The 72,089-nt window shown below is 41.8% G+C and overlaps 2 protein-coding genes and 1 non-coding gene across 11 annotated transcripts; 2 read left to right on the plus strand and 1 right to left on the minus strand.

The window, feature by feature from the left end:
* Positions 1–16,470: 16,470 nt before the first annotated feature.
* Positions 16,471–21,193, plus strand: LOC125514588. 9 transcript variants are annotated; one of them, XR_007286530.1, is made up of 6 exons: positions 16,473–17,224; positions 17,487–17,563; positions 17,977–18,065; positions 18,153–19,600; positions 20,670–20,792; positions 20,886–21,193. XR_007286530.1 is itself a non-coding variant. In XM_048679924.1 (5 exons), exons 1-4 carry the CDS (start codon positions 17,023–17,025, stop codon positions 18,262–18,264), a joined length of 480 nt encoding a protein of 159 aa, XP_048535881.1. In that variant the 5' UTR covers positions 16,486–17,022; the 3' UTR covers positions 18,265–20,780; positions 20,886–21,193. The 9 variants fall into 9 exon arrangements, 1 of the variants encoding a protein (XP_048535881.1); XR_007286527.1 differs by having other exon boundaries at positions 16,474–17,224; positions 20,670–20,780; XR_007286528.1 differs by having other exon boundaries at positions 16,474–17,224; positions 18,153–19,426; positions 20,670–20,780.
* Positions 21,194–29,907: 8,714 nt separating this feature from the next.
* TRNAW-CCA lies at positions 29,908–29,979 on the minus strand. Its single transcript has one exon. It is a non-coding gene; the product is annotated as a tRNA-Trp (tRNA).
* Positions 29,980–31,196: 1,217 nt separating this feature from the next.
* On the plus strand, positions 31,197–31,933 carry LOC125512530 (glycine-rich cell wall structural protein-like). The gene is made up of 2 exons (XM_048677627.1): positions 31,197–31,357; positions 31,444–31,933. The coding sequence occupies exons 1-2, from the start codon at positions 31,276–31,278 to the stop codon at positions 31,707–31,709; spliced, it is 348 nt and encodes a 115-aa protein (XP_048533584.1). The 5' UTR covers positions 31,197–31,275; the 3' UTR covers positions 31,710–31,933.
* The last annotated feature ends 40,156 nt before the right edge of the window (positions 31,934–72,089 follow it).

The following is a 72,089-nucleotide window of genomic DNA, read 5'->3' on the forward strand; positions in this document are numbered from 1 at the left end:
TAGAAAACTTATTACTCTCCATATAAGCAATTTTATTCTCATTAATAATAGTGGGAGTATCATAGGAAACTCGAATACTATAAATTGTTCCCACATTAAAAGAGTAATGTTCAGTAAAAGGATATTCAAAATTATGACAACAATTATCACTACTTTTTATAACATAAGTGTCATTACATTAATCATCATACGTGGGAGGCATGCAATCATCATAGCAAATTTGATCATTCAAAGTAAGGGGACTAAAAAGATCTTCTCCATTAAGCATAGCACCCCCAAGCTTGGGACAAACATTAATTGCAGTAAATAAATTCTCAAACATGTCATTCTCATCAAACATAGCATCCCCAAGCTTGTGGCTTGGCATATCATAAGCATAATCATTCTCATCATTAATAGTATGAATAGCACCAACGGTATAGTAATTGCCATCATCAGAATTTCCCAAGTTGGTGCCAAAAAGATTTCCAAGATTATAAGAAGTATCATTATATTCTCAATCATAATCATCACAACAAGCAATGGGCATAACAAAATCATCATCAATAGTGCTCTCGGACATTGTGCCATAAGACATAGAAGCAATATCATCATCAAGTGCATTATCCTAAACAATTATTTTTGATTCATTTCATGAGGCACAACAATAATAGGAGCAACACTATTTGGGAGATATACCTTTTTACCTCTATTCTTTCTTCTTCTTTTCTTCTTCTTCACCACATCATGTGTGGATTTAATTAATTTTTCAAGCTTCTTGTTGAAGAGATTGATTGGATAGTAAGCTCCTCCTCGTTACCTATTTCATCATGAGAGACAATAGGAGGGAAAGTGGAAATCTTTACCCTTTCATTAGTATTCCTTTTATATTCTATTGGTTTTCCCATCTTTCTATAGTTGGCAATATAAGCATTCTCATTGCAATTTACCATGCAAAACATATAAATATTCTTTAGTTTGGTTTCAATGTCATCCGTGAGAATGAATACTTCAAATCAACTATTTTTATGTGTCAATTCTCCACTCCCCAAAAATAGACAAAGCTCATTATAAAGTTCAAGGGCGATCAAATTATTGCAATATTTGGACACGATTCGATCATGAAAAAGCATGCATTGGAAATTAAGATGACCAACCTTATTGCAAAGTTCATAAGTAATAGGACAAAGATAACATAATTTTGTAGCAAATTCATCTATCACTTTGAGCAAAGAATTGGTTCTATCATGTTTATGCTTCTTGCAAAATCTATCTTCCCTATAAGGCACGTCTTCACAAACTTTATGCACTCCACAAAAATTGGCATGCTTATAAGAAACATTTTTTTCATGACTTGTGCAATCATCATTAGCATTTTGGATATTCAAAGAATTCATACTAACAACATTGCAATCATGCTCACCATTCAAATATTTTGTGCCAAATATTTTATTGACTTCTTCTTCTAACAATTGAGCACAATTTTGTGATCCATCATTTTCAAGAAAGATATTATAAAGATGATCAATAATATGATGCAACCTCAATTCCATGTTTATGTATTTTTCTTTTATAAACCAAACTAGTGATAAAACAAGAAACTAAAAGATCGATTGCAAGATCTAAAGATGTACCTTCAATTACTCACCTCCCCGGCAACGGCGCCATAAAAGAGCTTGTGAATGCCGCTTACCTAGCCTCCCCGGCAACAACGCCAGAAAAGAGCTTGATGTCTACTACGCAACTTTATTCTTGTAGACACGTGTTGGGCTTCCAAGCGCAGAGTTTTGTAGGACAGTAGCAATTTTCCCTCAAGTGGATGGCCTAAGGTTTATCAATCCGTGGGAGGTGTAGGATGAAGATGGTATCTCTCAAAAAACCCTGCAACCAAATAATAAAAAGTCTCTTGTGTCCCCAACACACCAAATACAACGGTAATTTGTATAGGTGCACTAGTTCGGCGAAGAGATGGTGATACAAGTGTAATATGAATAGAAGATATTGATTTTTGTAGTAAGAGCAATAAAAAACAACAAGGTAGCAATTGATAAAACAGAGCACAAACGGTATTGCAATGCTTGAAAATGAGGCCTAGGGTCCGTACTTTCACTAGTGCAATCTCTCAACAATGCTAATATAATTGGATCATATAACCATCCCTCAACGTGCGATGAAGAATCACTCCAAAGTTCTTATCTAGCGGAGAACATAAGAAGAAATTGTTTGTGGCTATTCTTTGCGATCGATCTGTGCAAGAGTTCGTACTAAAATAACACCAAATTATTCTTTCCAATCGATCTATCAAGAGTTCGTACTAAAATAACATCAAGTTATTCTTTCTGATCGATCTATCAAGAGTTCGTACTAAAATAACACCAAGTTATTCTTTCCGGTCGATCTATCAAGAGTTCGTACTAAAATAACACCAAAGCAAATTCAGATTCATAATACTCAATCCAACACAAAGAACCTCAAAGAGTGCCCCAAGATTTCTACCGGAGAAACAAAAGACGAGAACGTGCATCAACCCCTATGCATAGATTACCCCAATGTCACCTCGGGAATCCGCGAGTTGAGTGCCAAAACATATCTCTAGTGAATCAGTATAATACCCCGTTTCAAGGTGTTTGGACTCTGTTTGATATTGGTTTCTTGTGATGTAAAAATCAAGCAAAAAATAGCAACTCGCACTGGGCACTGGGTCAATAGGTTAGTCCCAAAAAATGATATAAAGTTGCTATAAAATGATTGTAAAACATCCAAGAATGATAATAAAACGGCATGAATACTTCATAAATTATAGATACATTAGAGACGTATCAGACCCCAACAACACAAAGGCCAAAAGAAATTATAGAGGATGGCTCCTACCAAAAAAATAGAATTGTGTCATTACCACTCCCTCTATTTTGAATTATAAGATGCTCTACCTTTCTAATGAATCAGATGTATATAGATGTGCTTTACTATGTTTGTTCACGCGTTTCAGTCTATGTGTGTCCTATATTGAAATATACAAAATGTCTTACAATTCAGAACATAAGTGATATTCTTTTGCAAAAAAGATGCCCTCCTCCATCACATTTGCAGGTCCGAAGAAAACCAACATTCTTACTAGGTATAGCAAATCTTCGTGACGGTAATTGCTGCAAAAGAATGAAAAGCAATCACATGTTAAATTTATAGTCCTTATTTCTCACAATATGAACATGTAGTTTACCTAGTTTAAACCACCAGATTGGGAGTTAAGGCTTAAGAATGTTCTTCCAAGTTTGCACGACAACAAACATTGCAACTCCATACGCTCAAGCTAGTGACATCGGTGTTGATGTGGACTCAATTTATTTGACTTCCAAAGATATACTCTCGAAAAAGTTCCCATGTCAAACTTTTTTAGAGTTTGAAATTTTGATCAAGTTTATAGGAAAAAATATTAACATCTATAGAGTAAACCCAATACCAGTAGATACATCATGAAATATATTTTCTTCTTGTATTAATTTTACATTGTTGATATTGCTACTCAATTTCTATAAAAAAATTCAAATTCTAAAAAGTTAACTTAGATGCAAAATAAATATGATTTATATTTTGGGTTTTAGAGAGTATGGGTTTAAAATGCTCCGAGGAGTCATATGCCTTTTCCAGGGAGCATAATATACCTGCAACAGAACTATCTTTCATGCACGTTTACACTTTGCAATTCCTACATCATGTGGTATACTTGGTAAGCAATCTCAAACCAATCAACAATTTACAATCCTTTCGAAGTTTCATGTTGATGACTAGTTAATACACATGGACTCCTCCTCCCCCAGCAAAAAAGTACACATGGATTGGAACTGTGCAGACGCTAGAGGATGTGGTTGCGGTCTGGTGGTTGGCCAAGTAAAAGTGCAAAATAGAAGCAGTATGGAACTATGGATCAAAACACAACATAGTAGCGTGATGCTACCTCTTGAGCACCGCGTTGGTTTTCCCTTGAAGAGGAAAGGGTGATGCAGTAAAGTAGCGTAAGTATTTCCCTCAGTTTTTGAGAACCAAGGTACCAATCTAGTAGGATATCACGCTCGAGTCCCACGCACCTACACAAACAAATAAGAACCTCGCAACCAACGCGATAAAGGGTTTGTCAATCCCTTCACGGTCACTTACGAGAGTGAGATCTGATAGATATGATAAGATAATATTTTTGGTATTTTTATGATAAATAGAAATAAAGATGCAAAGTAAAATAAACGGCAATATAAATAGCTAAGTGTTGGAAGATTAATATGATGGCAGATAGACCCGGGGCCCATAGGTTTCACTTGTGGCTTCTCTCAAGAGCATAAGTAGTACAGTGGGTAAACGAATTACTGTCGAGCAATTGATAGAATTGAGCATAGTTATGAGAATATCTAGGTATGATCATGTATATAGGCATCACATCCGTGACAAGTAGACCGAAATGATTCTGCATCTACTACTATTACTCCACACACCGACCGCTATCCAGCATGCATATAGAGTATTAAGTTCATAAGAATAGAGAAATGCTTTAAGTAAGATGACATGATGTAGAGGGGTAAACTCATGCAATATGATATAAACCCCATATTTTTATCCTCGATGGCAACAATACAATACGTGCCTTGCTGCCCCTGCTGTCACTGGGAAAGGACACCGCAAGATTGAACCCAAAGCTAAGCACTTCTCCCATTGCAAGAAAGATCAACCTAGTAGGCTAAAACAAACTAAAAATTCGAAGAGACTTGCAAAGATAACCAATCATATATAAAAGAATTCAGAGGAGATTCAAATATTTTTCATAGATAAACTTGATCATAAACCCACAATTCATCGGATCTCGACAAACACACCGCAAAATAAGATTACATCGAATAGATCTCCAAGAAGATCGAGGAGAACTTTGTATTGAGATTCAAAGAGAGAGAAGAAGCCATCTAGCTAATAACTATGGACCCGAAGGTCTGAAGTAAACTACTCACACATCACCGGAGAGGCCATGGAGTTGATGTAGAGGCCCTCCGTGATCAATGCCCCCTCCGGCGGAGCTCCGGAAAAGGCCCCAAGATGGGATCTCTCGGGTACAGAAGGTTGCGGTGGTGGAATTAGGTTTTCATGCTGCACCTGGATGTTTGCGGGGTACGTGGACTTATATAGGAGGAAGAAGTAGGTCTGTGGAGCAACGAGGGGCCCACAAGGGTGGAGGGCGCGCCCAGGGGGTAGGCGTGCCCCCTGCCTCGTGGCCTCCTTGATTGTTTCTTGACGCCCACTCCAAGTATCCTGGATCACGTTTGTTGAGAAAATCACATTCCTGAAGGTTTCATTCCGTTTGGACTTCGTTTGATATTCCTTTTCTGCGAAACACTGAAATAGGCAAAAAAACAATTTGGGCTGGGCCTCCGGTTAATAGGTTAGTTCCAAAAATAATATAAAAGTGTAAAATAAAGCCCATTAACATCCAAAACAGATAATATAATAGTATGGAACAATCAAAAATTATAGATACATTGGAGACGTATCAAGCATCCCCAAATTGCTCGTCCTCGAGTAGTGTAGGATCAAAAGTATGTCTAGAGGGGGGGTGATTAGACTACTTGACCAAATAAAAATCTAGCCTTTTCCCAATTTTAGTTCTTGGCAGATTTTAGCTATCTTAGCACAAGTCAAGCAATCTCCACACAATTCAAGCAAGCATGCAAAAGAGTATATGAGCAGCGGAAAGTAAAGCATGCAACTTGCAAGAATGTAAAGGGAAGGGTTTGGAGGATTCAAACGCAATTGGAGACACGGATGTTTTTGTCATGGTTCCGATAGGTGGTGCTATCGTACATCCACGTTGATGGAGACTTCAACCCACAGAGGGTAACGGTCACGCGAGTCCACGGAGGGCTCCACCCACGAAGGGTCCACGAAGAAGCAACCTTGTCTATTCCATCACGGCCGTCACCCACGAAGGACTTGCCTCACTAGCGGTAGATCTTCACGAAGTACGTGATCTCCTTGCCCTTACAAACTCCTTGGTTCAACTCCACAATCTTGTTGGAGGCTCCCAAGTGACACCTAGCCAATCTAGGAGACACCACTCTCCAAGAAGTAACAAATGGTGTGTTGATGATGAACTCCTTGCTCTTGTGCTTCAAATGATAGTCTCCCCAACACTCAACTCTCTCTCACAGGATTTGGATTTGGTGGAAAGAAGATTTGAGTGGAAAGCAACTTGGGGAAGGCTAGAGATCAAGATTCATATGGTTGGAATGGAATATCTTGACCTCAACACAAGTGTAGGTGGTTCTCTCTCAGAAAATGTGTATTGGAAGTGTAGGTATGTTCTGATGGCTCTCTCCACGAATGAAGAGTGGGTGGAGGGGTATATATAGCCTCCACACAAAATCTAACCGTTACACACAATTTGCCATACTCGCTGGGACCGAATGGTTAAACTCGGTCGGACCGATTCAGCAAACTTAGTGACCGTTAGGATTTTCGGTGGGACTGAGATGCAACTCAGTAGGACTGATATGGTTAGGGTTAGGGCATAACGTAATCTCGGTGTGACCGATTACACAAACTCGGTGGGACTGATTTTGGTAATAAGCTAACCAGAGAGTTGGTCAGGCAAACTCGGTGGGACCGATTTTGGTAATAAGCTAATCAGAGGGTTTGCATTGTAATCTCGGCAGTACCGATTGCCTAGGGTTTGTGGCAGTGGCTATGACATTTGAAACTTGGTGGCGCCGGATAGAAAGAATCGGTGGGGCCGAGTTTGACTTTTGGTGTAGGTCATATGTGGATGTGGGAAGGTAGTTGAGGGTTTTGGAGCATATCACTAAGCATTTTGAGCAAGCAAGCCATTAAGCAACACCTCATCCCTCCTTAATAGTATTGGCTTTTCCTATATACTCAATGTGATCTTGGATCACTAAAATATAAAATGTAGAGTCTTGAGCTTCAAGCTTGAGCCAAACTTTTTGTCCTTAGAATTTTGAGGGATCCACTTTCCTCATCCATGCCATGCCATTCATTGAGCTTTTCCTGAAATATTAATCTTGGAATAATGTTAGCTCAATGAGCTATATGTTGTTAGGAATTACCAAAACCACCCAGGGATAGTTGCACTTTCAATCTCCCCCTTTTTGGTAATTGATGACAACATATAGATCAAAGCTTCGACAAATGATAATAAGAGTGAAAGATATTGTCGCTTTGAGAAGTATGTGAAAAGCAAGAGCTCCCCCTAATTTTGTGCATATATTAAGATTTGCTTTGGACTGCAAATGCACAATGAGTTAGGATCATGGGTTACTCTTCCATGTCACATACATCTTGGTGGAGCGCTCAAAATAATAAAGATTGAATACATGCACTCATCACCAAGCAAAGTAAATGATCATATAAGGATAAGTAAGATAATATCATCTAACAAGCATAAGTGTAGCTTATGATCAACCACATGATCATCAATGTCTCACAGATAATAGCATAGTATCTCAAGTAATCAAAATACATACAAAGTTCAACCACCAAAGCAAGAGAGAATAAAAAGCAACGCTCTCTCTCGAAGCCTATGATCTATACATGTTTCTCCCCTTTGGCAACAAGTTACCAAAAAGTTCATAGAAAATGCATAGCACTAAAAATGTCTCTCAAGATTGGTCTTCAGGTGGTGGCGTAGAGACGGCTCCTTGGACGAAGACTTCAGTTGATGTGGATGGAGCTGAAGGAGTTGGTGCTGGAGCTGGTTGCGCTGAAGCTGTAGCTGGTGCAGATGAAGTGGCTCTAGTGTCTGGTACTGCTACTGCAGTTGACCTCTGAGCTCTAGGCACTCTGGCAAATGCATCAGTGGTTGTTCTGCCCTTCCTCTCCTACATGTCATCCTGTAGCTGCTCCACAACAGACTGAATCTCAGTTACCTTCACATCCAAGTCATAGAATTTTTGCTCCACAATTCTTTCCAAGCTCTCTTGGTTTTGAGTCAGGGTGGCCAGTCCCTTCTCAATCCTCAGAGTGGATGCAATCAGGTAGCCAAGCTGATCTTGCTTGCTCTTCAGGAGATACTGAGATGCTTCTTCGGTAGTTGGCATCCTTGCAGCCTTTTCAGCTTTTGCCTTCTCCTTCTTGGCTTGTGCGTGCATAGAAGATGGTTCATCCTCATTCATAACCACAATTTTGTCCTCGAAGTCTGGATAGATAGGCATGTGCTCCTTGTCCAGCAGATATGTACCAGTGCCCATCTTGGAGTTGATTAGCTCCTGGATCTGTGGAGCATACCCACAACTCCTCTTCTGATCTGCAGCTGTCCTCTTGATAGTTTCAACTACTAGGCTCATGACGTTGAACTTTCGTGGGACATCAAAGATGTGAAGCAAGTTAATTGCATGGCCTCTGATCATCTTGTGATCACCTGACTTTGGCAAGAGAGTGTGCCTGAGGATCCAGTTGATGGTTGGCAAGCCTGACAGAAGGTAATGTACAGATCCAAACTTATGTGTCTCAAGAGCAGCATCTGGGATCTCCTTGTACATGTGTGCCATTGTGTTGTGATCCTTCTTCCTGTTGGCATAGACATCCAAGTCATCTTCACTCTCTTTTGGGGCATTGATCAACTTCGCCCATTCAGCAACCATGGACTGGTACCTCATACCTTTAGACATCCAGACAATCCTTCCATCTGGGTAGAAATGAGATGTGGACTAGAACTGCATGATGAGCTCATCATTCCATTTTTGAGCTTCTGAGCCACAAACTCATCGACTCCACAAGCCTTGAAACTATCATGTACACTTGGATAGTGATCCTCATTCTCCTTGATGTAGTCCCAATCGACCCATCTCATGTCGCGCACTATGGGCTTCTTGTCAAGCAACACTGTCTCATAGAAGTCCTGCTGTTCCTTTGTATGGAACCTGTAATCCACAACAGTCCTCCTCCTGGTGGCATATGGATCTGACTCTCTCCATAGCCTCAACCCTGAGTCTCTCCTGATCTTCATGTTCTCAGCCACATGATGAGCATCATTGTGGTCTGGGATTTTGGGTTTGAGCTTCCTCAGGACTTGTCCTTCATCATCTTCATCAGCAGCAACTTCAGGCACTGGGGCCTTGTTCTTCTCAGCAGCTGGTATACTCCTGGTATTCCTCTTAGGTGCACTCTTGGGCTTGGAGGCTGCTTTGGGTGCTTGTTTGGGCTTTGATGTTGCAGCCCCTGACTTTATAGCATCACCCATCAGCTTTTGTGCCTTGGGTGCTGGTGCAGCAACCTCTTCTTCCTCTTCCTCTTCAGAATCTCTCATGATTGAGGATCTCCCAAGCACTCTAGCAGTGGTCTTTTTGATCCTCTCATTCCTCTTCTTCCCTTCTGCAGCAGCCTCTTTGGGTTCAGATCCCAAAGGGACTTGAGTAGATGATCTGGCCTTAGACATTGGAATTCTCTTTGCAGGAACCTTTTGCTTCATGCCTGGCTTGGTGGCAGCAGCAGTGCTATATTCCTTCTTAACCACTTTCTTCTTGGAAGTGGCCTCAGCCTCAACTGCCACATAGTCTTCATCCTCAGATTCAGAGGTCTTCTTCTTTCTGGCTCTGGTGGCAGCTTTGGGTAAGTTGCTTGGGGTGCTCCTGCTACCATCATCTGAACTGCTAGAGGGACTAGTGCCCTCACTCAGGTGAACCTGCTCCTCTGACCTGTTCTGGCTGTCACTCTGATCAGACATATTGCAAACACTGACAGCAGACCCTGTGAATAGATATAGATGAGATAGAGTGGATGAGCATCACAAAATGCAGAGGTTTTTGCAAAAGAATGAGTCAAAAACTTAGTTTTAGTTTTCCACAGAAAGCATTTCGGATCAACCGATTTGTAAACTCGGTGATACCGAAGGAGCTGTTGGAACCTAAGCTAGTGAACTCGGTCAGACCGAGTCACAGTTCGGTGGCACCGAGACTGCTAGGGTTTCACAAAGTCCTGAACTCGGTCACACCGATTTGCAATTCTCGGTCAGACCGAAAATTACATGTGCAATGTCCTGAGCCGAATCGGTGGTACCGAGTTCCACAACTCGGTGGTTCCGAGATGGTTTCGGCGGAAACCTAACCCTAAATTTTCAATTCACGACTAAACTACGGAGTGTTTTGACTGGGTAAGAATGATCTCAATCGTGGCAAGATACATGGCGAACACAATGTGCTAGGAACCAGATAAGGATAGCACAGTGATCGAGTTCATACCCTAGTTCGGCGATGAACTCGCTACGGCGGCAACGGCGGGGATGATTCCCGTTGACGGCGGCAGAGACCAGCGGCAGGAGGCGGCTGGCGACGAGGAAGACGATCCGGAGACCCTGGAGGCAGAGCGGGCTAAGCGCGGGTTGAGGAGGTTCGGAAAGTTTTCCAAAATTTGACCCATGGGTATATATAGCCCGACCCTATCGGTGTGACCGAGTGGAACAACTCGGTGGCACCGAGATTCATAACTGCAATCAGTCACTGAAACTCGGTGTGACCGAAAGGTTCAAATCGGTTGCACCGAGATTGAAAACCTCGACTTAGTGATTTTGGTATGACCGAAATGGATGAATCGGTCAGACCGAAACGCACAAAGAAGTTTTGGAAGTTTAAGTCTATGACGAATCGGGGACTCCGAGTGCTCCTCACATAGAGTGGTTTGAATCTGACTTGATCAAATTTTGTGATGTAGCATGAATAGAGTTTGAGACGAGAAAAGCATAGATAGCTAGAGTGGGTTCTTAGGAATTCTTGTCCATCCACTTGACAAAAGAAAAGAAAACCAATCAATCAAAACAACAAGTGGATGTCCTTGAATGAGTAAAATATGCAATCAACATGCTCACACAATAAAATGGCAATTGAAATATGTGGCAAAGCATGCACAACCAATTCTAGCATCTATCAAACAATTTGCGATGACTAGGTCATCTATATATGAGTATATTGACTTAGGAATCAAATGAGAACATTTGATCATAGGTCATACTCATCATTTAAGCACAAGTGGGGTTACCACTTTTACATAAAGCATTGTTGTGTTCACACCATTAGAGTTGCTTTAGCTCAATTCTTAGAGTAAAGCTCCCCCTAGATGTGAGATCCCCCCTAAGAGGGATGAACTAACCTTGGGTTTTGTCGATGATGACTTCATGTAGATGTTGAATATGTGGATGCTCAATGTTGATGTAGATCATTTGAAGCTATCCATTGGAGTGAGTTGCACTTTCAATACCTACACGGGTTAGTCCCACAAGGAACAAACAAGGATATCCATAGACATAAAGTGATGCACACACAAGATGATGTCTATGAAAGCTTTTAGGTTACCTTGTCCCTTGTCTTACCAATAAGAGGGTTTGTGACTCCTTGAACTAGTGAAAGATGTGGAAGTTGATTGCACTTGTTCTTGCCAAGATGATAAAAGTGAAGTATGTTGGCGAAGTCACCCTCAGGAACTCTCTAGTTCTTCTTCTTCGGGTTCCACACCATCTTGATGGGAATCCTTGGTGTTGTAGTTGTACTTGATGAAGTGGAACTTGAAGTAGTCTTAGAAACCCACTTGACCAAGGCCTTAGGAGCTTCTTCAAATGCATCAATTTCCTCTTGAAGCTTGTCCTTGCCTTTTTGCTTGTGGTCTTGTGGTGGAAGATCATCTTGAGCTTGTGTCCCTTTGAAAGAAGTAGGATCATACTTCTCTTGTTGAGGAACAAACTTCGTCTTTGGGTATTGATCTTCTTCCCACTTAACTCCATTGGCATTGAACTTTCGTTCAAAACCAACACCTTGATTCTTCCGGTGCCTTCCTTGCTTGCGTACAATTTCCTCGAATTGCTTACTTCTGGAAAGGCTTTTGTAAACACCTTTCTCTATAATTCCCTTCAATAAGCTATTTTCTTGCTCAAGTGTAACTTGGCTAAGAGAATCATTAGTGGAATCAAGATAACTACTAGAAGCAACAATATTGGATTTAGCATGATTATTGTTACTACTAGAGGAAGAATCTTTCTTGTTCTTGTTACTAGACTTGACTTGAGGCATGTAAGTGGATAAGAGTAAACGCTTGGCAATGTAAGAAGAACTTTTCTTACGAAGATTATCATTGATTGCTTTTAAGAACTCATGCTCTTGCTCAAGGTTAAGCTTTTCAAAGCGTAATTTCTCATGAGTCCTTAAAAGTTCTCGATGATCTCCTAAGATAGTTTCATGAGCTAACTTAAGAGTGTTTAGTTCTTTAGTTAGAGACTCAATCTTCTCCTTATCATTGTCATTTGTTTTATCTTGATTAGCATGATTAATTGACGTTTCATCACAGTATTCATCACTAGAATTGTCAACAAGTAAATCATCATCACCTAACAAATCATCTTCATCACTATTGAAATCAACATACTCGGGGTGTGATACCTTTGGGCCTCTAGCCATGAAGCATGTTCCAACTCCTTCATTTGGTGAGTCAAATATGTCGTAGGAGTTGGTTGTCACAAGTGCTAGACCGGCAACACCTTCATCTTGAGTATATTCGGAGTCGGAGTGATAGCTTCTCTCGGAGTGGTTGTCGGAGTCGGAGCCGGATACCCATTCACCAACATGAGCTTGATGTCTTTGTTTTGTGTAGCTCCTTGATGACTTGTCCTTTCTTTCCGAATCCTTGCTTCTCCGTGAGGGTCTTCGTTCATAACGATCATCTCTACTCCTTCTTTCTCTAGATGGTGATTCTTCTCTTCTACTTCTTCTCTTGGGAGAATCTTCTCTTCTCTTGTAGGGGGGCGTACACTCATTGGAATAGTGTCCGGGCTTTCCACAATTGTAGCAGTTTTGCTCTCGACTAGAAGATCTTTTGTTATGTAGGACCTTGACTTGGAGCTTCTCTCTTTGCTTCTACTCTTGTAGAACTTGTTGAAATTCTTCACCATTAAGCTCAATTCTTCATTGAAGGTTTGTTTCTCACTCGATGATGTGGGGGCTTCACATGAGGCTTTGTAAGCACCACTTGATTTGTTGTGAAGTTCCTCTTTATCCTTGAGTGACATCTCATGAGCAACAATTCTTCCGATGACTTCCGTTGGCTTGAGATCTTTGTAATTTGGCATCATTTGGATCAATGTGCACACGGTATCATATTTTCCATCCAAGGATCTTAGGATCTTCTTGATGATGAATCTATCGGTCATCTCTTCACTCCCTAAGCCGGCAATCTCATTTGTGATAAGAGCAAGCCTAGAGTACATTTCAGCAACACCTTCACCATCCTTCATTTTGAACTTGTTAAGTTGACTTTGAAGCACATCCAATTTGGATTCCTTGACGGAGTCGGTACCTTCGTGCATATCAATCAAAGTATCCCAAATTTCCTTTGCATTCTCAAGACGGCTGATTTTGTTGAATTCTTCAGGGCACAATCCGTTGAAGAGGATATCACAAGCTTGAGCGTTGTATTGCAGCATTTTCAACTCTTCCGCGGTGGCTTCATGGTTCGGTTCTTTCCCATCAAAGAATTCACCTTGCAAGCCAATACACACAATAGCCCAAACGGCGGGGTTATGTCCAAGAATATGCATTTTCATCTTATGCTTCCAACTAGCAAAATTAGTGCCATCAAAGTAAGGACCTGTACGGTGATAATTTCCCTCGCTAGATGCCATACTCTCCTAGGTTGTGAAACCAAGGCTATGACCGCCAAAAGCTATGGAAATCAAAGCAAATGGAGACCAAAGCTCTGATACCACTTGTAGGATCGAAAGTATGTCTAGAGGGGGGTGATTAGACTACTTGACTAAATAAAAATCTAGTCTTTTCCCAATTTTAGTTCTTGGCAGATTTTAGCTATCTTAGCACAAGTCAAGCAATCTCCACACAATTCAAGCAAGCATGCAAAAAAGTATATGAGCAGCAGAAAGTAAAGCATGCAACTTGCAAGAATGTAAAGGGAAGGGTTTGGAGGATTCAAACGCAATTGGAGACACAGATGTTTTTGTCATGGTTCCAATAGGTGGTGCTATCGTACATCCACGTTGATGGAGACTTCAACCCACGGAGGGTAACGGTCGCGCGATTCCACGGAGGGCTCCACCCACGAAGGGTCCACGAAGAAGCAACCTTGTCTATTCCATCACGGCCGTCGCCCACGAAGGACTTGCCTCACTAGCGGTAGATCTTCACGAAGTAGGCGATCTCCTTGCCCTTACAAACTCCTTGGTTCAACTCCACAATCTTGTTGGAGGCTCCCAAGTGACACCTAGCCAATCTAGGAGACACCACTCTCCAAGAAGTAACAAATGGTGTGTTGATGATGAACTCCTTGCTCTTGTGCTTCAAATGGTAGTCTCCCCAACACTCAACTCTCTCTCACAGGATTTGAATTTGGTGGAAAGAAGATTTGAGTGGAAAGAAACTTGGGAAGGCTAGAGATCAAGATTCATATGGTTGGAATGGAATATCTTGACCTCAACACAAGTGTAGGTGGTTCTCTCTCAGAAAATGTGTATTGGAAGTGTAGGTATGTTCTGATGGCTCTCTCCACGAATGAAGAGTGGGTGGAGGGGTATATATAGCCTCCACACAAAATCTAACCATTACACACAATTTGCCAAACTCGGTGGGACCGAATGGTTAAACTCGGTCGGACCAATTCAGCAAACTTAGTGACCGTTAGGATTTTTGGTGGGACTGAGATGCAACTCGGTAGGACCGATATGGTTAGGGTTTGGGCATAACGTAATCTGGTGTGACCGATTGCACAAACTCGGTGGGGCCTATTTTGGTAATAAGCTAACCAGAGAGTTGGTCAGGCAAACTCGGTGAGACTGATTACACAAACTCGGTGGGACCGATTTTGGTAATAAGCTAACCAGAGGGTTTGCATTGTAATCTCGGTAGTGCCGATTGCCTAGGGTTTGTGGCAGTGGCTATGACATTTGAAATCGGTGGCGCCGGATAGAAAGAATCGGGCGGGCCGAGTTTGACTTTTGGTTTAGGTCATATGTGGATGTGGGAAGGTAGTTGATGGTTTTGGAGCATATCACTAAGCATTTTGAGCAAGCAAGCCATTAAGCAACACCTCATCCCTCCTTGATAGTATTGGCTTTTTCTATAGACTCAATGTGATCTTGGATCACTAAAATATAAAATGTAGAGTCTTGAGCTTCAAGCTTGAGCCAAACTTTTTGTCCTTAGAATTTTGAGGGATCCACTTTCCTCATCCATGCCATGCCATTCATTGAGCTTTTCCTGAAATATTAATCTTGGAATAATGTTAGCTCAATGAGCTATATGTTGTTAGGAATTACCAAAACCACTCAGGGATAGTTGCACTTTCAAGTAGGTAAATGATAAAAACAGAACTTTTGATGTGGAATGCTCCCTAACATATTTCTCAATGTATTTTTTCTTTATTGTGGCATGAATGTTTATATCCGAAAGATTCAAGATAAAAGTTAAATATTGACATAAAAATACTAATACTTCAAGCATACTAACTAAGCAATCATGTCTTCTCAAAATAACATGGCCAAAGAAAGTTCATCCCTACAAAATCATATAGTTTGGTCATGGTCCACTTTCGTCACACAAGAATACTCTCATCATGCACAACCCAAATGACAAGCCAAGCAATTGTTTCACACTTTAGTAATCTCAAACTTTTTTCAATTTTCACGCAATACATGAGCATGAGCCATGGATATAACACTATGGGTGGAATAGAATATAATGAAGGGGGTTATGTGGAGAAGACAAAAAAGGAGAAAGTCTCACATCGACGCGGCTAATCAATGGGCTAGGGAGATACCCATCAATTGATGTCAATGCAACGAGTAGGGATTGCCATGCAACGGATGCAGTAGAGCTATAAATGTATGAAAGCTCAACAAAAGAAACTAAGTGGGTGTGCATCCAACTTGCTTGCTCACGAAGACCTAGGGCACTTGAGGAGGCCCATTGTTGGAATATACAAGCCAAGTTCTATAATGAAAAGTTCCCACTATTATATGAAAATGACAAAACAAGAGACTCTCTATCATAAAGATCATGGTGCTACTTTGAAACACAAGTGTGGAAAAAGGATAATAGCATTGCCCCTTTTTATTCTCTTTTTTGGGCCTTCTTTTTTTTTTTTTCCTTTTTTGGCCTTTCTCTTTTTTTGGACAATGCTCTATTAATGATGATCATCACACTTCTATTTATTTACAACTCAATGATTACAACTCGATACTAGAATAAGATATGACTATATGAATGCCTCCGACGGTGTACCGGGATGTGCAATGACTCATGAATGACATGAATGGAAAAATTATGAACGGTGGCTTTGCCACAAATACGATGTCAACTACATGATCATGCAAGGCAATATGACAATGATGATGCGTGTCATAATAAACGGAACGGTGGAAAGTTGCATGTCAATATATCTCGGAATGGCTATGGAAATGCCATAATAGGTAGGTATGGTGGCTGTTTTGAGAAAGGAATATGGTAGGTGTATGATACCGGTGAAAGGTGCGCGGTATTAGATAGGCTAGCAAATGTGGAAGGGTGAGAGTGCGTATAATCCATGGACTCAACATCTACTATCTACTACACTATAAAAGGAAGAGAGGGACAGATCCAAACAATCAGATCCATCCATTAACAAGATCTAATGATCCATAATTTTTCTGTGTTTAACGCTACCAACCACGCACTTAGAAAACGCTAATCCCTCCATCTCTCTCCGCACGTCCTCTGTCGCCCCCAGTAACCGCTCACACATATCGTGCTTCCTCTCTCTCCCGCACCATCCTTCGCTCCCCCGCACCCGCCGCTCATCCCCGCGTCCCTTCTCGCCGGCAGCCCCGTCGCGCTCCTTCACTCCGCCACCCGCTCGGCCCGCCGCCCCTTCACTCCTGCGCATGGACGGGGGAGGCCGCACGCACGCCCGCACCAGAGACCGGGCGGCGGAGGCCGCACCCGACGGGGAGGCCAGACGGCGGAGGTCGCACGCACCTGAGGCCGGACAGCGACGACGGAGGCTGCACGCACCCGACGGGGAGGCCGGATGGGGACGACGAGAGGCCGCACCCAGCCGACGGGGAGGCCAGCACGACGACGGCGGGAGGCCGCACACATCGGATGGGGAGGCCAGAAGGCGACGACGCAAGGAGGCGGCACGCACTGGACGGGGAGGCTGGAAGGCGACGGCGCGCGGAGGCCGCACGCACCCGACAGCGACGGCAGAGGTCGATTTGGATTATCCGCTGGTATTCCAATTATCCTTCCTTACAAATTTCGTTTGCAAATTTCTGACTTTTAGGTATGTGCATGCAAACCAGGAGGTGTTTGCACATCCTGCAATTTGATGCAAATTTCTTCCCTTCTAATGTTCCGATGCAATCGATCTACAGTTCCTGGTTATGCATAGTTCTATTTGTTTTCTAGAATTTGCATTGGAACTTTTGCTCGGTGGGCTGACACCAGCGTAGAAATTTCTGCTCTCTTATGCATCAGATGTTTGTATTGTAGGATTGGATCAAACTGTGAATTCTCATGTTGAGACAATGATGTTGACTGATGCACCTCTTCTATATACTCCTGGACAGGTAGCTTAAGCTATAAATAATATGATTAATCTTTATGACCTTAATTTGTCGGAACTCTGTGTTTCATGATGCTAATATAGGTAATTGCAAAGTGTTTTTTCAAGGAAACACTTTGTTTGTCTGGTCGAACATTTTTTTAAGATATTCAACACAATCAATCACCTGATAAGAATGTTTACCTAGCTTGGCACAGTACAGTTTATAACATAATCATGTAAAGTCCCACCAATAATTGTTCTTTAGCTATGTGTTTCATTTCACCGGTCTACATGAACACTCTGTGTTACAAAAAAAGATTAACCAAGGTGGTGCTTGGTTGAACATATGCCACTGGTTAGGAGGGTATTTAAGCATTTATGCCGTTATCAGTATCTTTGACATTGCCTCTATTATTTCAACATGTGTATATGCAGGTTAACCAGCTCCATCTACCTGGTATGAAAGAAATGAGGCATGCTAATCGCAAGTTGAAGCATTGTTTGGATCCAAGCTCTCACGATGAGTAATCTCTGTCAACTCCACAAGACTGCATGCCCTCCATGATTGTTACCCTTTTGCACTCATGCTTGCTATCTGAAAACTTTTGCAGGCACAAGTACCCCCTCTTTTGCAGTATTGATAAAAACCAATTTCACTACGGTGTCATCATCATCACTCGAAGAAAAGCACCCAGTCTGATTTTTTCCATGTTACTCTGTTAGAGCTCACTGTTGATGGGTTGGTTGGAACTGCGACAGAGCGATCGAGGCCAGTGCATTGGATTCTATAGTCGAGGGGAGCTCTGTAGATTGTAACACATCATTTTTTCCTGCGTGAAGGTGAGCTGATTCAACTCTCCAAAAGCAAGATCATTCTGTTTATAAACAATTTGTTAAATTCGTAGATTAAGCCCAGGTCCTACCAATTCATCCAAAAGAACCAACGACCCAGATCCTATGTACCATTATTTCCAAACATGATTGAGTACACTGGTTAATAGATTGACATTTTTTTGTTACCCTGAACAGTAAGGCATGGCCCTACTATAAATATTTGTTGCGCCAAGAAAACAAAAGGGTTACAAAGAAATAGAAATGCATATATTGTGGATTGATGACTAAACAAGTTTGCACGCAAATCCCTGAAAATATGGTAAAGCCTTTGGTTGAGAGTTAAGAATTATTCCTATGTTGCTCTGGATACGAATGTAATATCTGAATGCTTGCTTAATTTAGGTATATATATGTAAGAGCTAAAATTGATCCATACTCTTTCTAAGATCAAATTTGGGCATATAAATGGCTCTCAGTTATACATAAAATTAGAAATGGATGTACTGTAGGGGCCTATGTTCAGGATGAGGGTACAATTATACCAAATTATATATACCGAGGCAAGCAGAACGACGCCGTCGCCCCGTCTCGCAGCCGCCACCGCTCCCTGGGCCTACTCCATGCGGATTCCATATCATGGACTAATGCCGCTGCGACGCCTAGCCCGATTAGGCAATATATGTTATTTTTTGTTTAAATCCTATAGGAATTGCAAGTTTGCAGCCACATGTTGACATCTTGATTCAACCCATGATACTTTCTTCGATGTCTATTTCTTTTTTTAATGCAACTTTTCGCCCTGCATAAATGGCTATTAGGAGAGCACGATGTCAGCTGCACCGACGCTCATGCCGATGTAACTGAATGTGCAAATTGTTTCTTCAACAAAAAGCTGCAATGTGATTTGAAAGTACCAGTTTATACACTGGAGGATCCTGAATTGATGCATATATTGGCTCATAAAGTAACTAGGCTCTGAATTGCGGAATGAGGAGATGTGTGCTTATGGTTGTGTGTTAGTCTCTCTATTCACTCACCTAAATATGAAAAGGTACTGAAGTACATCAGAATTTTTTATCCCAGTGCATCAGAATTATTTCTTTGCTGCAGGGTTTCTGCTGCTATTGTTAAATCTTAAAGAAACATCTGTTCCTGGTTCAGATGTTTACAAGTTCCCTTTGTTCAAACATGGAAATGATTTATTTGCAAACTTCAATGCAAAATGGTTAGTTAGTCTTGAAACTGCATCTATATATACTTTCCAGTCGTGCTATTGATGCCGCATCCAGATTATTGGTATCTTCTCTTTTTCTTTTCTTGGGAGAGGTAACAACCAAGGTTTCACTCAAGGATCGAGCAAATGCAGTTCTAATGTTTGTTTCTTCTAATTCTAAGCCCGAGTAAGGACTTTAACTGTCCATGAAATATTTCTCCTCATATATCTAAAAAAACTAATATATGGAACCAGAAAAATTAGATTTACTGGATTTTATTGAATTCTATTTGGTGCATAATTTATTGCATATTAGACGTAATGATGCCGATCTATTATATTTATTAGGTGGGTGGACCATGTACCCTATACAGTATTTTTCAACTAGGTTAGAATTTGACATTTCTGTCTTGCGAGCTTTAGAGAAGGATTGGTCTGATTATCCGTTGATGTTCTAGAGTTTAGTTTGTTGGTTGCTTCAGTTATGGTGCTTTTATTTGGAATAAGAATGACTTCAGGTGCTTAATGGTGTAATGCTAGGGCCAAACATTAGTTTCAGCTTCTGCATAAGAGATACGATCAGACTATTATTAGTGAGCTTGTATTCTTTTACAGAGTGCATATCAATCAAAAACATAAATTGTACATGCAAGATTAATAAAATTGTGAATTTTATATCAAAGACATGCATTGCACTTCTTTTTTTTGGGCACACCAACATATCAATATTATGCTTAAACTATGGTTTAGTATGACATAGAACTACCCTTATGTGCCAACAGTCTTTCGTGTGTCGAACAGTGCTGCCACTTCAAGTTAAGCCAGATGACGGTTTGGTCGGCATGTGAAATGCAAGTACATAAATAATTTCTTTCTTGGAAGATGTCATATGTACGTATTTCAAGAAGACAAATTTTTCATCGCTATCACACCGGCAAAACCTATGAAGACACCGCTATATAATTTTTGACTCCTTTTGATCTTTGGAAACATGTGTTTTGTGTTACCATGTCCCCTTTAAAAAATGGTTATATCAGAAATCAATCAGTTTCATTAGTCTACACGTCCATTGTTTTACAAGGTTTCTTCTATGCTTGTTCCGACCATTGGAATTTTCAAAGACCAGCGCCGAAAGAACATGTCACTGGAGGCTCAAGATACAAGGCCTAGCTGGAAGAGACATCTTCCCAAGGTGTGCTCGCAAGTATGCTATGTTTCTTTTTCTCCATGTTTATGCCTCCCTTGCTCGAGGGCTGGTTATCCAATTCTAAAAGAGGAGCTTGCTATGGCCATCCAGGGTCCAGGGCGATTACATACGCGGCGAATGCAGATGCATATGGTAAGCTCCGTGTCGACATGACGAACAAGCACCAGTTGGGAGCCCAGATGAAGAAGGCTGCCGATGGGAGAAAGAGGAGAAGCGATGAGATGTTTGTGGCAACTTATGGATGATGTTATCTTAGTTTGTGGATTCTATTTTGGTCGACTCAGAGATCTTGTTTTGTGTCTGAAGATCCCTTTCTGCCCACTGTTCGAACCATCATAAATTGTCAAACAATGCACTTCAAATAACTAAGTTAGGAATCACACGAATATTTTACAAAAGGATGTACTTATCGTCTGAATTTAGACGTGCGTTGCACGTGCAAGCTTACTAGTTAGTCATAAAGAACTTACATACTTATTGCAAAAATCTACAAGTCATCAAAACCCAAGTATTACGCGCATGCTCCTAGGGGGATAGATTGGTAGGAAAAAACCATCGCTCGTCTTCAACCGCCACTCATAAGGAAGACAATCAAATAACACCTCATGTTTCAAATTTATTACACAACGTTTACCATACATGCATGCTATGGGACTTGCAAACTTCAACACAAGTATTTCTCAAATTCACAACTACTCAACTAGCACAACTTTGATATCACTATCTCCATATCTCAAAACAATCATCAAGTATCAAACTTCTCTTAGTATTCAATGCACTTATATAAAAGTTTTTATTATGCCTAAAAGCAAATTACCATGTTGTTCTAAAGGACTCTCAAAATAATATAAGTGAAGCATGAGAGATCAATTATTTTTATAAAATAAAACCACCGCTGTGCTCTAAAAGATATAAGTGAAGCACTAGAGCAAAAACTATATAGCTCAAAAGATATAAGTGAAGCACATAGAATAAAAACTATATAGCTCAAAAGATATAAGTGAAGCACATAGAGTATTCTAATAAATTCCAATTCATGGGTGTCTCTCTCAAAAGGTGTGTACATCAAGGATGATTGTGGTAAACTAAAAAGCAAAGACTCAAATCATACAAGACACTCCAAGCAAAACACATATCATGTGGCAAATAAAAATATAGCTCCAAGTAAAGTTACCGATGAATGAAGACGAAAGAGGGGATGCCTTCCGGGGCATCCCCAAGCTTAGGATTTTTGGTGTCCTTGTATTTTACCTTGGGGTGCCATTGGCACCCCCAAGCTTAGGCTCTTGCCACTCCTTGTTCCATAATCCATCAAATCTTTACCCAAAACTTGAAAACTTCACAACACAAAACTTAAAAGAAAATCTTCGTGAGCTCCGTTAGTAAAAGAAAACAAACCACCACTTCAGGGTACTGTAATGAACTCATTCTTTATTTATATTGGTGTTAAACTTACTATATTCCAACTTCTCTATGGTTTATAAACTCTTTTACTAGCCATAGATTCATCAAAATAAGTAAACAACACACGAAAAACAGAATCTGTCCAAAACAGAACAGTCTGTAGTAATATGTAGGTTTCGAATACTTCTGGAACCCCAAAAATTCTAAAATAAATTGCTGGACGTGAGGAATTTATCTATTAATCATATCCAAAAAGAATTAACTAAATAGCACTCTCCAGTAAAAAATTACAACAATTCTCGTGAGCGCTAAAGTTTCTGTTTTTTACAGCAAGATCGAAAAGACTTTCCCCAAGTCTTTCCAACAGTTCTACTTGGCACAAACACTAAGTAAACACAAAAAAAACACAACCAAAACAGAGGCTAGATAAATTATATATTACTAAATAGGAGCAAAAAGTAAGGAATAAAAAAAATTGGGTTGCCTCCTAACAAGCGCTATCGTTTAACGCCCCTAACTAGGCATAAAAGCAAGGATAGATCTAGGTATTGCCATCTTTGGTAGGCAATCCATAAGTAGCTCTCATTATAGATTCATAAGGTAATTTAATTTTCTTTCTAGGAAAGTGTTCCATGACCTTCCTTAACGGAAATTGGAATCTAATATTCCCTTCCTTCATATCAATAATTGCACCAATCGTTCCAAGGAAAGGTCTACCAAGAATAATAGGACATGAAGGATTGTGATCTATGTCAAGAACAATGAAATCTACGGGCACATAATTCCTATTTCAACAATAAGAACATCATTAATTCTTCTCAAAGGTTTCTTAATAGTGGAATCCGTAAGGTGCAAGTTTAAAGAACAATCATCAAATTCACGGAATCCTAGCAAATCACATAAAGTTTTCAGAATCGTGGAAACACCAGCACCCAAATCACACAAAGCATAGCATTCATGATATTTAATTTTAATTTTAATAGTAGGTTCCCACTCATCATAAAGTTTTCTAGGGATATAAACTTCCAACTCAAGTTTTTCTTCATAAGATTGCATCAAAGCATCAACGATATGTTTAGTAAAAGCTTTATTTTGACTATAATCATGAGGAGAATTTAGCATGGATTGCAACAAGGAAATACAATCTATCAAAGAGCAATTATCATAATTAAATTTCTTGAAATCCAAAATAGTGGGTTCATTGATATCTAAAGTTTTGACCTCTTCAATCCCACTTTTACCAATTTTTGCATCAAGATCTAAAAACTCCAAATTTTTGGAACGCCTTCTAGGTAAAGGTGGCTCATCTTCAGTCCCATCATTATCAAGATCCATATTGCAAAACAAAGATTTAATAGGAGACACGTCAATAACTTTTAGATCTTTATCTTTATTTTCATAGAAACTAGAAGAACACACTTTCACAAAGCAATCTTTCTTAGCACGCATCCTAGCGGTTCTTTTTTTGCACTCATCAATGCAAATTCTCATGGCTTTGACAGACTCATTGATATCATGCTTAGGTGGAATAGATCTACGTTTCAAAGAATCAACATCAAGAGAAATTCTATCAACGTTCCTAGCCAATTCATCAACCTTAAGCAATTTTTCTTCAAGCAAAGCATTGAAATTCATTTGCGAATTCATAAACTCCTTAACACTAGTCTCAAATTCAGAGGGCATCTTATTAAAATTTCCATAAGAATTGTTGTAGGAATTACCATAATTATTAGAGGAATTACTAGGGAACGACCTAGGATTAAAGTTTCCTCTATACGCGTTGTTACCAAAATTATTCCTACCAACAAAATTCACATCCATAGATTCATTATTATTCTCAATCAAGGTAGACAAAGACACATCATTAGGATCAGAGGAAACACTCTTATTAGCAAACAATTTCATAAGTTCATCCATCTTTCCACTCAAAACATTAATTTCTTCTATCGCATGCACTTTTTTATTAGTAGATCTTTCGGTGTGCCGTTGGGAATAACTAACCATAATATTATCTAGGAGTTTAGTAGCTTCTCCTAAAGTGATTTCCATAAAAGTGCCTCCCGCGGCCGAATCTAAAAGATTTCTAGAAGTAAAATTCAATTCGGCATAAATTTTTTGTATAATCATCCAAAGATTCAAACCATGTGTAGGGCAATTACGTATCATTAATTTCATACTCTCCCAAGCTTGTGCAACATGTTCATGGTCAAGTTGCTTAAAATTCATAATATCGTTTCTAAGAGAGATGATTTTAGCGGGAGGAAAAATACTTAGAGATAAAAGCATCTTTGCACTTATTCCATGAATCAATACTATTTTTAGGCAAAGACGAAAACCAAGCTTTAGCATGATCTCTAAGGGAAAAAGGAAATAGCTTCAATTTAACAATATAATTGTCCACATCTTTCTTCTTTTGCATATCACACAAATCAACAAAGCTATTTAGATGGGTAGCGGCATCTTCAGGGCCGGTCCTGAGATTTCTGGGGCCCGGGGCGAGACTAGAACCGGGGGCCCTTATTATAAACAACAACATAATATTTAATATATGTATATGATAATTTTTTAGTAAAACAAGTGCATCCAAAATCAAATAATTATAGTTAACTTAAATTTTTTTCTTCTAACTTTCCTAGATTCAATAACATTAATTATGGTATGATATCAATCCCATTCAATAATTTTTCTAAACTTACAAACCTCACATTTTTGTTTTTCATCACTATATAGCTATTTAAAAGATGTATATGCTTTTTACAGTATGACAACAATGATCACAGAAGGTTACATACCTCAGCCACCATCAACACATCCAACACCTCCTTATACATGTCCTTGATAAAAAAGATTGTTCTGTGATGAAGCATTAGAACCATCTTCTAAGCCCTATAGATAACACAGATAGTGAGTTAATGTCATAAACTATATGAGAAAACTGTTGAACAGAAGATTCAATATATTTCTTTCTATCATCTCCAAACCGAGAAAGCATTATTTTCTGTCAACTTTGATCCTGGAGATATAAGTTGAAATATTCTACAAAGAAGGAACCGTCTGAATGTCTTTGAGATAGCGCTTTTCCAGCATCACCACAGAATCATAAAATCGATCATCGAGTTAATTAATTAAACATACAAGTTCATATAGAATTTGACGGAACTTCGTGGTTAATCCTGCTTTAGTAGACAACATCCTATACTCCTATTTTTCCTAAATCGAACAGTAGCATCATGGCTCCTAATTTTCAAATGTCAAATAAAAATCTCGCTCACAGCGACTATAAACTTTCCCGTCGCGAGCAAGGAAGGGGATAAATCTCAGAATCCATACAAGCACACATGATTCTATCAAGAATTCAAGAGCGAAGCGATCCTTACCGGAACCTGATGATGAGCCTGCCGGTGTGCTCCTTCCCCTTCGCGGCCGCCATGGGCGATATCCTGATGACGGCGATGGCGTTGCCGCGATTGGCGACTAAATTTTCATGTTGGTTGTAGGCATCCACGATGGGAAAAAGGGAACGTGGGCGTTGTGCGCTAGTCGGGGGCCGATGGTCATGCTGCCCACGAGCTGGGCCAGGCCCAGTATCTCACGGTGGATGATGTCGTGCGGATGTGCGATTGTGCAAGGAAGAAAACACGATGAACATACTCGTGTGATCGTCGTCCGCTACCTCCTGCTGCGTGCGATTTCCCTAAAAAAAAATCTGCTGCGAGGGACGGTGTTGTCACTGCGTAGCTAGGTAATCTCACATGCGTACATGGCCGGAGGGGGCCCCTAGATTTCCGGGCCCCGGGGCGGCCGCCCCCTGCCCCCCCCCTCAGGGTCGGCCCTAGGCATCTTCACTAGGAAGCCCGGCGAATTGATCTTTCATGACAAGATTCAATAAAGCAACATTAATTTCACAAGATTCAGCATCGGTAAGAGGAGCAATCAAAGTGCTAAGAAACTCATTGTTGTTGGTATTGGCAAAGCCACACAATTTAGTATTGTCTTGAGCCATCGTGAGAAGCAAGCAATCCAATACACGAGCAAACAAGAAGCGAGCGAAAAAGAGGCGAACGGAAAAAGAGAGGGCGAATAAAACGACAAGGGTGAAGTGGGGGAGAGGAAAACGAGAGACAAATGGCAAATAATGTAATGCGAGGGATAAGAGTTTGTGATGGGTACTTGGTATGTCTTGACTTGTGTGAAGACTCCCCGGCAACGGCGCCAGAAATGGCTCGTTGTTGGGAGTCAAATCTTGACTTGACTTGGTGCGAATCTCCCCGGCAACGGCGCCAGAAATCCTTCTTGCTACCTCTTGAGCACTGCGTTGGTTTTCCCTTAAAGAGGAAACGGTGATGCAGTAAAGTAGCATAAGTATTTCCCTCAGTTTTGAGAACCAAGGTATCAATCCAGTAGGATACCACGCTCGAGTCCCACGCACCTACACAAACAAATAAGAACCTCGCAACCAACGCGATAAAGGGGTTGTCAATCCATTCACGGTCACTTACGAGAGTGAGATCTGATAGATATGATAAGATAATATTTTTGGTATTTTTTATGATAAAGAGAAATAAAATATGCAAAGTAAAATAAATGGCAATAGAAACAACTAAGTATTGGAAGATTAATATGATAGAAGATAGACCCCGGGGGGCATAGGTTTCACTAGTGGCTTCTCTAAAGAGCATAAGTATTACGGTGGGTAAACGAATTACTGTCGAGCAATTGATAGAATTGAGTATAGTTATGAGAATATCTAGATATGATTATGTATATAGGCATCACGTCCGTGACAAGTAGACCGAAACGATTCTGCATCTACTACTATTACTCCACACATCGACCGCTATCTAGCATGCATCTAGAGTATTAAGTTCATAAGAACAGAGTAATGCTTTAAGTAAGATGACATGATGTATAGGGATAAACTCATGCAATATGATATAAACCCCATCTTTTTATCCTCGATGGCAATAATACAATGCGTGCCTTGCTGCCCCTGCTGTCACTGGGAAAGGACACTTCAAGATTGAACCCAAAGCTAAGCACTTCTCCCATTGCAAGAAAGATCAATCTAGTAGGCCAAAACAAACTGAAAATTCGAAAAGACTTGCAAAGATAACCAATCATATATAAAAGAATTCAGAGGAGATTCAAATATTGTTCATAGATAAACTTGATCATAAACCCACAATTCATCGGATCTCGACAAACACACCGCAAAAGAAGATTACACCGAATAGATCTCCAAGAAGATCGAGGAGAACTTTGTATTGAGATTCAAAGAGAGAGAAGAAGTCATCTAGTTAATAACTATGGACCCGAAGGTCTGAAGTAAACTACTCACACATCACCGCAGATGCCATGGAGTTGATGTACATGCCCTCCGTGATCAATGCCCCCTCCGACGGAGCTCCGAAAAAGGCCCCAAGATGGGATCTCTCGGGTACAGAAGGTTGCCGCGGTGGAATTAGGTTTTCGTGGTGCTCCTGGATGTTTGCGGGGTACATGGACTTATATAGGAGGAAGAAGTAGGTCGGTGGAGCAACGAGGGGCCCATGAGGGTGGAGGGCGCGCCCAGGAGGGTAGGCGCGCCCCCTGCCTCGTGGCCTCCTTGATTGTTTCTTGACGCCCACTCCAAGTCTCATGGATCACATTTGTTGAGAAAATCACGTTCCCGAAGGTTTCATTCCGTTTGGACTTCGTTTGATATTTCTTTTCTGCGAAACACTGAAATAGGCGAAAAACAGCAATTTGGGCCGGGCCTTCGGTTAATAGGTTAGTCCCAAAAATAATATAAAAGTGTAAAATAAAGTCCATTAACATCCAAAACAGATAATATAATAGTATGAAACAATCAAAAATTATAGATACATTGAAGATGTATCATGTGACACACCACAAAACTATGTAATTTTGGGAGCAACAAAAACCGTAGAACAAATCTTACAAAATGCAACATGACTTAGATTTCCAGTTGAGAGTGATGCCACATAATGATGCAACTATGGTCCACTAGGTTTACAAAACATGATGGATTAGTTCAAGAATGCACTAGAAGCATCAAACTCCCCATAATTTAAGATTTGGACCCTAAAATGTTGGACGCGGGCTTTGCTTTTCACCCACCACATACTACATACACAATTTGTATACGAAGGCTATGTCCCAGTATCCCTTTGAGTGTAATGTATCCGAACGATAAAAGTTGATCGCTTTAGTTGAAAAGGATGTACCGTGTTTGCCATGGATTCTCACAAGTTGAAGTGGTGGTAGTCGCTATTTTGGGCACGATCAACCTCACTTTTACCCCTAAATTCTATGCACAATTTGTATTTTTTACATGATAATACGTGTCCCATTTATATCATAAGGATCATAGTACAAACCACATACATACCGACCTAGCAAAACTAAAAAAAAATAGCAAAACGCTAGTCTTTGCACAAAGGAACACCAGTCAAAAAGTAAAATTATAAATAAGACCGAAGAAATCTTTGAGCTTGACACCAACGCCTGCACCTGCATTTGACACCACCAGAGCAGCCACCAAAGGGAAAAATATGACGGATCACCTCCACATCCGAGCTTGGCGCAGCTCCATCGTTGATATGCAGTTTTGCGAGCCTCCAAGGTGGCCCGCCAAAGCCGAAACCATTATCGTTGAACAAATCAGACCGGGGCAACACCCCGAACACGCCGTCGAACTCCAGATTTGGCACCAACACATGACTAAGACGTCAGAGGAGGAAACCATACCTGTCATCCACGTACCACGAACCCATCCCACGATCCACCATGTTTCAAATGCAGATGTCATCGATGCAGACCACAATCTCCATTTGCTCCTGGACTACCTCCCTAGCTTCGTGAGGTGGTGGAGCAAATGCCATTGCAACGACGGAGCCCGAGGACACATGTCACCACGAGGATGCCACTGCCGCCGCACCATCCTTACTTGAACAGATTGGATTCCAAATTCACCCCCAACCATAGGATCGATCGCCTCGTCGAAGTAGGATGTGAAGATAATTTATTCATCGTCGTCATCGCCGCCGCCGAAGTCAAGACGATGAACAACCTAAGAACTAAGCTACTTTGGCCTAAAACTATCCACACGCGTGGATCCAACAACCCCACTCACCACCGACAGCAGAACTCCCTGGCGAGATTGCCTTATCCTTCAAGAGGAAGAAAGAACTCGATCCACCTGCAGTTACTAGTATCTGTCGTATACACAATTTGTTTCCGAAGGCTATGTTCTTCAAGACAATACCCATTTGAGTGTAATGTATCCTAACAATAAAAATTGATCGCTTCGGTTGAAAAGGATGTATCACGTTTGGCATGGATTCTCAACTCGATCCACCTGCAGTTACTAGTATCTTGTCGTATACACAATTTGTATCCGAAGGCTATGTTCTTCAAGACAATACCCATTTGAGTGTAATGTATCCTAACAATAAAAATTGATCGCTTCGGTTGAAAAGGATGTATCGCGTTTGGCATGGATTCTCAACTCGATCCACCTGCAGTTACTAGTATCTCGTCGTATACACAATTTGTATCCGAAGGCTATGTTCTCCAAGACAATACCCATTTGAGTGTAATGTAAAATTGATCGCTTCGGTTGAAAAGGATGTATCGCTGCTCTTTGGGTCACGATCAACTGACAAAAGTGTTGAAAAATGGATTTAATCCGCATGGATCAGGGTATTGAACCCGACGTGAATCGAACACGCAACCTTCTGATCTGGAGTCAGACGCGCTACCATTGCGCCACGGATCCTTATTGCTAGTTTGCCTTAATTAAGCTCCATATGATGCTAATCACACTTCTTCTGGACGTGATATGCATATCCAATTCAGGCACGTGCTTCTTCGAAAATGGTGGATATCCTATGCATATCTAACAGGAGGAAGAAGAAACTACTTCCTCCATTCCTAAATATTTGTCTTTTTAAAAATTTTAACAAATGACTACATACAGAACAAAACGAATGAATCTACACTTTAAAGTATGTCTATGTACATACATATGTGGTAGTCTATTTAAAATTTTAAAAAGACAAATATTTAAAAACGGAGGGAGTACATGAGATGCGCACGCATGCCGCTGAATTAATGAAAGTTGCTATTATGGCGGTCGATCAGCATGATCTTTCCGAATTGCTCCTGCGATTTTTGATGATTGTTATCATATTACGTGTGACTTTTCTCATGTAATTTTTGAACACGTTCCTAGACAGTCTAATTGCATAGCTCGTGATCTAGGTAATCGGGCTAAGTGCGGGTTGTGTGATGGGTGGATGAAAGAACCCCGACTGTAATTGTTTCACTTCTTGTAACCGATGCTACTGCAATTACCATGCAATAAAGAATTGCTTGATGTTAAAAATAAACTATCGGCCTTACACAAAATTTCAGAATCCGTAATATAAAAGATTATATCGAATGACTTGCAATAAGTCATGGCGAGGAGGAAGAAGGATGTGACATGTCAGCATAAGTTATCAACTGAGATAGCTACGTGTCAGTTCCGGTCAAAAACCACGTCACATCATCATTGAAGTCATTTCACGAGAGGGAGGAGAAAGAAGGATGCAGCATGGCTGGTCTTGGGACCAAAACAAAAATGGACTTTTTTTTTTGCGAGGTAACAAAAATGGACTTCCCTTTAATATCTACGTACTGGAGCATGGTTAGTTCATGCATGCGATGTTGCCTGGTCAAACTTGGCATGCACAACGTAATGAACGTATGTCTCCTCAACTAGACTCGCACATGCATGTCTCCTGTTCCTCCTCAAACTAGTCCACTCTCGCATTTTCTACACTTGCACTGTAGAGATAAGATAACGCAGAGTTCTTGCTACCCGCATGCATGCAGGAAGGCGTTAATGCATGCTGCCCATCCGCCAACCGCTACCGCTTGGAGCCTGCATGTTGAACTAGAGGCTTCTCTGCCTATAAATAAGCTTGCGCTGCATGCATTAGCATCTCACCAGACCAGCTCCGATACAATCTCATAATACAGTGCTCGACTAAGATTACATAGCGTGGAGAGGAGGGTTCGACCGGCGTCAATGGCGATGTTCAAGGGTTCGCTCCTCGTGTTCGCTCTCCTGCTTGCTGCTGCTTTCCTCGTCGCCTCGGCCGAAGAAACTCGTGCGACACCATACACTACTATCTACTCCAGTTTTGAATCGATTTGAAACAAATTATTATACAGTGTTAATTATGGGTTGATGCAGAGGCCAAGAAGGAGGAGCCGACGGCCGACGTGCAGGACTACTACCGTGGCGGCGGCGGCTACCCGGGCCGTGGTTATCCTGGGCGCGGAGGAGGGTACTACCCGTACCCTGGCCGCGGAAGAGGCGGGTACCCAGGCCGCGGCGGCGGCGGGTACTGCCGGTGGGGCTGCTGCGGCCGCGGGTACTACGGCGGCTGCCGGTGCTGCTCGCGCGCCGACGAGGTCCCGGAGCCCATGTACCGCGCTGAGGCGGAGGTGCACCACTGAGCCGAGCATGCATCCACCGGATGCAGCGTGTACGCCTGCACGTGCCTAGTTAATCTGCTTATACTGTGTGTTCTTGAGGAACGCAGCTAGTCCTGTGTTCTTGCAAGCTACGTATGTGTTGATGTGTGTGCTTGTTCGTAAGACGTACTGGTCAGTGTACGGATGTATTGTTACTGCACCCGTGTTGTGTTTATGGAATAAAAAGACAGGCGAATTTGCTCTTCTACGCTAGGCTTTATTAATCAATTCATCCACCAGCTGATACTCATAAATAGTGCTTTATTTCTGGAATTGCGAGGAGGGAAAATATAAATCAGCTGCCAAATAAGAGTCGTCCTCCGTGCTGTATGCTAGTGCCTGTGCGTGTGCACGCTCGTGTGTGCGTGCGGTTTAGTTTCAACGTCTCTGCTGATGGAGAGGGTGAACGTGCTTGAACGAAGGTTGTATATAAACCAATGCATATTGAAATACCAAAAGATGAGTTATACTTCAGGCTAGCCTCATACGCCCAGAAGGAAATATTACAGATTTATGCAGAGGCAAGATAAGTCAACATTTCAATCGTTTTGTTTCATAATTTGGTTGTGAAATTTCTTGAATTGACACGTCATGATGTTCATGTTATTTTGTATTAGGCTTTATTGAGCCTGAGCTGCTGAGCATGTTAGTATAAGGTTTTCAAGCTTTCATTCGTAGTTAAATCGAAGTATTGACATTAAAACCATGGCAAACTTCTATCAGTACTAGCAAAATGGTCCGTGCGTTGCAACAGGAGATTTTTTTTCATAATCTTCAATGGCCATGACCACATTTTGCTGCATCACCAAGATACTACTTCTTATTTTCCTGAAATCGTGATTTTTTTTCAAAACTATGAACACTTTTTAAACTTATGAACATATCAGAAATCGTGAACATTTTTCAAATTCATGAACATTTTTAAAATTCGTGAACATTTTTCTAAAATAATGAACATTTTTTGAATTTACTATTTGCAAACATTTTTTTGAATAGGTGAACATTTCAAGAATCCATGAACATTTTTTAAAATTCACAAACAATTTTTAATTTAATAGACATTTTTGAAATACATGATTATTTTTTGAATCAGCGACCATTTTATGAATCAATAAACTATTTTGTAAGTCATAATAGTTTTCTGAATTTTTAGGATACTTTTCAATTCATGAACATTTTTAATACATGAACTTTTAAAAAAATCATGAACATTTTTTGATTTCCTGAACATTTGTTTTCAAAATCGTGAACATTTTTTTAAAATCACAAACATTTTCAAAATGCACAAACATTTATGAATTACTAAAAAATTATTTCAAAATTCTCATTTTTTATTTTCGTATCTTTTTTGAAGTCCCAAATTATTTAAAGTAGAAAAAAACGAAGAAGGAAAAGGAAAAGGAAATTCTAAAAACAGTCCGCCCAGACATGGACCAGCTCAAACTGGTGCGCCCTGTCTTCCCCCAGCGCGCAAAGCGCAGTATAAAATGTTTCTACTGCATGGCCCGGCTCAGGCGGGGATTTTCTTGTGTGAAACTTTTTTTATCACTTATAAATGGCATCGATGGGTAGTATCTTGCAACTTTGAGGGAAATTTTGATGATTTACAGCCCGAAGCAATTGCTCCTTTATAATTATTACACACACACACACCTTAATTGATATTGCTATCAATTATTCTGGCATGGAGGACCACCCCGAATATTGATAGAAATCCTGATATGAGCGATTTTGAATATTGATAATGTATTATCAATTATATGGGCAGGGAAGACCCCTCTAAAATAAAAATAAAAATAAAAATATTGTTGAAATAGTAAAACAACTTCGGCATATATGTACGCATGCACCGGCATAAGGATTCTTGAAGGCAGAAGAAGCTATTTATTTGAAGGCTAATTGTATGAAGATTTGCATGGCTGAAGATTGAAGATGACACGCAGAGGCCAGACAATTATTCACTGAGAGACAATGCCATGTGAAAAAACAATGACTTGAAAGATTCCTAAAGATTAAATCTTGTCGGGGCACTACCTCTCGCTCTTATCTATACCCTAGAAGGACACGCATGCATGTTACTACATATAAAATAAAGAAGTGAAGGCTCCCGAAGGCCTCTCTTGCGGCTATAAAAAGAGACATCCGCCAAGGAGGATTGACACAACGAACACAGATAAGAGACAGATTCCACAACTTCAAGCAAGAAGTGCAGTCTCCAGAGCACTCTAAGCTTCCTTACCAGTAGTACCACCACCATCACTAGTGGAATGGCCAAGAAGGTGTTGTAATATCGAAGAATACTAATGTATCCTTCTTAGCTTGTGTAATCCCTTTGGGGCTTTCCGAAAGGGAAAGCCATACGTAAATTATGTTGTGGAAGTGATGTAGTTTCGTGCTTTAGTTTGTATTTTTATTTATGAATTTATGAGACGAGTTCTTATTCTAGGGATCCTACAGGAGAAACTTCTGCCGGTAGTTCTATGTTTATCCTTGTGTAGCCTTTGATTGAGAACCCTTTGCCCCTAGAGAAGTGTTCCCTTCGGGTGTAACTGCGTGAAAAGACGATATGAATTTATCCCATAAGTTTGTACTTGAAAACATCAAGTGAAGGAACCTAGCTACATCTGAAGCAACATAATAAAAAAATATGGTGAGTATCGAGTACGATTTTACATCACTGCGCACACCGTCGGTCATATTGTTGGCTTCGCCAGCCTTTAATAGATTCTACGTCTAGAAGATAACCTGCTTAGTGAATATAGAACGTGCAAATAGTAGCAAAGAATTAAATATTGTCCATGAATAGTGAAGTATTATTCCAAATAATGTAGTGAATAGTAAATGTTATTGTGAATAGTGCCCTACCTAGTGAATAGTGAATACTATTCAAATAGAAAGCGCGTATCTGTCCGCCACTTTCACCTAATTACATATTAGCCTAATTAAAATCTGAGCTAATATTGTTTTAGAATTTTAATTATTTTTACTGCTATATTGTTGGTATCAGGTCTAGCATTTAATCATTGAATGGTCAATGTATTTAAACTTAGAAGTTAGCGCAGGTAAAGTAATAAATACTAAGGAAAATATTAATATAAGGTGCAGAATAAATCCCTCTGAAGGGCACATCTGGCATACATCTCATAGCCAGCTAAATACAGTCGTCGATTTGATATACAACTTTTACATATCTTGGGGAAAAAGACAAGATAATTTAGACAATAAATTTGATAGTTTATTTAAAGAACACCGAAAACTTGTAGATAAGTATTCTGGGTTGAATAATAAAATTGATCTAGCTTTACATAAGCTAGAGGAAGCAAAAGCAAAACATAATACAATTTGCAGTAATAACAATTATATTAAAGAAGAAGTGTTATCAATAGGCCATTACCTAAGTAAAGGCAAAGAATCACTCCCACGCACTGAAATAAGACAAGATAGACTTGAAATAAAAAAAATTGGTGTAAGAGGTTAAAATTTTGATTATCTCATAATTATATGACTGAATATAGCCAAGCATTGAGCGAAGCAGCCAAATATTTATCGCCTCCCGTCGTTTTTTTATCACGACTCGCCTAAAGAACACTCGGAAGTAATAATAAGAAAAAAAATAACACAATCCTCCAGCTATTAATTCAGATTTTAGATAAACTAAATGGTGTTCAAAACAACAAAGAATTTTTACTATCATCATCCGGAATAGTTGCCTCTACGAGAAATATCAATTCAGAAAAATGGACATATCTAAAGGCTTCCTTAGAAGAGGCAAAACCCTCCAATTAGTAAGGCAAGATTCGAGAACTCGAGCCATGAAACATAGATTATCATGTAAAGCTGATGATATTGAGATAAAAACTCTATAGTTTGTAAAATAAATATCATGAACCAAGATTATATAATTAAGTTAGGGCCAATAGAAGCTACTCCCAGAGATATGAAGAGTTCAAATGCATATTGAAGAGTTACTAAAATTAAAAGCAATAAGAGAAAGCATAAGTCCTCATTGGTCTGGTGCTTTTATAGTTAGAAACCATGCTGAAGAAGTGAGCGGTAAATCCAAAATAGTAATTAATTAAAGGCTTAATGATAATATGGTAGATGATGCGTACAATATACCTAATAAGCATGAATGGATCAATAGAATGCAAGGAAGCAAATATTTCTCTAAATTCAACTTAAAAGCAGGGTTTCAGCAAGTGAAAATGGTCGAAGAATCTATTCCTTCGACCACCTTTACTTGTCCACAATGCCATTATGAATGACTAGTAATGCCATTGGGTCTAAAGAATGCACCTACACTGTTTCAAAGGAAAATGCAAAATATATTTAATGAGAGTCAAGCATTTATATTGGTATACATAGATGATTTGTTAGTTTCAAAATCATACAAAGAGCATATGACCCATATCGAAGTGTTTTTTAGAGAGGTAGAAGAAAATGGGCTCATATTATCCAAAAAGAAGATGGAAATTTGCAAAGAAAGAATAAATTTCCTTGGCCATGAAATAGGAGAAGGAAAGATATATTTACAAGAACATATTGCAAAGAAAATATTAGAGTTTTGTGATAATACAAGTGATAAAAAAGTTTTACAGTAGTTCTTAGGAATTGTAAACTATGCAAGAAACTATATAGATAACTTATCAAAGCTAGCAGGACCATTATATGCTAAGTTAAGAAAAAATGGTCAAAGATACTTCAACTCTAAAGACATAAAATTAGTAAAGGCCATCAAGGAAAAAGTCAAGAATTTTAAACCCCTAAAATTTCCTTTAGAAGACATTTATTTTATAGTTGAAATAGTTGCATCTAAGGTAGGATGGGGTGCTATATTAAAACAAAAACCTAATAAATATTCCCCAAAAGCAGATGAAAAAGCAGTTATGCTTCAGGAAACTACAAATTAAAGACAGTGAATAATATTGATAGGGAAATCCTTGCAGTTGTAAATGCAATAAATGCATTCAGGTTATATCTAGGATTTAAATAATTTACAGTACGAACAGATTGTGAAGCCATATGTCGATATTACAACAAAATTAATATAGTAAGAAAAGCTCGAGCAAAAGATGGGTCTTATTTGAAGACACCATAGCTGGGAATGGTTATAAAGTTATTTTTTAGCATATTAATGGAAATGATAATACCTTACCTGACATATTTTCGGGTGCATCAAATTTACAAAAATGAAGAAAGGATTACTCCCCACCAGGGATGAATGCTACTTCTTTGGAGAAGAAAACATTCTAAAAATATTTCAGCTGAATACATTCAATTTCAAGCCAAAGGCCCATATCAAGCTTGATGACATTCAGCAGTGCATATTGGATAATTTCTGGTACCAATATACCATCACGAGAGAGACAAATGATATATGCTATCAATTCTCAATAGCTTGGCAGAATATTTTAATCAAATGAACAGACATTTGCCAAAGCCAGAAAAGGTTGAAATACAAAAAGGAGAAAAATTATATATTTTGTTTGATGGAAATAAACCAGTAATATATTTGACATGGGAAGACATTATGATAGAGAAGATAGGCGCAAAACGAAGAGGAGAAGACCTAACATTCAAAAATACAAAACGAGGTTTCATTTATACTATCATATTCTCCTCTTCCTTTTGCGTCTATCTTCTCTATCATAATGTCTTCCCATCTCAAATATATTACTAGTTTATTTCCATCAAACAAAATATATAATTTTTCTCCTTTTTGTATTTCAACCTTTTCTGGCTTTGGCAAATGCCTGTTCATTTGATTAAAATATTCTGCCAAGCTATTGAGAATTGATAGCACATATCATTTGTTTCTCTCGTGATGGTATATTGGTACCAGAAATTATCCAATATGCACCGCTGAATGTCATCAAGCTTTATATGGGACTTTGGCTTGAAATTGAATGTATTCAGAGAATTGATAGCATATATCCTTTTTCCTATCTCTTGATGGTATATTGGTGCCAGAAATTATCCAATATGCACCGTTGAATGTCATCAAGCTTACTATGGGCCTTTGGCTTGAAATTGAATGTATTCGGGTGAAATATGTTCAGCTTGTTTTCTTCTCCAAAGAAGTAGCATTCATCCCTGGTGGGGAGTGATCATTTCTTCATTTTTGTAGATTTGATTCATGAGAAAATATGTGAGGTAAGGTATTATCCTTTCCCTTAATATGCTAAAAAATAACTTTATAATCATTCTAGCTATGGTGTCTTCAAATAAGACACATCTTCTGGTTGAGCTTTTGTTACTATTAATTTTATTGTAATATCAACATATGGCTTCACAATCTGTTCGTACTGTAGATTCTTTAAATACTAGATATAACCTGAATGCATTTATTGTATTTACAACTGCAAGGATTTCCCTATCAATATTATTTACCGTCTTTAATTTGTAACTTCCTGAAGCATATATGCATATTTTTTCATCTGCCTTTTGAGAATATTTTTATTAGGTTTTTGCTTTAATATAGCACCCCATCCTACCTTAGATGCATATGTTTCAATTAAAATAATTGTCTTTTAAAGGCAATTATGGGGGTTTTAAATTCTTGACTTTTTCCTTGATGGCCTTACTAACTTTGTGTCTTCAGAGTTGAAGTATCTTTGACCATCTTTCTTAATTTAGGACATAAAGGTCCTGCTAGCTTGCTAAGTTATCTATATAGTTTCTTGCATAGTTTACAATTCCTAAGAACTTCTGTAAAACATGTTTCAAAATTGCTTTCTCATATTGTAAAACTTCATCGGAAGTACAAATCATCTCATACGTAATAAAAATTACATCGACATTCTGAGACTACCGAATGACCACTACTGACGTCAGAGCCGTTGACGCGCTGCTGTTGCCGCTCTCTACAGGAGTTTGCTTGACCTTGTCAATGACAGTCAGGAAGTCTTTGTGCACGTGCACCTAGGACCAGCTCCATGGAGCTATAGTCGCCCCCGTCTAACCCTTACATAGATTTGAAGCACCTGACACCAAATGTCGCCACATGACGAGAAACACTAACCTCACCGCCCGAAGAAGACGACGGGAATCTACGCGGAGCTCCGTCGACTATGTCCAGACAGACGGACTCAAGGAGGATCGGAGGCTGGAAGATAAACTTGAAGAATAAGCGCCAACATTTGTCTGAGCACCGCACCTGAGAGGAATAAAAAACCCTAACCTAAACTACTAAGTGGAGCGAAGACACCGGGATTTTCCTCCCCGCCACCGATCGTCGAAACGATGGGCAGAGGGAAGACGAATCCATGGGCTAATCGGTGAAGCCTGGAAGGGAGAGTTTGCCTTAGCCGCCTATGTTACCGAAGAAAAGGAGAGGAAGTCACGTACTTACTTTCTCAATTTTAATAGTGGTTCACAATATATTTGAACCTAGGTCATGCAGATGCACAGATTGACGACTCGTAGTGGTCTAATTTCGTTAGACTCTTACATCGGATCATCTCGAAAGAGGTCCAGATACTACTTTCTTTATTTTTATTTAATCCGCGTATTAGCTTTAGTCAAAGTCAAGTTTTGTAAACTATGACAAAATTAATAAACAAAAATATCAACATATACAATAACAAATCAATATCATTATAGTTACTATTTTTTTTGAAACAGGGTAAAATATTTGCCTCGTATATTAATTAAGAGGGGAAAAGAGTTTTACATGTGTCCATACAACACCGCATGACAATTACTCGCGTACTATGATTTCCCCTAGTTTCTTTGCACCCGCCACGACCCATAACTTCGCTTCCTCGAGGATGATGTTGAGGACAATCGGTGGCGGTGCACTTTTATGTCGAAAGACCCTGGCATTCCTTTTGTTCCAAATAACCTAAGAGACAAGCATGGTGAGAGAAGCCATGGCCTTGCGTGATGGAATATCCATGCCGGTTCTTCTATCCCACCACTCTTCAACTGATCCCGCCAAGTGCCATGTAGATATATCCACATGTTCAAGGCCAAGTTTTGAAACCAGCATACTCCAGAGTCTAATGGTGTAACGACATTTGAAGAAGAGATGTGGCCCGGTCTCGGGCTCTCATTTGCAAAGTGGGCATAAGCCACAGTTTTCCCATCCACGCTTAGCAAGTCTGTTGGCAGTCCAAATCCTGTCCTGGAGGGCCAACCAAGCAAAGAACTTGACCTTTGGTGGTGCCCAATTCTTCCATATCATGCGGTCCAAGGGGGATATGACCAGACCCAAGAATTGGGCTCTATAAGCTGAGGCCGCGGAGTAAACCCCATCATTTTTATGTTTCCACACAATCACATCATCTGCAAGCTCATCAAGATGAAAATCATGCACGAGCATCCAAAGCGTGAAGAATTCTCGGATGTGGTGGACGGTGATAATATCTGGGGGCTTTATCTTGAGGATCCATGCGTTGTTCTTTAAGGCTTCCTGAGGGAGTCCTGGATTAGGGGGTCTCCGGACAGCCGGACTATGTCCTTTGGCCGGACTGTTGGACTATGAAGATACAAGATTGAAGACTTCGTCTCGTGTCCGGATGGGACTCTACTTGGCGTGGAAGGCAAGCTAGGTAGTACGGATATGGATATCTCCTCCTTTGTAACCGACCTTGTGTAACCCTAGCCCCCTCCGGTGTCTATATAAACCGGAGGGTTTTAGTCCGTAGGACAACAGACAATCATACCATAGGCTAGCTTCTAGGGTTTAGCCTCTCCGATCTCGTGGTAGATCAACTCTTGTAATACTCATATCATCAAGAATAAATCAAGCAGGGCGTAGGGTGTTACCTCCATCAAGAGGGCCCGAACCTGGGTAAAACATCATGTCCCCTCCTCCTGTTACCATCCGCCTTAGACGCACAGTTCGGGACCCCCTACCCGAGATCCGCCGGTTTTGACACCGACATTGGTGCTTTCATTGAGAGTTCCTCTGTGTCATCGCCGTTAGGCTTGATGGCTCCTACGATCATCGATAGCGATGCAGTCCAGGGGGAGACTTTTCTCCCTAGACAGATCTTTGTGTTCGGCGGCTTCGCACTGCAAGCCAACTCGCTTGACCATCTGGAGCGGATCGAAAGTTACGCCCCTGGCCACCAGGTCAGGTTTGGAAGCTTAAATTACACGACTGATATCCGCGGAGACTTGATCTTCGACGGATTCGAGCTCCTGCCTTGTGCGCCACGCGGTCACGATGAGTACGATTTAGCTCTACCATCGGACCATATTCAGGAGATCGCACCGGCAGCCGCTCCGAGCCTCAATTCGGAGCCAGTTGCGCCATCCATGGACGGGTGGATAGACCCCGTCACGGAGGCCGTATCCTTAGCGGCGATCGAGCCGAATATCGACCTTACCCTTCACGAGAGCCGTGTTGCCAAACTGCCGGATCCTTCTCCGGCCACGGACTCCGAACCGCCTACGCCCGTTCCTATCGAATCCGATTGGGCGCCGATCATGGAGTTTACCTCCGTGGATATTTTTCAGCACTCGCCCTTTAGCGACATACTGAACTCATTAAGGTCTCTCTCCTTGTCAGGAGAGTCCTGGCCGAACTACGTCCGGCAGGATTGGGATGCGGATGACGAAGAAATTCGCCGCCCACCCACCACCCACTTAGTAGCCACTGTCGATGACTTAACTGACATGCTCGACTTCGACTCCGAAGACATCGACGGTATGGACGACGATGCAGGAGACGAACAGGAACCACTGCCCACAGGGCACTGGATGCCCACTTTATCACACGACAAGGAACGGAAGGACGCAGTGAAGGGTTGTTCCCTCGAGAAGCAGTCAAAGCAGCGGCGTAAACGCCGCTCCAAATCCCGCCTCGGTAGAAATAATGATCACATAGACCCAGCGATAGAGCAGGGTGAACCATCGCCTGACCAGGGCAACATGGGGAATCAAACCGAACAACCCGACTCCGTCGAAGATAACAATCCGGACGACACCACACCGGACAGGCGCCAGGAGCAACATAACGCCCACCAAAGGCTTGTTGCCACGGCGAGGAGCCTGGAAAACAGAAGCAAAGGCTCAAGGCTGCACAAGACACACTCAAAATCAAATGGAGTGAAGTACTCAACACTGCAGCGAAGTACGGCAGTAATCGCCACACCAAGAGCTATCCGAAGCAAAAGTTGCTACCTGAATTGATGAGGAGGCCTTAGATCCTCCACAATTAAAAATAAAACGGCCATCCGGTCGGATAGACGACCTCATAGCCAACATAAAGCGGCAAACGACGCCGCACATAAACCAGTACGCGATCCGCATAAGGGCTCGCATCAAAAGGACGGCGCAACCAGATCCATCTATGGACCACGCAAGAGCGCTCCAACATACAATGCAACACAACAAACATCCGAACACCACGGTACACCCAAATACAGGGGTGCCGCACACCCTCTATGTTTCACCGATGAGGTGCTAGATCATGAATTTCCAGAGGGATTCAAACCTGTAAACATAGAGGCGTATGACGGAACAATAGACCCTGGGGTCTGGATTGAGGACTACATCCTCCATATCCATATGGCTCGAGGAGACGATCTCCACGCCATCAAGTACTTACCCCTCAAGCTCAAAGGGCAAACTCGGCACTGGCTTAAAAGCCTCCCCGAAAACTCCATCGGAAGCTGGGGAGAGCTCAAAGATGCCTTTCGGGCAAATTTTCAAGGGACATATGTCCGACCACCGGATGCAGACGACTTAAGTCATATAACTCAACAACCCGGTGAGTCAGCCCGAAAACTTTGGAACAGGTTCCTCACTAAAAAGAACCAAATAGTTGACTGTCCGGACGCCGAAGCCTTAGCAGCCTTCAAGCATAGCGTTCGAGATGAATGGCTTGCCAGACACCTCGGTCAAGAAAAGCTGAGAACAATGGCAGCATTAACAAGCCTCATGACCTGTTTTTGCGCGGGCGAGGACATCTGGTTAGCCCGACGCAGCACCAGTGACCCAAGTACATCCGAAGTCAGGGATGGAAATGGGAAATCAGACGCAGCAAGAATAAGCACCGGAATAAAGAAGACAGCCCGAGGAGCATGGCGGTAAATGCCAGATTTAAAAGCTCTCGGCCAGGGCAGCAGAAGCCGCCCTCCAAAGGCAACAGAGACGAATTGTCCAGCCTAAACAAAATTCTGGACCAAATATGTCAGATCCATAGCACCCCGGATAAACCTGCAAATCATACCCACAGAGAATGTTGGGTCTTCAAACAGTCCGGCAAGCTCAATGCCGAACACAAGGGGCAGGATACACCAAGTGAAGACGAGGACGAGCCTCGCAAGCAAAGCACAGGGGAACAGAAGAAATTCCCACCAGAAGTCAAAATAGTCAACGTGTTACACGTGATAAAAGGGAGAAACAAAGCGGCACCTTTAGAGGAACATGCTGCTACGTCTTGAGCTTGCGTTGGTTTTCCCCGAAGAGGAAGGAATGATGCAGCAGAGTAGCGTAAGTATTTCCCTTAGTTTTTGAGAACCAAGGTATCAATCCAGTAGGAGGCCATGCTCAAGTCCCTCGTACCTGCACAAAACGATAGCTACTCGCAACCAACGTGATTAGGGGTTGTCAATCCCTTCACGGTCACTTACGAGAGTGAGATCTGATAGATATAATATTTTTGGTATTTTTGGTATAAAGATGCAAAGTAAAAAGTAAAAGTAAAGTAAAAAGCAAAGCGAGATTAAAATGATGGAGATTAATATGATGAGAATAGACCCGGGGGCCATAGGTTTCACTAGTGGCTTCTCTGAAGAGCATAAGTATTCTATGGTGGGTGAACAAATTACTGTTGAACAAATGACAAAATTGAGCATAGTTATGAGAATATCTAGGCATGATCATGTATATAGGCATCACGTCCGTGACAAGTAGATCGAAACGATTCTGCATCTACTACTATTACTCCACTCATCGACCGCTATCCAGCATGCATCTAGAGTATTAAGTTAAAAACAGAGTAACGCCTTAAGCAAGATGACATGATGTAGAGAGATAAATTCATGCAATATGAAATAAACCCTATCTTGTTATCCTCGATGGCAAGGATACAATACGTGCCTTGCTGCCCCTTCTGTCACTGGGTAAGGACACCGCAAGATCGAACCCAAAGCTAAGCACTTCTCCCATGGCAAGAACTACCAATCTAGTTGGCCAAACCAAACGGATAATTCGAAGAGACTTGCAAAGATAACCAATCATACATAAAAGAATTCAGAGAAGATTCAAATATTATTCATAGATAGATTTGATCATAAACCCACAATTCATCGGTCTCAACAAACACACCGCAAAAAGAAGATTACACCGAATAGATCTCCACAAGAGAGGGGGAGGACTTTGCATTGAGATTCAAAGAGAGAGAAGAAGCCATCTACCTACTAACTATGGACCCGAAGGTCTGAGGTAAACTACTCACACTTCATCGGAGGGGCTAGGATGATGTAGAAGCCCTCCGTGATGACGACCCTCTTCCGGCGGAGCTCCGAAACAGGCCCCAAGATGGGATCTCGTGGATACAGAAAGTTGCGGCGGTGGAATTAGGTTTTTGGCTCCTGTTCTGATCGTTTGGGGGTACGTGTGTATATATAGGAGGAAGGAGTACATCGGTGGAGCACCAAGGGGCCCACGAGGCAGGGGGCGCGCCCCCCACCCTCGTGACCTCCTCTTTGACCCCCTGGAGTAGGGTCCAAGTCTCCTGGATCACGTTCGGTAAGAAAATCACGTTTCCGAAGATTTTATTCCATTTGGACTCCGTTTGATATTCTGTTTCTCCGAAACACTGAAATAGGCAAAAACAGCAATTCTGGGCTGGGCCTCCGGTTAATAGGTTAGTCCCAAAAAATATAAAAGTGGAAAATAAAGCCCAATATAGTACAAAATAGTAAATAATATAGCATGGAGAAACCAAAAATTATAGATACATTGGAGACGTATCAGGCATCCCAAGCTTAATTCCTGCTCGTCCTTGAGTAGGTAAATGATAAAAAGAGAATTTTTGATGCGGAGTGCTACTTGGCATAATTTCAATGCAAATCTTCTTAATTGTGGTATGAATATTCAGATTAGAAAGATTCAAGACAAAAGTTTATATTGACATAAAAATAATAATACTTCAAGCATACTAACAAAGCAATTATGTCTTCTCAAAATAACATGGCCAAAGAAAGTTATCCCTACAAAATGATATAGTCTGGCTATGCTCCATCTTCACCACACAAAGTATTTAAATCATGCACAACCCCGATGACAAGCCAAGCAATTGTTTCATACTCTAACTTTTTCAATCTTCACGCAATACATGAGCGTGAGCCATGGATATAGCACTATAGGTGGAATAGAATGGTGGTTGTGGAGAAGACAAAAAGGAGGGGAAGATAGCACTACTAGGGAAAACCTTATACATAGAATCTTAGCAACAGCGTGGTCTAAAAACAGGCGCTACTGCTAATTAGCAGTAGCATGCTTCAGTAAAGAGCGCTACTAATGACTAAGTAGCAGTAGCGCTCTAGGTGAAAAGAGCGCTACTACTATAATTGCCACGGTGTTGCCCCCAGGCTAGATATAGTAGTAGCGCCCTTCCCGTTGACGCGCTACTGCTAAAGAACTTAGTAGTAGCGATTTTCTTCAAAACTCGCTGCTGCTAAGTATCACCGCAACTAATTAAGTTTAGTCCCATACTGCTAAGCGAACAAGGTGTTTACCACCTTAAATATGTTACTTCTCAACCTATCTCGAACACTTGGTCTTCATTGAACTATATGTGTATGATTTGTGGTTGCAATATGAATCCTCGCCTGTACCTATACAGGTACAGTGAGGATTCATGTTGACTATTTAGATTATACACAAAAAGATCAATGATGACCAATGTATATTTTTGATGTTTTTACATTGCTTAGACTTATAGCGTTTTTTTAGGACAAAGCGTTACTGATATTGGGATAAACAAAAGAAATAACTGCTTCCATTAGCAGTAGCGGTTTTCTCTAAAACGCGCTATAGATAAGTTAGCTATAGCGCGTTTTCCATATGAGCGCTACTGCTAGTTCGAGTTAACCACCCCCTGAATCAAAATTTCGCTAAGTCCTCCTTCCCCCCCCACCCGGCCGGTTCCCCTACTCCTGTCGCCGCCGCCCGAGCCCGAGCGCGCCTGCCCTCACCGCCGTCGCCGCCCACCCTCAACCTCACCGCCGCCGCTCTCGACCACAATGTCGCCGCCCTCGACCTCACCGCCACCGCCCTCGACCGAGCCTGCCGCCCTCGACCGAGCCCGCCGCCCAGGACCGCCGCCTCCCGATCCCGAGCCCACCCTCGCCGCCCCTCCATCGCCGAGCACCTCCCCGCCAACGTCTCTCCCTCTGTAAGCCCCCCCCCCCCCCCCCCCCCCCTCTCTCTTTGCTTAGTTAGTAGATGATTTTAGTAGTAGTAGATGTTAATTTAGGGTTCATAGATAATGATTTTTAGAAGTAGTGATGGTAAACTAGTTGTATAATTAGCAGTAGTAGATGTTAATTAGTAGTAGATGTAGTAGTTAGATGTTAATTAGTAGTAGATGTAGTAGTTAGATGTTAATTAGTAGTAGTAGATGTGCTAGTTTCTTTCTATTTATAGTAAGTTTATATTTAGTAAGAACGAGTTGAATTAATAGAACTAGTTAGTAAGAACTTGTTGCTATTTTTTTTAGTTAAAGCAATTTTTCTCGCATCGACGTGGACGATGCCTATCCCGCATCCTCGTCGTCGAGTCGGCGGAGGACGACACCTGCTTGACCAGATGGGCCATGTCCGGGAGTGGGCTCCGCCGGGGTGGTACTGGGAGGCGCTACCTATCGGGGGGCGCAGGTTGGTGAGGAGCCAGCCTGTCGTTGACCTGAACCTTCTTTGGTGGCGGTCGCGTGGGCCACTGACGGTCCAGAGGCTCGAGGACTCCGCGGAGGTGGTGCGTCACCGTGTCAGTGAGGAGGACGCGCACGTCCGTCGCTACTTATTTGCGTTGGAGCACATGTTCTCCAATACCTGGCAGGTTCTCCAGGGATCTCACTGGAGCTATGATCCCGTGATGGTTCCTTCTCTGTGGGTGTCCACCGCCCGCGCCGATACCCGTCGTGTGCTAGCGTTTTAGTTATACTAGTGATGTTATATGTATGACACTATTCAGGATGTATTAGTGATAATATTCGACGATGTACAGACGCATGAGATGATTTACTTTTGCTTATTGAATGCATGCTAATTTGAGTCCTATAAGATATTTTGAAATGTATATCTTGTGTTGCTCAATATCCAAGTGGCCGGTCATGTTTGCAGGTTACACCTCCGAGTGGCCTATGTTTTGCCGGAGTGTTGATTCATTTCCGTTCCGGCAAATTTCAGGCGCTCGATATGTCCTATTTTAGCAAAGGTCATGCCGGATTTTTCCGTGAATTTTGGCATGACTTTTGCCAGAATATGTAGGAAATATCGAGTGCCCCGGATTTGTGTGTTGAGTATCCCGGTAGTTGTCTTCTATCGATTTTCAATTAATGTTTCAACTATGAACATAGGAAATGTCTGACGACAAAAAGGATTTCGGTATTTGCAAATACTGCGAAGACGAGCGCGGCCTGTGCGACGGAATCTTCCTAGATGATGATAGGCGCTTCAGCATCAAGCTGGACGAGAACTTCGAAGTGGATACAGTAAGTCACAATGACAAGTCTTTTTTCGTAATTAAGCATGACATCTGCTTCATTTGCTTCAACTTATATTTTTTTACTATTCTACTAGCGTATCCCCTGCCATGCAAGAGATTTTGTATTGGATAAGATAGGTTTCAGTCATACTATGGAGGTAAAGAAAGTTTACTTGAAGACCGAGCATGGTTATATTTTCCACGCAAAATTATACAATTCAGACGACTACACCTATTTTGGATGCAAAACATGGCGAGCACTATGCAAGACTTATGCATTTGAGCCTGATATGGTTATCACCTTTGATATTCGTCCGGAAGATGATATTGAAGGTAATACTGACATCTGGGTCGATGTGCAGACGCCTCCAGTTACACCATTATGTAAGTTTCTCAACCATATTTATGTCTTTGATATTGTTTATTCAAAAATAGTTGACAACTAATTTGTATTGTCAGCTTATTTCGGTGCAAGCAAACATGTCCAGCGCTTGGTAGACAAGACCTACTACTGTCCCGAGGCTGAACTAAACTGCGAGGAGCTAAGTCATTATGTTTCATGGCTTGAGGATCTTGATACTGTCAAGGCAAATTTTCTTCCTAGACTTAGAAATGTTAGTACTGAAAACGTGCGACCAATAGTGTTCGTAATGAACTACGGTCACATCTATTTAGGAAGGATGGTAAGATTTTTACTATTTGTCCTCAATGCATCTTTTCCATACATTATTTGTGAAGCTAAACTTCATTGCTAAGTATGTTACCATACGATGTTTTTTCAAAAGGGACTCCCGATGAATGTTGTGCCTTATGGGATCGAGACTAAAGGTACCATGAGTATTATTAGCTTACGACCAAGATATCCTACATGTTACTTTAGTGCATTCAAGATCAGCGATGAATGCTTAATAGTGCAAGACTGGACCAGATATGTGATGGGGGAGCGCAGAGAAGTACTAAGGGGCAGCAAACAGATGTGCTACCCAAAATTAGGAGACAGGTTTATCTGCATGCTCCAACTTGATCAAGGAGGAGAGCTACACATGTTTTATGTTATTTTACCTAAGAGAGAGCAGCAGGAGTGATTAGCTAGCTAGAAATGAGTTTGAGGATGATGATGTGCTACACTATTACTATGATGATAAAATAGCTAGTGTTGGTGGTAATGACTATGATGATTATTATTAGCTAGTGTTGGTGGTGATTAGCTAGCTAGAATGAGAGTTTGAAGATGATGATGTGTGCTACACTATGACTATGATAATTAAATAGCTAATGTTGGTGGTAATGACTATGATGATGATTAAATAGCTTGTGTTGGCGGATTAGATTCAAGTGGAGGCAACATGTGGTGCACATCAAAAGTACTACTAGTCCAAACTAGATCAAGTTTGGATTTGTAGTATACTTTTGACATGCACCACATATTGCCTCCACTTAAAACTAATCCACCTTCATTTGACACACTGTTATGGACATAATGATGTAAACCTCATAACTGGTATTGTACCAATATTTGTACGATAAATACACTAAAAATAAAAAAATAAAAAAAAGAATACTAGTAGCGATGGACGGAAAACGCGCTGCAAGTAGTTACATTAGCAGTAGCGCGGGACTGAACAAACGCTGCAGCTACTTGTCCTAGCAGTAGCGCGTGTAACACGCGCCACTGCTAAGGAATAACTGTAGCGCCTTATCAGTAGCGCATATCCCCGCGCTACTGATAGGCCTAAAACCCGCGCTGCTGCTAGCCTTTTCCCTAGTAGTGTAGTCTCACATCAACTAGGCGTATCAACGGGCTATGGAGATGCCCATCAATAGATATCAATGTGAGTGAGTAGGGATTGCCATGCAACGGATGCGCTAGAGCTATAAATGTATGAAAGCTCAACAAAAGAAACTAGTGGGTGTGCATCCAACTTGCTTGCTCACGAAGACCTAGGGCAATTTGAGGAAGCCCATCATTGGAATATACAAGGCAAGTTCTATAATGTAAAATTCCCACTAGTATATGAAAGTGACAACATATGAGACTCTCTATATGAAGAACATGGTGCTACTTTGAAGCACAATATATGAGACTCGCTATATCATGGTGCTACTTTGAAGCACAAGTGTGGAAAAAAGGATAGTAGCATTGCCCCTTTTTATTTTCTTTTTTGGGTCTTCTTTTTTTCTTTGGCCTTTCTTCTTCTTTTTTTGGGACAATGCTCTATTGAATGATGATCATCACACTTTTATTTATTTACAACTCAATGATTATAACTCGATTCTAAAACAAAGTATGACTCTATATGGATGCCTCCGGCGGTGTACCGGGATATGCAATGAATCAAGAGTGACAAGTATGAAGAAATTATGAACGTTGGCTTTGCCACAAATACTATGTCAACTACATGATCATGCTAAGCAATATGACAATGATGAATGTGTCATGATGAACTAGGTGGTGGAAAGTTGCATGGCAATATATCTCGGAATGGCTATGGAAATGCCATAATAGGTAGGTATGGTGGCTGTTTTGAGGAAGGAATATGGTAGGTGTATGATACCGGTGAAAGGTGCGTGGTATTAGAGAGGCTAGCAAATGTGGAAGGGTGAGAGTGCGTATAATCCATGGACTCAACATTAATCATAAAGAACTCATATACTTATTGCAAAAATCTAGAAGTTATCAAAGCAAAGTATTACGTGCATGCTCCTAGGGGGATAGATTGGTAGGAAAAGACCATCGCTCGTCCCCGACCGCCACTCATAAGGAAGACAATCAATAAATAAATCATGCTCCGACTTCATCACATAACAGTTCACCATACGTGCATGCTACGGGAATCACAAACTTCAACACAAGTATTCTTTAAATTCACAACTACTCAACTAGCACGACTTTAATATTATCACCTCCATATCTCAAAACAATTATCATGCTTCAATCTTTTCTTAGTATTCAACACACTCAAAAGAAAGTTTCACAAATCTTGAATACCAAGCATATTATTATTAAGCAAATTACCATGCTATTAAGAGACTCTCAAAATAATTTAAGTGAAGCATGAGAGATCAATAGTTTCTTTAAAACAAATCCACCACCGTGCTCTAAAAGATCTAAGTGAAGCACATAGAGCAAAATTATAACGCTCAAAAGATATAAGTGAAGCACATAGAGCAAAACTACTTAGCTCAAAAGATATAAGTGAAGCACATAGAGTATTCTATCAAATTTTAATTCATGTATGGCTCTCTAAAAAGGTGTGTACAACAAGGATGATTGTGGCATACTAAGACACAAAGACACAAATAATACAAGACGCTCCAAGCAAAACACATATCATGTTGGTGAATAAAAATATAGCTCCAAGTAAATTACTGATGGAAGTGGACGAAAGAGGGGATGCCTTCCGGGGCATCCCCAAGCTTTGACTTTTTGGTGTCCTTGGATTATCTTGGGGGTGCCATGGGCATCCCCAAGCTTAGGCTCTTGCCACTCCTTGTTCCACGATCCATCAAAATAATTCACTCCAAACTCGAAAACTTCACAACACAAAACTCAAAATAGAAAACTCGTGAGCTCCGTTAGCGAAAGAAAACAAAAGACCACTTAAAGGTACTGTAATGAACTCATTCTTTATTTATATTGGTGTTAAACCTACTGTATTCCAACTTCTCTATGGATTATAAACTATTTTACTAACCATAGATTCATCAAAATAAGCAAACAACACACGAAAAACAGAATCTGTCAAAAACAGAACAGTCTGTAGTAATCTGTAGCTAGCGCACGATCTGGAACCCCAAAAATTCCAAAATAAATTGCTGGACGTGAGGAATTTATCTATTAATCATATTCAAAAATAATTAACTAAATATCACTCTTAAAATAAAAACGACAGCAGTTCTCGTGAGCGCTAAAGTTTCTGTTGTTTACAGCAAGTTCAACAAGGCTTTCCCCAAGTCTTCCCAACGGTTCTACTTGGCACAAACACTAATTAAACACAAAAAACACAAAAAAATAGAGGCTAAATAATTTATTTATTACTAGCAGGAGAAAAAATCAAGGAATAAAAATAAAATTGGGTTGCCTCCCAACAAGCGCTATCGTTTAACGCCCCTAGCTAGGCATAAAAGCGAGGATAGATCTAGGTATTGCCATCTTTGGTAGGCAATCCATAAGTGGCTCTCATGATAGTTTCATTTGGTAATTTTATTTTCTTTCTTGGAAAGTGTTCCATGCCCTTTTTAATGGAAATTGAAATCTAATATTCCCTTCCTTCATATCAATAATCACACCAACCGTTCTAAGGAAAGGTCTACCAAGAATAACAGGGCAAGAAGGATTGCAATCTATATCAAGAACAATGAAATCTACGGGCACATAATTCCTATTTGCAACAATAAGAACATCATTAATCCTTCCCATAGGTTTCTTAATAGTGGAATCCGCAAGATGCAAGTTTAGAGAGCAATCATCAAAATTACGGAAATCTAGTAAATCACACCAAGTCTTGGGAATAGTAGAGACACTAGCACCCAAATCACACAAAGCATAAAACTCATGATCTTTAATTTTAATTTTAATAGTTGGTTCCCACTCATCATAGAGTTTTCTAGGGATAAACTTTCAACTCAAGTTTTTCTTCATAAGATTGCATCAAGGCATCAACAATATGTTCGGTGAAGGCATTATTTTGACTATAAGCGTGTAGAGAATTTAGCACGGATTGCAACAAGGAAATACTATCAATTAAAGAGCAACTTTCATAATTAAATTCCTTGAAATCCAATATAGTGGGTTTAGCAACATCTAGATTGTTATTTCTTTCAATTCCACTTTCATCAATTTCATCATTAAGATCTAAATACTCCGAATTTTTAGAACGCCTTCTAGGTAAAGGAAGATCATATTTAGTTTCATCAAGATTCGTATTGCAAAACAAAGATTTAATAGGGGACACATCAATAACTTTTAGATCTTCATCTTGATTTTCAAAGGAATTGGAGGAACACGCTTTAATAAAGGCATCTTTGGAAGTACGCATCCTAGCGGTTCTTTCCTTGCACTCATCAATGGAAATTCTCATGGGTTTGAGATACTCATTGATATCATGTTTAGGAGGGATAGATCTAAGCTTTAAAGAATCAACCTCAAGAGAAATTCTATCAACGTTCCTAGCCAAATCATCAACTTTAAGCAATTTCTCTTCAAGCAAAGCATTAAAATTCTTTTGTGAATTCATAAACTCTTTAACACTATTCTCAAATTTAGAGGGCATCTTATTATAATTTCCATAAGAGTTTTTGTAAGAATTTCCATAATTATTAGAAGGATTGCTAGGATATGGCCTCGGATTAAAATTCCCTCTATAAGAGTTGTTACCAAAATTATTCCTACCAAAAAAATTCACATCCACAGATTCATTGTTATTCTCAATCAAAGTAAACAAAGGCATATCATTAGGATCAGAAGAAACACTCTTAGTAGCAAATAATTTCATAAGTTCATCCATCTTTCCACTCAACACATTAATTTCTTCTATCGCATGCACTTTTTTATTAGAAGATCTTTCAGTATGCCATTGAGAATAATTAACCATAATATTATCTAGGAGTTTAGTAGCATCTCCTAAAGTGATTTCCATAAAAATGCCTCCCGCGGCCGAATCTAAAAGATTTCTAGAAGCAAAATTCAATCCGGCATAAATTTTTTGTATAATCATCCACAAATTCAAACCATGAGTAGGGCAATTACGTATCATTAATTTCATTCTCTCCCAAGCTTGTGCAACATGTTCATGATCAAGTTGTTTAAAGTTCATAATATCGTTTCTAAGAGAGATGATCTTAGCGGGAGGAAAATACTTAGAGATAAAAGCATCTTTGCACTTGTTCCATGAATCAATACTATTATTAGGCAAAGACGAAAACCAAGCTTTAGCACGATCTCTAAGCGAAAAGGAAATAGCTTCAATTTAACAACATCATTATTGACATCTTTTTTCTTTTGCATATCACATAAATCAACGAAGCTATTCAGATGAGTAGCGGCATCTTCACTAGGAAGGCCGGCGAATTGATCTTTCATAACAAGATTCAACAAAGCAATATTAATTTCACAAGATTCAGCATCGGTAAGAGGAGCAATCGGAGTGCTAAGGAAATCATTATTATTGGTATTGGTGAAGTCACACAATTTAGTAGTATCTTGAGCCATCGCGACAAACAAGCAATCTAACACACGAGCAAACAAAAAGCAAGCGGGCAAAAGAGGCAAATATAGAGGGAGGATAGAGAGAGAGGGGGCAAATAAAATGGCAAGGGTGAATTGGGGGGGAGAGGAAAACGAGAGGCAAATGGCAAATAATGTAATGCGAGAGATAGGGATTGTGATGGGTACTTGGTATGCTGACATTTTGCGTAGAGTCCCCGGCAACGGCGCCAGAAATCCTTCTTGCTACGTCTTGAGCTTGCGTTGGTTTTCCCCGAAGAGGAAGGGATGATGCAGCAGAGTAGCGTAAGTATTTCCCTCAGTTTTTGAGAACCAAGGTATCAATCCAGTAGGAGACCACGCTCAAGTCCCTCGTACCTGCACAAAACGATAGCTACTCGTAACCAACGCCATTAGGGGTTGTCAATCCCTTCACGGTCACTTACAAGAGTGAGATCTGATAGATATAATATTTTTGATATTTTTGGTATAAAGATGCAAAGTAAAAAGTAAAAGTAAAGTAAAAAGCAAAGCGAGATTAAAGTGATGGAGATTGATATGATGAGAATAGACCTGGGGGCCATAGGTTTCACTAGTGGCTTCACTCAAGAGCATAAGTATTCTACAGTGGGTGAACAAATTACTGTTGAGCAATTGACAGAATTGAGCATAGTTATGAGAATATCTAGGCATGATCATGTATATAGGCATCACGTCCGTGACAAGTAGATCGAAATGATTCTGCATCTACTACTATTACTCCACTCATCGACCGCTATCCAGCATGCATCTAGAGTATTGTAGCGACCAGACCTCAAATGGTCCAATCTCTGTGCTCAGGTGTCATCCCTGGATCAGTAATGCTGACACCACACAGTACTTGAAGGATTTATAACAGAGTAGCAATCACACACTTATTACATCGAGTGCCTCAAAAGAGAACTTATTACAATAAATATGGCTTAAGGCCATCTAATAACGATAACATCGGAAGGCTTGGAAGATAAGTGAGTCCATCAACTCCAACGGCATCACTGGGTATAGAACCACGACCTAAAACTCCTTAATCGTCGTCTGAAAAGTCTGCAACATTAACGTTGCTGCCCGAAACGGGTCAGCACATGGAATATGTTGGCAAAGTAACACATAGAGAGTAATGGAATGAAACAGGCTATTCTATATGCATATTTGGCTGGTGGAAAGCTCTATGGTTACAGTTTTGCGTAAAGCCAATTTTTCCCTACTGCAAAGGAATACATTTTATTTAACTATCATGGTAGTTGTTAAACATTGAGAATGGCTGACAGCATTCTCAATCCCAATTAAGCATCATCATTAAACAAAACCCAACAAAAATTAATTTTTAGAGTAACATGTTGAGATTCATATGAAAATCCAGGTACTAGATACTCAAGATGTCCATAACTGGGGACACGGCTAATCATGATTAGTTTATACACTCTACAGAGGTTTGCGCACTTTTCCCCACAAGACTCGATCTCCTCCGTTGGGATTCTCACACTACATGGTGTTTGAGAAACGGATGACCGAGACATAGTCTTTCAGAAGTGCTAGCACCTTACGAACGGGTAGACCATACCAACCTACATCCCCTACATCTGCTAGTCTACCACTGTAAGAGTTCGCACGACTTAATCAACTATGCTAGAGCCCATAGTAGCTTGTGGCTGCACACGGAAGTTTCTAGCATGAATAATCTCATGATCGCTTTGAGCCTGGGTGGCGGTCCAAAAGAAAACAGGCAATCGCTGGAATACCCAGGTGCCTTAATCCACCCAGATGTGTATTTAAGTTGCCACCTTAAGTAAACCATTAATTAACATCTCACATCTGTCATGGATACACTCACCAAATCCACGTCTACTAGCATAGCATGGCATAATAAGCAAACGTAGAAGTAACTCCCAAAGGTTTGATAATAACAGGTAGTAGGTACTACCTCATCTACTTCCCAAACCCACAATTTAATTAGATCCTAATCATGCAATGTGTGAGGATTGATCTAATGCAATAAAACTGGATAGAGGGAAAAACATGATCAAAGTGTTACTTGCCTTGCCGATGATCCGGGAAACCTAGCGATTCGAAGTAGCAAGCGGCGCACTCCGGGTACTCTATCGCAAACAAACAAGCATACAATAAGTACTCAACTAATGCACAGGTAAAACTCAAATAAGAGATCTAACCAGAAAGTTCAACTTAAGAACTCCGGTTGGGAAAAAGAATCAAACCGAACGAAGCAACGAAAAACAAACGGCAAAAGAAACAGGATTCATTTACTATTCTGGATCTAGGGCAAATTTTATAGTGGCAAAAACTTGTTTAAGTTGGTTAAACAGAAAGAGGGTTTCGAGACGAAACTCCAGGCGCTTGAATCTCCTGATTCCGATAAACGAGCGAAAAGTTAGACTAAAACAAAAATCAGATCAGAAATCACGATCAGAAAAATCACGGTTTTACTCCGAGAAAAAGAAAAACGGCGAACGTTCGTTAAAACGAACGAACGGACGAACGCTCGCTAATTAAATAAACCGGAAAAACCGATCTATTTAAAAAAACCAAAACTAAAAAAAATGAACAAAACCGTCAGAAAACCGAATAGTTTTTCGAGAAAAACCGGCGGCGGCGAGGTCTACCTCCGGCGACGGATCCGATGGGCGGCGACGGGCGGCGGCGGCGCGGGGCGGCGGCGGCGCGGGGTGGCGGCAGCGGCGAAGGCGGCGGCGGCGGGCTAGGCGGCTAGGGTTTGAGGGGGGGGTCCGGCTGGGCCTCCCCGGCTTATAAAGCCAGCCGGGCCTAGTGCCGGGTCGGACACGGCCCGTTAGGTCGGTTGCGTTTTTTTAAATAGTTACGCTCAGAAGAAAAAACAAAAGGAATACTAAACGGACTCCAAAAATCCCGAAATAAGTTTTCTCCGGCTTCTAAAATCAAGCCGCACAGGATGAACACTTATTTGGGGCCTAAATGCAATTTTGAAAAACGCGCATTTTTTCTAATTTCAAATAAAATAGCAAATAAAACCAAAATAAAATCTTTTTTGATTTTTTATTGAATCTTTAATATTTCTTTATTTTGGGAAAGTCATTTTATTCCCTCTCTCATAGTTTTGTAATAGAAATAATTGAAGATAAAATAAATAAAATCAAACGATCCTTTTTTCAAAATTTGAGACAAACTCAAATATGAAAATAACGAAATCCCCAACTCTCTCCGAGGGTCCTTGAGTTGCGTGAAATTTCTAGGATCAACCAAAATGCAATAAATATGATATGCAATGATGATCCAGTGTATAACATTCTAAATTGAAATTTTGGGATGTTACACACCTACCCCCCTTAAGATGAATCTCGCCCTCGAGATTCGGGTTGGCTAGAAAATAGGTGAGGGTGGTCCTTCAGCAAATCTTCTTCTCGCTCCCAGGTGGCTTCATCCTCCGTGTGGTGGCTCCACTGAACCTTGCAAAACTTGATAACCTTGTTGCGCGTGACTCGACTGGCATACTCTAGAATCTTAACTGGTTTCTCCTCATAGGTCAAATCACTGTCCAACTGAATTGCTTCTAGTGGTATGGTATCTCTCAGCGGTATATCAACCATCTCTGCGTGGCACTTCTTCAACTGGGATACATGGAACACGTCATGAACTCCTAACAGTCCCTCGGGCAATTCCAACTTATAGGCAATTTCTCCCATACGCTCCAAAACTTTGTATGGGCCTACAAAATGCGGCGCTAACTTTCCCTTAACTCCAAAGCGCTTAACTCCCTGAAGTGGAGATACTCGAAGATAAACTCGGTCTCCCACTTCGTAAACTGTCTCCTTGCGTTTAGAATCTGCATAACTCTTCTGCCTGGACTGGGCTACCTTGAGCCTATCGCGAATCAATTTCACTTTATGTTTAGACTCCTTTATCAGATCCGGGCCAAACAACTAGCGATCTCCAACTTCATCCCAGGGCAATGGGGTCCTGCACCTCCTTCCGTACAAGGCTTCAAAAGGGGCCATCTTCAAACTGGATTGATAGCTGTAATCTAGCGCACAAGCTCTCAGCATACGGCAAATTCTCGTCCCAACTAGATCCGTAATCTAGCGCACAAGTTCTCAGCATATCCTCCAAAATCTGATTGACTCTCTCGGTCTGTCCATCTGTCTGCGGGTGGAAAGCTGTGCTAAACTCCAGTCTAGTACCCAAAGTTTCATGCAACTGATTCCAGAACTTTGAGGTAAATTGGGTTCCTCTATCTGATACTATGCTCCTTGGAACTCCATGCAGACAAACGATTCTAGTCATATATATCTTTGCCAACTTTGCACTGGTATAGGTAGTCCTCACTGGAATTAAATGAGCTACCTTTGTCAAATGATCGACTACAACCCATATTGAGTCATAGCCTGAACGTGTTCTGGGCAATCCAGTAATAAAATCCATGCCTAGTTTATCCCACTTCCATTCGGGTATCGGCAATGGTTGTAGCTATCCTGCCGGCTTCTGATGCTCTGCCTTTACTCTCTGACATACATCACAAACTGCTACATATTCTACAATATCCTTCTTCATTCTGGTCCACCAGAAAATATCCTTCAAATCCAAATACATCTTGGTATTTCCTGGGTGAATCGAATACGGTGAATCATGGGCCTCTTGTAAAATTAACTTCCCGATCTCCGAATCATTTGGTACATAAACATGGTCTTCAAACCATAAGGTATCGTGCTCATCCTCATGAAATCCCTTAGCTTTTCCTTTGCTCATTTTCTCCTTAATAGAGGCAATCTCCTTGTCAGTCTTTTGGGCTTCTCTGATCTTATCCATCAACGTAGACTGAATCTCCAATGCTGCTACATAGCCTCTTGGAACTATTTCCATACATAGCTCTCGAAGATTTTTGGCTAACTCCCTTGGTAAATCTCCCGTCATTAGGGTGTTGACATGGCTCTTACGGCTCAATGCGTCAGCTACTACGTTAGCCTTTCCGGGGTGATAATGCAATTTCATATCATAATCCTTGATGAGCTCCAATCATCTCCTTTGTCTGAGGTTCAACTCCTTCTGTGTGAAAATATACTTCAAACTCTTGTGATCCGTGTACACATCGCAATGGTTTCCAATCAGAAAATGTCTCCAAGTCTTCAATGCATGCACTACGGCTGCTAACTCCAAATCATGCATAGCATAATTCAAGTCATGGGGCTTAAGCTGTCATGAGGCATATGAAACAACTCTTCCTTCCTGCATAAGCACTGCTCCAAGTCCTCGACGTGAAGCGTCGCAATACACCTCATAATCCTTGGTCTGGTCTGGCAAAATCAACACTAGTGATGTAACCAAACATTTCTTCAACTCCTAGAAACTAGCCTCACATTCCTCAGTCCATATGAACTTGGTATCCTTCTTCAACAACTCCGTCATAGGCTTCGCAATTTTTGAGAAATTCTCAATAAACCTCCGGTAGTATCCTGCGAGTCCAAGAAAACTCCGGATCTCTCCAACAATTGTTGGGGCTTCCCACTTGGTCACAGTATCAACTTTAGTGGGATCTACTGCTATACCTTCCCCGAATATAACGTGTCTGAGAAATCCAACTTCCTTCAACCAAAACTCACATTTGCTGAACTTGGCATATAGTTGATGTTCTCTGAGTTTACCAAGCACCAAACGCAAATGCTCCTTATGCTCCTCTTCATTCTTTGAGTAAACCAGGATATCATCAATGAACACTACGATGAACTTATCCAAAAACTCCATAAACACTTTGTTCATCATGTTCATAAAATATGCAGGTGCGTTAGTCAGACCAAATGACATAACGGTATACTCGTACAGCCCATACCTGGTGGTAAAAGCTGTCTTGGGTATATCCTGTTCTCGAATCTTCAACTGGTGGTATCCTGATCGCAGATCGATCTTGGAGAATACCTTAGCTCCTCGCAATCGATCAAACAGATCATTGATCATCGGTAGTGGGTACTTGTTCTTGATGGTTACTTCAGTCAATCCTCGATAATCTACAACCATCCTTAACGATCCATCCTTCTTTTCCACTAGAAGTACCGGCGATCCCCAAGGTGAAGAACTTGGGCGAATATATCCTTTATCTAGTAACTCCTTAATCTGCTTCTTAATTTCCACCAAATCCTTTGCGGGCATCCTATATGGTCTCTTAGGTATTGGTCCTGTGCCTGGCAAAAGTTCAATCAGAAACTCAATATCTCTATCCGGTGGCATGCCTGGCAATTCCTCTGGAAATACATCCGGGAAATCCTTCACCACCGGTACTTCCTCCTGCACAACTCCTGTTAAAATTTACTTGCGTCCTCTTTGGCACATGTCGGGATACATACTTGATCCTTCTACCTTCTGGGAAGGTAAGCAAGATCGACTTACTGGCGAAATTGATGTTTCCTCCATACATCGACAACCAATCCATGCCTAATATCACATCCAATCCTTGAGATTCCAACACTAATAGGTCTGAGGGAAATACATAGTTACCAATCCTTAATGGCAACCGATCACACCATAGGCTAGCCATATATTCTGCTCCAGGCGAGGTTACTAACATGGGTGACCTAAGGGCTTGGGTTGGCAGTTTATACTTATCCACAAATCCCCTTGATATGTATGAATGCGACGCACCAGTATCAAAAAGAACGAGTGCAGTAAATGACTTAACCAAAAACTTACCGATTACTGCATCCGGCTGCTCTTCAACCTCCTCCATGTTAACGTGGTTCACCTGTCCCCTATTGAAAGGGTTCGGCTTCTTCCCAGATCTTCCATTGCCATTTCCATTCTGTGATTCAAGACATTCATTGGCATAATGTTCGGTCTTCTGGCACTTAAAACAAGTGACTTGGCTCAGGTCTCTCTTGGCTGGGGTCGATGGGTTGGTACGGTTCTGACCGTTACTTCCTCCATTCCCATTACCATTCTTGGTGCCATTGTGATTGTGCGAGCTACCTCCTCCATGGGTATGCTGAAAATGTCCTCCCGGTCTAGGGGTAAAACGTGGCTTCTGCTGAGCTCCTGAATTGTGCTTCCCTTGTCCATACTTCCTCTTGCGATTCTCAATCTGCTGCTGCTTCCCTTCAATCATGAGAGCATGATCTACCAACTCCTGGTAGTTGTTGAAGGTTGCTACCATCAACTGCATGCTCAACTCATCATTCAGTCCTTCCAGAAACTTCTCCTGCTTAGCTGCATCCGTAGCAATGTCATCTGGGGCATAACGTGCTAATTTACTAAAGTCCTGCACATACTGGCCAACTGTCCGTCCTCCTTGGCGCAAGTTGCGGAACTCTCGCTTCTTCATGGCCATAGCTCCTGCTGAAACATGGGCAGTTCGAAAAGCCTGCTGAAACTGGTCCCACGTGGCAGTGTCGACAGGAAAACTGGCTGTGAAATTCTCCCACCATGATGCTGCGGGTCCTTCAAGCTGATGTGCGGCAAACTTCACCTTTTCCGCATCCGTGCATCCTGCTGTGGTCAACTCTCTAGATGTCTTGCGGAGCCAATCATCTGCCACTATCGGCTCAGTGCTACTGGAAAACACCGACGGATTCAGCCTAAGAAAACGGGCTAAGTGATCAACAGGTGGTGGTGGTGGTGGTGTGTTGTTGTTGTTCCCCTGATTCTGATTCTGGACTAGCAACTGCATCAATGTGTTCTGCTGCTGGATCAACTGGGTGAGCTCCAGTGGAAAGGTAAATCCGGGGTCACGTCTCGGAGGCATCTAAGGGTTTAGAAAAGATGAGATTTAAGAATAGAGGGGGTCTAAAGAGAAAACACTACCCATATGCACATGAGGCAAAAGAAAACAATTCACTTCATTCAATCAATCAAAGAAGGGCATACAATCGATCTAACTATCGCAAAAGTGCTCGGACTACTATATTTACATCGTGGACTACTACTACTAATGAGGTGGTCTACTATAAATATTCTTCGGTTGCAGACTCCATGATATCTGCACCATCTTCATCAACATAGTCATCATCGCTATCATCTGGATCCGAGTCGGTGTTGTCGATGATGATGTAGTCTTCCGGGCGAATCTCCTTGGGTTCTTCATCTTCTTCTACTGGTGTAGGGCCTCCCATAAATATTCCGATCTTCTTGATCAGATCGTCATTCTTCTCCACTAATACTTCGATTTCCTCTTCATAATCTTCACGTGTAGCCTTGAGTTCTTCCTCTAGTTCTTTGATTCTTGTCCTTGCCTTCTTCAGATCTATCATGTCGGCGCACATCTGGTTCTCCTGACGTCGAATGTGCTGGTTTAACTCCTGGATAAAAGCTACAACTGATCTATCCTTTCTAGTGCTGATCATCTCCCAGTGCTCATCTCGGCGCCCACAAATCTGGTAGATAGTATCCTTGAGATCGTTGCGGTAAACTTCTCCAATGCGTCCCATGGCAATGTGAGCTGCCATGCTCTTCCCTAGACTCCAAGTTGGTGCATCAAAAGAAAACTCTATGGGCTCAGTGACTGGCATGAACGTCCTTCCTGGAACTGGAACTTGAATCATTCAGCGCTCTTCTTCAGGTAAAGTGGCGTTGTAGGTTCCGGTGAAGCTTGGTACTCCTATGTTCAGGTATCTAGTGACTTCCTTCAAGTGACGTCCAAAGGGTGTATCTTCATCCGGTTGAGTGAACTTGTTCCTTGCATCCGCCATCCTAAAAGAGTAGAAAAGATGAGAAATCAGAAAGAGAGGAGAGTGAGTAGTGATCTAGGTTTTTAGCTTAGTGGTCGTGTCCTACAGTCAGCGTGTGCTCTGATACCATCTTGTAGGGACCAGACCTCAAATGGTCCAATCTCTGTGCTCAGGTGTCATCCCTGGATCAGTAATGCTGACACCACGCAGTACTTGAAGGATTTATAACAGAGTAGCAATCACACACTTATTACATCGAGTGTCTCAAAAGAGAACTTATTACAATAAATATGGCTTAAGGCCATCTAATAACGATAACATCGGAAGGCTTGGAAGATAAGTGAGTCCATCAACTCCAACAGCATCACTGAGTATAGAACCACGACCTAAAACTCCTTAATCGTTGTCTGAAAAGTCTGCAACATTAATGTTGTAGCCTGAAACGGGTCAGCACATGGAATATGCTGGCAAAGTAACACATAGAGAGTAATGGAATGAAACAGGCTATTCTATATGCATATTTGGCTGGTGGAAAGCTCTATGGTTACAGTTTCGCGTAAAGCCAATTTTTCCCTACTCCAAAGGAATAAATTTTATTTAACTATCATGTTAGTTGTTAAACATTGAGAATGGTTGACAGCATTCTCAATCCCAATTAAGCATCATCATTAAACAAAACCCAACAAAATTAATTTTTAGAGTAACATGTTGAGATTCATATGAAAATCCAGGTACTAGATACTCAAGATGTCCATAACCGAGGACACGGCTAATCATGATTAGTTTATACACTCTGCAGAGGTTTGCGCACTTTTCCCCACAAGACTCGATCTCCTCCGTTGGGATTCTCGCACTACATGATGTTTGAGAAACGGATGACCGAGACATAGTCTTTCAGAAGCGCTAGCACCTTATGAACGGGTAGACCGTACCAACCTACATCCCCTACATCTGCTAGTCTACCACTGTAAGAGTTCGCACGACTTAATCAACTATGCTAGAGCCCATAGTAGCTTGTGGCTGCACACGGAAGTTTCTAGCATGAATAATCTCATGATCCCTTTGAGCCTGGGTGGCGGTCCAAAAGAAAATAGGCAATTGCTGGAATACCCAGGTGCCTCAATCCACCCAGATGTGTATTTAAGTTGCCACCTTAAGTAAACCATTAATTAACATCTCACATCTGTCATGGATACACTCACCCAATCCACGTCTACTAGCATAGCATGGCATAATAAGCAAACGTAGAAGTAACTCCCAAAGGTTTGATAATAACAGGTAATAGGTACTACCTCATCTACTTCCCAAACCCACAATTTAATTAGATCCTAATCATGCAATGTGTGAGGATTGATCTAATGCAATAAAACTGGGTAGAGGGAAAAACATGATGAAAGTGTTACTTGCCTTGCTGACGATCCGGGAAACCTAGCGATTCGAAGTAGCAAGCGGCGCACTCCGGGTACTCTATCGCAAACAAACAAGCATACAATAAGTACTCAACTAATGCACAGGTAAAACTCAAATAAGAGATCTAACCAGAAAGTTCAACTTAAGAACTCCGGTTGGCAAAAAGAATCAAACCGAACGAAGCAACGAAAAACAAACGGCAAAAGAAACAGGCTTCGTTTATTATTCTGGATCTAGGGAAAATTTACATTGGCAAAAACTTGTTTAAGTTGGTTAAACGGAAAGAGGGTTTCGAGACGAAACTCCAGGCGCTTGAATCGCCTGATTCCGATAAACGAGCGAAAAGTTAGACTAAAACGAAAATCGAATCAGAAATCGCGATCAGAAAAATCGCGGTTTTACTCCAAGAAAAAGAAAAACGACGAATGTTCGTTAAAACGAACGAACGGACGAACGATCGCTAATTAAATAAACCGAATAACCGATCTATTTAAAAAAACTAAAACTAAAAAAAACGAACAAAACCGTCGGAAAACCGAACGGTTTTTCAAGAAAAACTGGCGGCGGCGAGGTCTACCTCCGGCGACGGATCCGGCGGGCGGCGGCGGCGCGGGGCGGCGGTGTCGCGCTAGGCGGCTAGGGTTTGAGGGTGGGGGGGTCCGGCTGGGCCTCCCCGGCTTATAAAGCCGGCCGGGCCTAGTGTCCGGGTCGGACACGGCCCGTTAGGTCGGTTGTGTTTTTTTAAATAGTTACGCTCAGAAAAAAACAAAAGGAATACTAAACGGACTCCAAAAATCCCGAAATAAATTTTCCCCAGCTTCTAAAATCAAGCCACACAGGATGAACATTTATTTTGGGCCTAAATGCAATTTTAAAAACGCGCATTTTTGCTATATTCAAATAAAATAGCAAATAAAACCAAAATAAAATCTTATTTGATTTTTTATTGAATCTTCAATATTTCTTTATTTTGGGAAAGTCATTTTATTCCCTCTCTCATAATTTTATAATAGAAGTAATTGAAGATAAAATAAATAAAATCAAACGATCCTTTTTTTTCAAAATTTGAAACAAACTCAAATATGAAAATAACGAAATCCCCAACTCTCTCCGAGGGTCCTTGAGTTGCGTGAAATTTCTAGGATCAACCAAAATGCAATAAATATGATATGCAATGATGATCTAGTGTATAAAATTCCAAATTAAAAATTTGGGATGTTACAAGTATTAAGTTAAAAACAGAGTAACACCTTAAGCAAGATGACATGATGTAGAGAGATAAATTCATGCAATATGAAATAAACCCCATCTTGTTATCCTCGATGGCAACGATACAATACGTACCTTTCTACCCCTTCTGTCACTGGGTAAGGACACCGCAAGATTGAACCCAAAGCTAAGCACTTCTCCCATGGCAAGAACTACCAATCTAGTTGGCCAAACCAAACGGATAATTCGAAGAGACTTGCAAAGATAACCAATCATACATAAAAGAATTCAGAGAAGATTCAAATATTATTCATAGATAGACTTGATCATAAACCCACAATTCATCGGTCTCAACAAACACACTGCAAAAAGAAGATTACATCGAATAGATCTCCACAAGAGAGGGGGAGAACTTTGTATTGAGATTCAAAGAGAGAGAAGAAGCCATCTAGCTACTAACTATGGACCCGAAGGTCTGAGGTAAACTACTCACACTTCATCAGAGGGGCTAGAATGATGTAGAAGCCCTCCGTGATGACGGCCCTCTTCCAACGGAGCTCCGGAACAGGCCCCAAGATGGGATCTCGTAGATACAGAAAGTTGCGGCGATGGAATTAGGTTTTTGGCTCCTGTTCTGATCGTTTGGGGGTACGTGTGTATATATAGGAGGAAGGAGTACGTCGGTGGAGCACCGAGGGGCCCACGAGGCAGGGGGCGCGCCCTAGGGGGGGGGCGCCCCCACCCTCGTGACCTCCTCTTTGATCCCCTGGAGTAGGGTCCAAGTCTCCTGGATCACGTTCGGTGAGAAAATCACGTTCCCGAAGATTTTATTCCGTTTGGACTCCGTTTGATATTCTGTTTCTCCGAAACACTGAAATAGGCAAAAAAAACAGCAATTCTGGGCTGGGCCTCCGGTTAATAGGTTAGTCCCAAAAATAATATAAAAGTGGAAAATAAAGCCCAATATAGTCCAAAACAGTAGATAATATAGCATGGAGCAATCAAAAATTATAGATACGTTGGAGACGTATCACATGCCCCAGGGCCTATCACCGCGGAGCTCCGCCACTGGTCGTCCCAACCGATCACCTTCGACCATCGGGATTACTCGACAAGTATCCGCCGTGTAGGATGGGCTGCCTTGGTATTAGATCCAATAATTGACGGATACCACTTCACCCGAGTCCTAATGGACGGCGGCAGCAGTTTAAATCTGATATATCAGGACACAGTCCGCAAAATGGGGATAGACCCAACAAAAATTTGCCGCAGCAATGGTACCTTTAAAGGAGTAACGCCAGGCCGGGAGGATCACTACAGGGGCTCCCTGCTACTAGAGGTTATATTCGGCTTCCCCGATAACTTTTGCAGCGAAAATTTAACTTTCCACATCGCTCCATTCCAAAGTGGCTATCAAGCACTACTCGGATGCGAAGCTTTCGCTCGCTTTAACGCAATACCGCATTACGCTTCCCTCAAGCTCAAGGTGCCCGGTCCACGCGGCATCATTACAATAATTGGAAATATTGAGCGCTCCTTGCGCGACGAAGACGGTGCGGCCGCCCTGGCCGCCACACACTAAACGGCCTCACCAACTCAAGCATTTGACAGGTCATTAAGACCACGGACACGGCTAGACGAGTCCGGCTCAGCTATATGTAATTAATACAGGTTTGATGGCTATACCCCTATAACAATACAAGGGGCTCAACGCGCGCGCAAAAGTGGCAATAAGGCTCACCTTTACTCATTTTCAACTATATATCGTTTATTTAGTATAACTTAACTTCTGCACGACAACTTTTCAATTAAGTTCCTCTCTTTTTCAGATGACCATCGTGCTACACCCGTCCAGGATACGATACAACGGAGACACAGGTGCAGACGTGCAGCAGGGACCCGTTCCAAGGATTCTTTGTAGATTAAGACCCTGCGTAAACCTTTTTTACTGTCTCTTGTTGATTTACATCCCTCGGATTCCCAGTACAACCGAGAAGGATGCTGACGTCTTGGCATGTGGCCACGCCAGAATAATGCACGTACCTGGACACCAGGGGCTTATTACAAAGGGTACTGTTTAGACCCGGTTTACACCATAAAGACCGAATACCTTAGGGAGTGTTCGGCGTCGCGAGTTTGGCCTTATATGCATCAGCTCCGAATCATGTCTTTGGTCAAATGTTGGGTTTTCCCGGCTCCTGTGTTTTGCTGCCTTACGTTCCGCTCTATCAGCTAAGGCGGCACCAGGAGAACTACTGCGATTGTGCCCTGGTTCATCCGGACGAGCACCTTAGTAGAGAGAGCCGAAAACTGACTATCATGATATAGCGTGAGACTGATCAACCACTCGATGACTTATTGGAATCTTCGTGATTCCTCCGCATTAACGAAGGGCCGTTTCCTGGCCAGGCATGTACGCACCCCGAATCCGGACGAGTGCGGAGCCACCAGGGGCTATATAGTAGCCCCACTGTCAAACTCCTATGGCTAAGTGAAAGTGTTAAAAGCATTATAGTCCGGTTGCCTAGTTCGCTGCGCTATCACCTCCTTATTAGGACCAAGATGTTGGATTAAGTGTGAATACGCGTCTTTTGCGAACACCCCCTCATTATATGCGTGGGGGCTGAAGCCGACGACTGCAATCTTTCAGGTTATATACATGTATACATAAACGGCCGCACATGAGGCATCACAATACTTTCGGGAAAAAGTATAAATACAGCCTTGATAAATTCAATAAAACGTTGTTTTTACAATGGGAATACATGTCACTCAAACATAACATTCTTCGAGCACTGGGCCTCTATCGAACGAGCGCCCTCAAGAACTTCTTCAAAATAGTGCTCGGGAATCACTCGGCCTATGGACGAACCCTGTGCCGCGACAGTGGTGGCATCCATCTCCGCCCAGTATGTTTTGACATGAGCAAGGGCCATCCGCGAGCCTTCTATACACGCTGACCTCTTCATGGCATTAATGCGTGGCACCGCACCAAGGAACTACGGCACCAAGCTAAAATAGCTGTTCGGCTTTGGCCTTTCCGGCCACAGATTATCCACGACAGACCTCATGGCGAGTCCGGACAATCTATTGAGTTCGGCCCATTCGGCAAGCTGATCAGTCAACGGAAGCGGACGCTTTGGAACGTTAAATTGCGACCAGAACAGCTTGTCCACTTCACGATCTGTTTGATCTCGGAAGTATTCGGCCGCATCGACAACGCTCGCCGCCAAGTCCAGATATGCGTCGGCCGAACTCCACAGCCAATCCAGTGGGGCATACCGCGGATCGCCGAACTTGCTCCGCAGCATAAAGGGCTTCCCAGCCACAATATCCCCGGCTTCACGCAGTTCCTCCTTCTTTGCTCTCATTGCAGAGCGGGTGTCTTTGGTCGCCATTGTGGCCTTTTCGAGGTCCGTAGCCTTCACCCGGCTTTCTTCTTTAAGAAACTGGCAGCGGTCGGCAGTGTCTTTTAACTTGACAGCCATTTTGGACATTTTCTCTTTGCTCTCGCTATGCGCGGCCTTCTCGGCTCTCAACTCTTCGGCCGCCTTCAAAGCGGCCGCATTACTACTCCTTGCTTGCTCCTTGGCTCGGGCAAGCTCTGCCCGTAGGGCCTCCACGGTGGCAGCTCCATCTACAGTCACAACATATTAAAGATACTGGCATCACGCTGCTCTTACTATGTGACATTCACTATAAACATCACCTAACCTGTGCCTCGTCAAGCCGCTTGTTAACAAGCTCGATATCGGCATCCGCCGCATCCAGTCGCCGCTTTAGTTCGGCAACCCCATCAGTCCGGCTAGCCACCGGAGCTTCAGACACCTGCACATAAAGGCGGACAGGTTATTACCTGGGACTATGATCCTCCGTTCGCCGCCGTTCTCAACGACAACCAGAGTCTCAGGGGCTACTATCTACACAGGGCACACCTAAAATGCGCGGTACCATCACAAATGTATATCATTTCACGTACCTCAAAGCCCGCCAGTAGACTCATAAAGGCTTCATGCAACCCGTTTTTGGCGGACGAAATCCTTTCAATCACCGTACACATTAATGTACGGTGCTCTTCTGAGATAGTTGCTCGCTCTAGCAGACCCTTCAGTACGTCCGACCGCATACCAGATGGTGCCAGACTCTTTTGATTGCTCTCTTCAAGAGCCGGATACTGAGGGCTTCGGGTGACCATGGGATTACCTTCTGGCCTTGGCGGATCCGAAGAAACTCTCCGTGATGACACTTCAAGGTCGCCCGCTTCTTGAGCCAGGGAGTCTGGGGGAGGCGTTTCGCTCTCCATCATCTCCGGAAGAAGATCCCCCGAAGACGAGCTCTGCTGAGAAGGACTCAGATCCGAACTGCAAGATAGATGCTTCGGTTATCTTCCTCAGAAGTAAGGTAGTATATCTTCACTATTAAGTACTTTTTGATTACTTACAGCTCATTAGAGGGCTGATCCCCGCACGGACTTTGTGCGGCAAGAGCACCCTCTGAGGCGGGACCCTCTGGTGGAGTTTTCTTCTCCTGTTTGGAAACCTTGGTTTCCGGATCATCAGAGGTAGTCCTCTTCCTCCCCCGGGGCGAGGGAATGTCAAATTCCTTCCCTTGGTTATCCTCCCTCACGGAGGCGCTCGTTCCCTCGGTTGAAATAGGTAGCGGTGGGGGCCCGCTTTCGCCCTCTTTATTCCCCCCTTCATCTTCCTTTAAGGGCACCGGGCAAGGTGCTGGCTCGAGCATCTTTTCCAGCACCGGATTGTCCAAGCCTTCGGGAAGGGGGGACGAACACCGGATCATCTTCGCCTTTGTTATCTAGTCCTGGTCAAAAAGCGATTCTTCAGAATGACGTCATGATAAATGAAAGACAGTGTGTTTTGTTGGGGATCGTAGCAGAAATTTAAAATTTTCTACGCATCACCAAGACCAATCTATGGAGTAATCTAGCAACGAGGGGAAGGAGAGTGCATCTACATACCCTTGTAGATCGCTAAGCGGAAGCGTTCAAGTGAACGGGGTTGATGGAGTCGTACTCGTCGTGATCCAAATCACCGACGATCCTAGCGCCGAACGGACGGCACCTCCGCGTTCAACACACGTACGGAACGGAGACGTCTCCCACGCCTTGATCCAGCAAGGAGGAGGGAGAGGTTGAGGAAGAGAGTCCAACAGCAGCACGACGACATGGTGGTGATGGAGCTCGTGGTTCTCCAGCAGGGCTTCGCCAAGCACTATGGAGGAGGAGGAGGTATAGGAGGAGGGAGGGCTGCGCCAGGTTCAAGGGTGTGGCCGCCCTCCCACCCCTCCACTATTTATAGGTGGGAGGGAGAGGGGGCTGCCCCCCTAGATCCCATCTAGGGTTGGGGGCGGCGGCCAAGGGGGGGAGGAGTGCCTCCCAAGTCAAGTGGAGGCCCTCCCCCTTAGGGTTTCCCCTCTCCCATGCGCATGGGCCTTGGGGGGGCTGGTGCCCTTGGCCCATTAAGGTTAGGGCTCCCCCCTACAGCCCATGCTACTGTATTGGACATGGTGGAACATTTTCCGGACCTCCGGACCCCTCTGGAATCCTCCGGAACCTTCTGGAAGCTTCCCGGTACAATACTGGAAAAAACCGAACTTTTCCCGGAACCCGAACAACAACTTTCCATATATACATCTTTACCTCCGGACCATTCCGGAACTCCTCGTGACGTCCAGGATCTCATCTGGGACTCCAAACAACATTCGGTAATCACATACAAGTCTTCCTAATAACCCTAGCATCATCGAACCTTAAGTGTGTAGACCCTACGGGTTCGGGAACCATGCAGACATGACCGAGACAAGTCTCCGGCCAATAACCAACAGCGGGATCTGGATACCCATGTTGGCTCCCACATGTTCCATGATGATCTCATCGGATGAACCACGATGTCGAGGATTCAATCAATCCCGTATTCAATTCCCTTTGTCCATCGGTATGATACTTGCCCGAGATTCGATCGTCGGTATCCCGATACCTTGTTCAATCTCGTTACTGGCAAGTCTCTTTACTCGTTCCGTAACACATCATCCCGTGATCAACTCCTTGATCACATTGTGCACATTATGATGATGTCCTACCGAGTGGGCCCAGAGATACCTCTCCGTTTACACGGAGTGACAAATCCCAGTCTCGATTCGTGCCAACCCAACAGACACTTTCGGAGATACCTGTAGTGTACCTTTATAGCCACCCAGTTACGTTGTGACGTTTGGCACACCCAAAGCACTCCTACGGTATCCAGGAGTTGCACAATCTCATGGTCTAAGGAAATGATACTTGACATTAGAAAAGCTTTAGCAAACGAACTACACGATCTTGTGCTAGGCTTAGGATTGGGTCTTGTCCATCACATCATTCTCCTAATGATGTGATCCCGTTATCAACGACATCCAATGTCCATGGTCAGGAAACCGTAACCATCTTATTGATCAACGAGCTAGTCAACTAGAGGCTTACTAGGGACATGGTGTTGTCTATGTATCCATACATGTATCTGAGTTTCCTATCAATACAATTCTAGCATGGATAATAAACGATTATCATGAACAAGGAAATATAATAATAACCAATTTATTATTGCCTCTAGGTCATATTTCCAATAGTCTCCCACTTGCACTAGAGTCAATAATCTAGTTCACATCGCCATGTGATTAACAGTCACAGGTCACATCGCCATGTGACCAACATCCAAAGAGTTACTAGACTCAATAATCTACTTCACATCACTATGTGATTAACACTCAATGAGTTCTAGGTTTGATCATGTTATGCTTGTGAGAGAGGTTGTAGTCAACGCGTCTTGCCATATTCAGATCCCTATGTATTTCGCAAAACTTTATGTCATATCGTAGATGCTGCTACCACGTTCCACTTGGAGCTGTTCCAAATTGTTGCTCCATTATACGTATCTGGTATCTCTACTCAGAGCTATCCGGATAGGTGTTAAGCTTGCATCGACGTAACTCTTTACGTCGAACTCTTTATCACCTCCATAACCGAGAAACATTTCCTTATTCCTCTAAGGATAATTTTGACCGCTATCTGGTGATCCAATCCAAGATCACCTTTGTACCCTCTTGCCAGACATGTGGCAAGGCACACATCTGGTGCGGTACTCAGCATGGCATACCTTATAGAGCCTATGACAAGAGCATAGGGGACGACCTTCGTCCTTCCTC

This window comes from Triticum urartu, chromosome 6 (assembly GCF_003073215.2).
Source record: "Triticum urartu cultivar G1812 chromosome 6, Tu2.1, whole genome shotgun sequence".
Taxonomy (NCBI): Eukaryota; Viridiplantae; Streptophyta; class Magnoliopsida; order Poales; family Poaceae; genus Triticum; species Triticum urartu.

Bases quoted from the DNA above. Each gene is read 5' to 3' on its own strand.
- LOC125514588 (XM_048679924.1), top strand. From the start codon at position 17,023: ATGGGGACGACGAGAGGCCGCACCCAGCCGACGGGGAGGCCAGCACGA. The intron at 17,225-17,486 runs GTATTCCAATTA...TTTGTATTGTAG, and splicing joins TCGATTTGGATTATCCGCTG to GATTGGATCAAACTGTGAAT. The intron at 17,564-17,976 runs GTAGCTTAAGCT...GTGTATATGCAG, and splicing joins TTCTATATACTCCTGGACAG to GTTAACCAGCTCCATCTACC.
- LOC125512530 (XM_048677627.1), top strand. From the start codon at position 31,276: ATGGCGATGTTCAAGGGTTCGCTCCTCGTGTTCGCTCTCCTGCTTGCT. The intron at 31,358-31,443 runs GTGCGACACCAT...GGGTTGATGCAG, and splicing joins CGCCTCGGCCGAAGAAACTC to AGGCCAAGAAGGAGGAGCCG.